Genomic DNA, 69470 nt, shown 5'->3' on the forward strand with positions numbered 1-69470 from the left:
GAGTTGGCGCTATTACTTTGGGTTCATTTCCTCATCAATAATTGTATCATCAGGCAGGCGTAGCCAGGAAACCAAGATCTTTGCTCGTTTTCATGATGGTTTTCCTGACGAAAATCTTCTCTGATTTTTATCTAGCACATGACCTTATCTTTGCTGGGCCTGCTGGCTGTGAAAAGTGCACCATGACCAGCTGCAGGTTTTCTGTGACCAACCCCACATCTGGCTGTGAAGCAATCACATAGATCTGTTCTTTGGGACTTTATGCTCCAAGGGCCTTTCTGTCAGGTCCCAGCAGTGACAAATGGCACAATCACACAGTATAATTTAGGAAAATTCAAAAATATATTATTTGCAAAGAGAGCAGAGTTACAGAAAACCAGTAAGGGGTGGTGATGCAACCCAGAGCTAGCAAGAGTGAGAAGCCACCACTGCCTCTTGGCAGGAAGGGGCCTGGGGAAGGAGTGGTTACTGGAATCCAAGAAGAGAGTTGAAATTCTACCTCCACTAGGGCTAGTTGCAGCTGCAGGACAGGAGCTGTGGGCTGCGGTAGAGAAAGGACACACAGCCAACGGGTGGTCTGGCAGGGACAGATTGTGTGAATAATTCCATCACCACACTCTCCTCCTGCCCCTAGCTCCTGCTGTTGCTCCCACTGGCCAACACCAACTGCAAGCCAGAGGACAGGGTGGCTTTGAAGCAGCTTACAAAGGTGGCCCCAGAGCAGGGTGAAGAGCAGGCCTGGAGAATAACCACATGGGGCCTTTTTCCTGCCTGAGCCTAGTCCCTGAGATAACCTTCCTTGGAGTCCTTTGGCCTCTGCTCTCTCCCATGTCTTTGGGTGACAGTCCTAAAATAAGCCATACCCCATTCTATCCAAGGAAGTTCCTCAACTCTTCCTCTTTAAGGATAGAAGAAAAGGGAAAAAAATCACATCACTGAGCCTTAGATATTCTCAAGCCTGCACTAAAGTAATTTTGGTATAGGAAAGGTAGCAGGCCAAGAAGCATACTGCTGTGACTCACTTCCATGTGGGAGACAAGAAACACTACTTTTTGAAGCCAAGCCCCTCAAGAGGGAGACTTCTAGTCCCTAGGTGACAGAGGCCACCAAGAGCATCAGAGTTGTTGCAGGAGCCAGAGAGACGTCTTTTGAGAACTCAGTAACGAACACCTCCTAGCCCTGGCTCCTAGGAACAGTGATGTAACTTGGGTCCCACCATCCCATCACAGAGAGGGAACACTCACCCACACCAGGAAACATGGAATGACGTTCATAAAAGCTCAGCCAACAGTTTCAGGAGAACAAACCTGTGACATCTCTCCTGCCTTGTGTGTTGCCCCCTCTGTTTAGCATTTTACAAATATTATACTTTCCCTAGCTTCTCACTGGTCCTGCCATTACACATGATCTGACCTTCAGGAGATATTCTTCCAATCCTTTGCCAAAGAGACTTACAACATCCCCAGCACTTTCGAGGGCTCTTGTATACAGGATCTGAGCTGGTACTAATACTAAGGAATCCAAAATGCAATGTGGCCCATCTGTAAGAGTGGCACTTAAAAGATGCCAAATGATAAATGGAGCCCTAGCCTAAATCTATCCCACAGTGGGTCAGTTGGTCAATACCTTGGTCCCTGGGTGTATACTTGGAATGTACATAGTACTTAGAAGCTGACAGAACTCTCATGCTTCCCTGATTTATAAAATAAAAGACATTGTGGTAAGAAAGGCTGAATGGAAGCCTGTGTAGCTGCCTCCATCCTGGCCAAGATGATAAATCAGAAACAATACAACATTCCGGGTTATATGGCAGAGTTTGGTGGCACCCTCAAAGACTTAAAGCGTGCAGGGGATGGTCCCCTGGAAAACCAAATAGACAATGGCAATGGCAGGTGATAGTGACTACAACAACTTCACCAAGTGGTGGTCCCAACTGCTACTGCAATTTTGCATGCTGTATCTTTTTTAGAATAGATTGACACAGACTCTAGCATCTGATATGTGACTTTTGATCAGGCAAATGTGTTCTCTCAGTCCCCATCAGAGAAGGATCAGAGCAGTTTGTATTCACCTGAAATGGAAAGCAGTCTTAGCACTATATTAACTCTCCTATTCTCTTCCAACCCATAGTCCAAAGGAACTTTTGTGTCTGTGCATCCCACAGAACATCAGACTGGTCCACTATATTGATGACGTCGACCACAAAGAGGTGCAATGCTTGGTAGGCCTCTTTGGATTTTGAAGACAGCATACAACACACTTGGGAATATTGCTCTGGCCCATTTATTGGGTGTCTCAGAAGAGTGGGATCGGTTTTTAAAGGATCTCCCAAAATAAGAGAGAGTCCTGCAACAGGTTCAGGTTGCCTTATGAGTCTCCCCAGCACTTGACCATATGACCAGCGTATCCCATGGGCACTAGAGGTATCCACGATAGATGAGGGTGGGCACCATGTGAAGTGACTGACAAGCCCTGGTGGGTGAGTTACAGCACAGACCTCTAGGGTTCTGTCGCAAGGCTGTGCCATATGCAGCAGAGAACTATTTACTATATGAAAAGTAGCTCCTAGGCTGTTATTGGGCCCTAGTGGACACTGTTTGACCAGGGAACATAAGTGTGACTGTGTGATCAGAGCTATCCATTGTGAGCTGGATAATAGAAGAGCCACTAAGTCACAGTGTAAGGCAGGTACTCCTAGCAACCCACCTGGAGAGTTCAGCCCTTCTCTTCCCAAAATTTTAGGTCTTGCTTAATTAAAGATCCCATTTCCCAAGCACAGAATAGGGGATTCGATTCCACCAGGGCCAGGGGTACAGTAAGGGTTCTACTAAATCTAAAGTATGGCTGCCGGCTCTCATGTCAAGCTTCTCTTCACAGTAGATCTTAGGCAACAGAGATGTTACCATATGACCCTGATTATCATGAAGAGATAGAGTCGTTACTAGATATCAATGTAATCATGGCCAGGGAAGAGTATGAGGCACCTGCTTCTATGCCCAGTGATAACTGTAACATGCAATTGCAGCGACCCTACCCTAACAAAGGCACGGTAACCTCAGAGATAAAGGTCTGGGTTACCCCTTTGGCTAAACAACCTAAACCAACACAAGTGCTTGCCAAGGAGTTGGGGCGGGAGTGTAGAAAAGGTGCTAAAGGAGGAAGATAATGACTGCTAGTAACGACCTCAGGACCAACTGCAACAGTATGGACTATAGCTTGTCCAAAAAAATAAAGGTATTTTTTTTAGATGTGATTAGTGTTTTTAATGATTATTTTATTTTTTTAATTTTTTAATATTTTTACTGGCACATAATTGTACATATTTATGGGATACATAGTGATGTTTTGACACATATAATGTATAGTGATCAGATCAGGGTAATTAGCATATCCATCATCTCAAACATTTATGGCTTTTTTGTATTGGGAGCATTCAATATCCTCTTTCTAGCTATTCGAAACTATATAATATATTATTGTTAACTATAGTCATCCTACAGTGGTATAGAACCCTGGAACTTACTTCTCCTATCTAGCTGTAATTTTGTATCCTTTAACAAATCTCTCCCTAATCACTGCTTCCCAGCCTATAGTATCCTCTGTTCTACTTTTTACTTTTATAAAATAAATTTTTTTTAGCTTTCACATATGAATGAGAACATGTGTTATTTAACTTTCTTTCCCTGCACTTAACATAATGTCCTCCAGTTCCATCCATGTTGTTGCAAATGAAAGGAATTCATTTTTTTTTATGGCTGAGTGGTATTCCATTTTATATATATATATATATATATATATATATATATATAATCTTGGCTATGGTGAATAGTGCTGCAATAAACATGGGGGTGCAAATGTCTCTTCAATATACTAATTTCCTTTCCTTTACTTAAATGCCCAATAGCGAGTGAGATTGCTGGATCATATGGTAGTTCTATTTTTATTTTTTTGAGAAACCTCCATCATGTTCTCCATAGTGGCTGTACTAGTTTGCATTCCCACCAACAGCGTGCAAGAGTTTCCTTTCTCTGTATCTTCACCAGCATTTGGGTTTTGTTCGTTTATTTGTTTGTTTTTGTCTTTTTGATAATAGCCATTCTAACTGGGGTGAGATGATACCTCATTGTGGTTATGCCTGGTGATTAGTGATGTTGAGTATTTTTTCATATACCTCTTGGCCATTTGTATGTCTTCTTTTGAGAAATATCTGTTCAGATCATTTTCTCATTTTTTAATCAGACTGGTTTTTTCCGTTGAGATATTTGAGTTCCTTTTATATTCTGGATATTAATCCCCTGACAGATAAATATTAATATTTCACAAATATTTTCTCCCATTCTATAGGTTGTTTTTTCACTCTGTTGATTGTTTCGTTTGCTATGCAGAAGCTTTTTGGCTTGATATAATCCCATTTGTTTATTTTTACTTTTGTTGCCTGTGCTTTTGAGGTCTTGGCCATAAAATCTTTTCCTAGACCAATGTCCTGAAATGTATCCTCCATATTTTTTCTAGGAGTTCTATAGCTTTGGGTCTTACATTTAGCTCTGTGATTCATTTTGAGTTGATTTTTTTTTATAGGGTAAGAGATAGGGGTCTAGTTTCATTCTTCTGTATATGGATACTCAGTTTTCCTAGCACCATTTATTGAAGAGACTGTCCTTTCCCCAGTGAGTGCTCTTGGAGCCTTTGTCAAAAACCAGTTGACTATAGGTATGTGGATTAATTTCTGAATCTCTATTCCATTCCTTTGGTCTATGTTTCTGTTTTTATGCTAGTACCATGTCATTTTGGCTACTACAGCTTTGTAGTACATTTTGAAGTCTAGTAGTGTGATGCCTCCAGCTTTGTTCTTTTTGTTCAAGATTGCTTTGGCTAATTGGGGTCTTTTTTGTTCAATACAAATTTTAGGATTTTTTCTTATTTCAGCAAAGAATGTCATTGGTATTTTCACAGGGATTGCATTGAATCTGTGTGATTAACATTTAAATCAGCAGACTTTAAGTAAAGCAGATTACCCTCCATAATGTGGGCAGGCCTTATCCAATCAGTTGAAGACCTCAAAAGCAAAGACTGAGGTTTCCCAAGGTAGAAAGGATTATCCTCAAGAATGCAACATAGAAACCCTGCCTGAGTTTCTAGCCTGCTGCCCTGAGAAGTTCAGACTCAAGACTGCAACATCGCTTGAGCCCAGGAGTCTGAGGTTGCAGTGCACCATGATGACACCTTTGCACTCTACGCAGGGCTACATGGTGAGACTCTTGTCTCAAAAAAAAAAATACTGCCACATCAATTCTTACCTGAATTTCCAGACTACCGGCTTGCCCTACAGATTTCAGACTTACTGGCTTCCACAGTGGTGTGAGCCAATTCCTTAAAACAAATCAGTGTGTGTGTGTGTGTGTGTGTGTGTGTGTGCGCGTGCGTCTCCCCACCTTCACTCTCCCTCCCCACCATCCTCATATAATTTCTATGCTATTGGTTCTGTTTCTCTGGAAAGCCCTGACTAATGCATGTCCCTTTATGAGACTTTTTTATTATAAATTGAAATGGCCACCACCTTGAAGAATCAGTGACAAGATTAAATGGACTTAACGTGGGGCATTGTATCAGATCATTTCCAAAGGTGGAGGGTAGCTGATACACTTGGTGTCCTGCCAATATACCATCACCGCTCACCAAAGTGAGCCTCTAGAGACGCTTCTTATTCCAGTCATCCCAACTCTGTCCCTAAAAGCTTCCTCTGACTGCAGGAGTATGCTCAGCCAGCGCACAGGGCAGACCAGAAATGTTAGGGAGTTAATGACCTTGAAGTGGCCTCAACTCATAATGGCTGAGAATTGGTGGATAAATAAACCAATTTCATCATCTTTCTGGTGAGACAATGCTGAGGCATGTCCTACACCATCCCCCAAAAGTCGCAGGTGAGATAAAGCCCCAGTGGCCCACAGAGGTAATTTGCTCATCAACACACCCTGTATTTTCTTTCCTTCTTTCCTTCTCTGTTTCATTTCTTCACTCCCCCATTAATGTTTCCAGGAGTCGCATCGAGTGCAAATAAACTATTGCACTCGAATCTTTGTATTAGGGTCTCTAGGGAAACCCAACCTAAGATACTCCCAGACATCAAGATTATTTAAAACTACAGTAATTAGTACAGTGCGGTGTTGATGCAAAGTAATTAGTACAGTGTGGTGTTGATGCAAAGGCAATCAACTAGAGCAATGGAACAGAAGAGAGTTCAGAAACAGACACATTTATACATAGACACTTGTTTTATGGCAGAGGAAAAACTGCAGAGAAGTGGCAAGGGACAGTCATTTGAATAAATATTGCTGGGTCAAGTGACTATCCATGAGGAAAAATGAAATTTGACCCCTATCTCACAGGTACATGAAAATTAATTCCAAGTGATTCAAATGTGAAAGGTAAAACAATAAAACTCTCAGATGATGTAATAGGAAAATATCTTCATTACCTTGTAATTTAGAAAGACTTCCTCAAGGTGCACAAAAAGAACTAATGTTAAAGCAAGTTTCTCAACCTCATGCTATTGACATTTTGAGCTGGATAAATTTTTGTTCTGGGGAGCTGTCCTGTGCATTGTAGGATGTTTAACAGCATCCCTGTCCTCTATCCACTAGATGCCAGTAGGTTCCCCACCACCACCCCCAAGTTATGACAACCAAAAATGTCTCCAAGGCGTTGTCAAATGTCCCCTAGGGGTATGGTTACCAGAATTAGGGGGAAAAAATAAAAAGAATGGCCAGTTAAGTTTGAATCTCAGATAAACAATAACAAGAATAACATACATATATTTGGGATATATATATAGATATATATATTTGGGACATATATATATATATAAACATATCTGGGATATATATATATATATATATATCTCCCAAATATTACCTGAGAAATATTGAAAATTTTTTTCATTGTTTATCTGGGTGTCCTGTATTCATATTTATATGGTTGTCCTGTATTTTATTTGATAACCTACCTGGAAGGACAGAATAACCCCCTCATTGAGAAACATTGCCTTAAAGGAAAAATAATTTGATGGGTTGGACTTTAAGAAGGACTTCTATTCATCAAAAGACACCTTTAAGAGAATGAAAAAGCAAGCCACAGAATGGGAGAAGATCTTTGCATCATATATACCAACAAAGCACTCACATGCAGAACGTATAAATTATGCCTATCAGTCAATAATTTAAAAAATCAGACATCCAATAGAAACACAAACAAGAGACTTGAACAGGAAATTAACAAAATAAGATAAGCAAATGGCCAACAAACATATGACAGGCATCCAACCTTGTAAGGAATCAGGAAAATACAAATTAAAAACACAAAGCAATAGCACTAAGCACTCACTAGAATGGTAAAAATCAGAAAAATTGTTGTTAAATATTGCCAAAGAGAGCAACAGGAACGCTCATGCACCACTAGAGGGAGTGCCAATTGACTCCACCACTTTGATAGTATCAGATGAGAAACTGAAAATGCACATATCCAATGACATCAATTCCATACTTAGGAATACACCCAAAATAAATCTCTGCATCATAAAGCATGAACAAGAATGTTCATACAAACATGATGTGTAGGCCGGGCGCAGTGGCTCACGCCTGTAATCCTAGCTCTCTGGGAGGCCAAGGCAGGCGGATCCTTTGAGCTCAGGAGTTCGAAACCAGCCTGAGCAAGAGCGAGACCCCGTCTCTACTAAAAATAGAAAGAAATTAATTGGACAACTAAAAATATATAGAAAAAATTAGCCGGGCATGGTGGCGCATGCCTGTAGTCCCAGCTACTCGGGAGGCTGAGGCAGAAGGATCACTTGAGCCCAGGAGTGTGAGGTTGCTGCGAGCTAGGCTGATGCCACGGCACTCACTCTAGCCCGGGCGAAAGAGTGAGACTCTGTCTCAAAAAAAAAAACATGATGTGTAGAAACAACCCAAAAGTCTTTCAACAGGATGATGAATAAATACTGTGGTATAATCATACAACAGGATGCTACTCAACAATAAAAATTAACTTATTACAATTATATGAATGAATATCACAAACACAATGTAAAGGGAAGAAAAAGCCAGACTAAAAAGAAGACTTATTGTGTCTGTCTACTTATATAAAGTTTAGAAACAGACAAAACTATTGTATGGTGTTAAAAGTCAAGATGGCAGTTACATTTGGTGAAGATGGAGATGATAAGAATTGGGGAGAGGTACATGGTTGGGCAAGGGGCTTCTGAAGTGCTGGTGATGTCCCATTTCCTGATTGGGTCGTGGTTACAGGGCTGTGCTCACTTTGTGACAACTCACTGAGTTATATTAGTGTGACGCTGCAATTAAAAGTTTGGTTTGTTGGGGGTTTTTTTACTTGTTTTTCAGTCCCTCTAAGTATTTTTGTTTACCTAATTTCTAGTGAACACTTAACTCTTGATTTTCAGTGACTTCTCTTTTTGTCCTCAACCAATTTTACCATATTTTTAAAAGGTGTATTTTTTTAACCTGTAGCAGCCTCTTTGATTATGCTGGTTAATCACCAAGGAAAACTTTTTAAGTGCCTGGAAACATTGATCCAGAGATTATTATTTCTTGAATTTCCACTATCTCTGTAATTTACAGGGTTCTTATGGGTTGTTGCCTTTTAATATTCTACCTTTCAATTTTTCATTAACTAATTTTCCTGTTTTACCTTAGTTATCTCCCTCCTCCTACAAGAATGTTGAATTTAATTGGGCGTAAACACTATTACTGAAGGAATTACAGCTAACACCTGGCCTGGTTTATGTTCCAAGTCTATTTCCACATCCCTGAATCTTAAAAACATCACCCTTAATTTTCATCATAATAAGGCATTTTCCACCATTTGTTTCCTCAAGTAGTACTGTTTGGATTAAATTAAAAGCTTCTCTAATCTCATTTTTTACTCAGTCTTTTGGGACAGGTCAGGTGATCTACAACAGAGTGCTCCACCTTTTTATACTCACCTTTCACTGTTTCATCCGTTCAGTCTTAAATAATATAAGTATACCTTGCTTCTCACCATCTCACTCACTCCCTCACTGGTTCCCCAAAAAGGATGCCAAATATGTTCTAGCAAACCAATGAACAGGTAAGTTTTATTCATCTGGCAACGATTTGCCTTCTGATGCAACTTCCAAGAGTATATCATGTCATTAAATCAGCAAAGTTTTATTATATGTAAATGTGATTTTCAGACTTACATGAGAATGTGGTTTCCTCCCACAAACATTTTATAAATTTTTATTTTAAGATTATTTATTTCTTCCTCACATACAGGACCACTTCACTCTTATCTGCTCACCCATACCCTTCTTTTACTCTAGAATTATGTTCCATCCATCATCTTCCCATTAAATGATCAGATACGCTGCTAAGGATTTCAAATCTCCTGTTTAGCAATCCATGACCCAGCAATGAAATAAGAGGACCATTTTTCTCACTTGCCTTGGCAAGGCTTTTCCTGCCTGTATCAAATTGCTGTACTGTTGACTGATCTCTTGAAAATTGATCCTGAGTGCCCAGTTAACTGTTGCTGCACTATAAACTGCTCCAAAATTTAGTAGCATGAAACAACCACAGTATTAATATTACTCTCATGAATCCTAAGGTTCAGGAATTCACACAGAGCACAGGAGAGACTCCTGGTCTCTGCTCCATGAAGCCTGGTGCCCTACTTGGGAAGACTCGAAGGCTGGGTGTGACTCACCAAGGGCTGGTGTCATTTAGAGGCATCTTCATTCACACATCTGGCAGTTGTTGACCACCATTGGTTAGGATCTCAGCTGGGCTGACACAGGAGCACCCATATGTGGCCTCTCCATGTAGTCTTTCTGCATGGGCTAGCTGGACTCTCTCGTAGCACAGTGGGTGGGTTCTAAGAGTGAGCATTCCAAGAAAATAATGTCAGAGTGTGTGGCATTTTCACGACCTAGACTCAGAAGTTATATTGCTGGGGGCAGTCAAAAACACCCATCTGGGCTCAAGGGAAGGTACATGCACACCACCTCTTGATGGGAAGTGAAAGTTTCCAGAACAGAATGTGAAACTGAGAGTGTTGCAGCCATTTTTGGAAAATACAATCTGCCACACAAAGCTTCCACCAATCCTGTCTTTATGGTCTACAGCCTCTAGTTTCTCCCGGATTTCCAGAATTCTGCCCCTTCTTATATTTCTAACACCCCAGCTAGTAATTTCATCTGATGATGATGATGATGATGATAATGATTGAAATTTATCACATCTATATGCTATGAACTGGTCTAAGAGATTTAAATATATTAACTTATTGATCTCCATAGCAACCCTACGAGGCAGGTACTACTGTTATGCTCATTTTACAACAAGGAAACTAAGGTACAGAGAGGTTAAGAAACGTGGCCAAAGTCATACACTGTTAAAGAGAAGATCTGGAATTTGAACTCAGAGAATCTCCTTCCAAGGCCTGTACTCATAGCAACTACTCTTCCATTTAGTCAATAAATACTAATTGAGCATCTGACAAATGAAGGCACTCTTCAAAATTCAGGGGTAAGGAGTGAACACAGTAGATAAAATCCCTGCTCTTTTGGAGTTTGCACTCTAGTGAGAGGAGACAAATGACAAACAAGTAAGTGAGTATTAATAAATACACATCAGATTATAATAAGTGGTATGGAAAGTAAGGCAGGATAAAGATGATAGCAAGTCCCAGAGGTGAGGAAGAAGACTTATTTTAAATATGCTGGTCAAGTAATGTCTAATAAAACATGTTATTAGAGGCCTGAAGGAAGCGAGATATGGGAGAGCCATGTGGATATTTGGAGGCAGAGCACTTCCAAGCAGGGAACAGCAAAAGGTCCTGAGGCAGAAGCAGGTCCGGCATGCTCAATTGAGAAGCCCAAGTGGCTTGAGCAGGACAGGCAAGAGGCAAGGTCATGGAGACAGGTGAGGACCAGACCACCAAGGGTCTTGAAGGTCACTGTAAGGTCTTTGGATTTTACTCTGAAACCAGAATCCACTGGAGGACTTTGAGCAGAAGGGCAATGTGATCTGCTTTAAACTTTTATAAGGATCACTCTGTCCGCAGTATGGAGAACAAACTGTAAGGGAGCAAGAGCTGGGGCAGGCAAATCAGTCCAGAGACCCTTAGGATGGTCCAGGAAAAGGATGGCATTAGCTTGAGCCAGGTGGCAACTGTGGTGGAAGTGGTGAGGTGTCTAATTGTTAGAGCAACATAAGGAAGGCTTTATTCAGGAGCATCACAATAGCTATAGGGACCACTGCAACAGAGTCTTGCAGGGGAAGGGATTGGGCAAACTCCAAATACAGCAGGGGCAAGTGGGAATTTATAGCCAAGGAGCAGGGTTGGGAGTCAGTGTATGAAAAATTACTAAGAAGAAACATCAGGGGTAAGGAGGATTTGGACTAAACCAACCTAACGGGATTCTTGCTTAAGATAGGCCAGAGTGATCAGACATCACCTGGGGGATGGTGGAATACGAGGTACCAGATCAGATACAGAAGGTGATCAGATATCAAGGGTGGGGGCTTCTTGCTAAACTGACTTAGCAAGGCTCTTTGTTAAAACTGGATTTTATGAGGAAGTGTATGGATGGGCCTAGGAGAAGGTTCGTAAGCCTGACTAAAATTTGGCCAAGAAAACAATCTCTGTCATAGCCTCAATCCCAGGCACACTTTGTTTTTTGGTCTCTAGAGATTTCCTTTATTTTTCTAGCTAACTTGGCAATACATTTAAATGGAGGTGTGTTAAATTTTATCCAACATATCCAGGAACTTTATACTGGGAGTTTTTTAATATACATGCCATTATAGTGTTCCTCCCAAATGTTTTTCAAATATCACTCAGCTTGCAATGTGTGGAATAGTTTGGAGAGGAGAAACGTGAAAAAGCAAGATCTATTAAGAGACTATTGCAGAAATTTAGACAAAAAAGAATAACGTCTATGAGAGTTGTAGCAGAGATAAGAGAGAAATAGATGGATCTAGGAGACATTCAGTAAGTAAAGTCAGCAGGGTTTCAGACATCTGATTTCTTAGAGGAGAAATCTGAGTTGCACAGAAGATTTGGGAAGTCTTCTATAAAAAACTGGTAACTGAATTCACGGCATAGAAGCTTGGGAGAAAGTATAGAGTAGAAAGAGAAGGTCCTAGGACCCAGCTCTAAGGAATACTAACATGTTAAGAACTTAGAGGAGGGGGAGCAAGCATCAGAGACTGAAAAGAGGTAGGAGAAAGACCCAGAAGGTAATATGGCTTTCACTGAGGCCAAGAGACCAAGCGTTTCCAAAGGGAGGAAGGAGTCAGCAAGTGCCCAGTGATACTGAGAGGTCAAGAAAAATGACTGAAAACCAAGTATTAGATTTGGTGACACATCGGAAATCTGTGTTCTTGGAGAGAGAGGAAATGAATGATAAAGGCAAAAAACAGACGAAAATGAATTGGAAACTAGGAAATGGAAACCACACTTTCGAAGAGTTTGGCTATAAAGGCGAAGAGAAAGAGAGAATATTAGCTGGAGGAAAAGAGGGGTGGAGAAAGGTAATTTTAAGATGAGGGGAAGTCTGGAATGTTTAAATGCTAAGAAGGATCTAGCGGGAACAGGGAGAAGAGAAAACAAGCCGAGTAGGAAGAATCCATAATGCCAGTAGACGGATTCTCTTGGATTACTGACCCACCAAACTAAATGAACAGAATTCTGCGGTTTTGATAGCTTCGGGTTTTAGGTAAAGGGTTTTGCTGGTTTAGTTTGGTTTTCTACACTAACACCCTTCGGTCTAATCCCAGTTTCCCCCGTCTTGCTTCCCAAAGAATATAATCTATCTTTACAAATCCTTCCAGGTCTCGGAGAAGAGCCACACCCAGTCGCACTCCTGTCCGCCCCCAATTGGAGGCGCTTCCCGGAATACGCATGCGCAGAGACGTCGAGCCGCGCCAGAGGTGGGATGAGCTTCACAGCTAGCGCAGGCGCGTTAGGTCCCGGCCGCTATGCGGGTGCTTGTGGGTGAGGGAGGGCAGAGAGGGCGTATGGGGGCGGGTTTAGCCAGAGATTGAGGACTGGGAGGCCGTTGCGGGGAGGGCTATGTATCCTGCTCAGGCTGCCTCGCCTTGGCCTCCTAGCCCGAGAAGCCGAACCTCCCTAACTCCTGTGACCTCTGTCACCTCTGCATCGCCGGGAGGGAGAGAGGAGGAGGGCGGAAGTCTGGCGTCAGATGGGATGGCACCAGAGCCGGGGGCCACAAGCGGGGACTGAGGGCGCTTCCCGCCCCCCGGGAATATAAACAATTTGTTTATTCCGATCAGGTGGCGGGACAGGCTTCATTGGGACAGCCCTAACCCAGCTGCTGAAAGCCAGGGGCCACGAAGTGACACTGGTCTCCCGACAGCCTGGGCCGGGCCGGATCACGTGGGTATGTCTGTCCTCTGGAAGCTGGGTGGGAAGGCGGCGCAGGGCGGGGCCAGGGGCACTGTGTGCTTTTGTCTGACAGGATGAGCTCGCTACGTCCGGGCTGCCCAGCTGCGATGCCGCCGTCAACCTGGCCGGAGAGAACATCCTCAACCCTCTCCGAAGGTCAGCCCGGGCCCTAAAGCTGACAGCCTCCAGAGCAGAGGGAGGGAGAGGGTCCAACTCTGAGGAGACCCTGTGAGCTGTGGCTAATGGAGCTGCTGGATTGAAAACTAAGCTGATATCCCAGACTGCTCATTCCACCCATTTGCCCCTCTACCTAGTCAGCCAGTTGGCTTAAGTCCTCATGTATAACTTAGGATGCCCAAGAAAGCTATGCCTTTTCCCTCTACAGGAGACATGGATTTTTTCTCAAGACACAATTCGGGGTTTTACTAGAAATGGGTATGGAACAGTTCCCAGGGAGAGAGGGAGGGATAGGTGCATGGATGTATTTAGTGGCTTTTTATTTCTTCTGTGTTTCTCCTGCAGGTGGAACGAAGCCTTCCAAAAAGAGATTCTTAGCAGCCGCCTGGAGACCACCCAAATGCTAGCTAAAGCTATCACAGAGGCCCCACAACCCCCCCAGGCCTGGATCTTAGTCACAGGTGTAGGTATGCCCTCAAATCCGCAACCCGTTACATTAGCCAGGGGAAGGGTAGAGGGTGCAGAGTGAGAGGGTAGCTCAGGCCCTTACCCCAGAGCTCTGGTCTTTTCCAGGCACAATAACTTCCTAGGCCCTTGATCCACGCATGTTTCTCCTACCCTTTGGATACTTTGAGAAATGGAGACCCCGAGAGAAAGAGGGAGGAGTGGCACTGCTCCTAGTGCCAGGGAAAAGTCCACCTACTCCCAAGTCCCTTGCTTCTCCCACAGTTCTCCCCCACAGTTCTTAGTACAGAGTTCCTGATTGTTCTATATCACCCTTGGGACCAAATAATTGCAAACAATTATAATGGCATGACAACCACTATTTGAAGTGCTTTATACGTATTACATCATTTAATCCTCACAACAACCCTATGAGGTAGGTACTATCATTCCCATTTTAAAAATGTGAAAATTCCATACAAAGAGGTTATGTAATTTGTCTAAAGTCACAGAGTTAATAAATGGTGGAGCTGAGATTAAAATTCAGGCAGCCTGGCACCCAAGTTTCTGTTCTTAACCACTATACTCTAGCAGCCTTTAAGTTTAGCCCTGCAACCAAAGATAAAAGTTCCTCCATGGCAGAACAGACCAGGTCATGGAGAAGCTCAAGGGGAAAATATCCATGGCTCTGTCCTCACTTGGGGAGATGCCAAGGGCCAAAGAGGGTGAGGCCAAGGGGAGCCTCCAGTGCAAAGAGCCAGGCGGGAGCAAGGACTGGTGAGCAAACGAGTGCTGTTCCACCAGCAGCTTACTACCAGCCCAGCCTGACAGCAGAATATGATGAGGACAGCCCAGGAGGGGATTTTGACTTTTTCTCCAACCTCGTGACCAAATGGGAAGCTGCAGCCAGGCTTCCTGGAGATTCTACACGGCAGGTGGTGGTGCGCTCTGGTGAGAACCAGGGACCTGGGTACCAGATGGGGTTGGAACTTCCTCTGGGTTGGGGGAGTAGTGGGATCAGGGGAGCTCAGCTTACAGAGAGTAGGAGGATGCCACCACTTCTGGCTAACCTGCAGACAGGAGGATGGGAAGTCCCAAAGAAAGCCACATCCTTCCACTCAGCTGAGTGAGTGGGCATGAGGAGAGGGGAGGCTGAGAAAGTGGGAGGAGCAGTATGGCTGCTTCGAGGCTCAGGGGCCTCCCTGTACCATCTCTCTTGCCTGCTCTAGGGGCTGTGCTGGGCCGTGGGGGTGGTGCCATCAGACTCATGCTGCTGCCCTTCCGCCTGGGCCTGGGGGGCCCCATCGGCTCAGGCCAGCAATTCTTCCCCTGGATTCACATCAGGGACCTGGTGGGAATTCTGACCCATGCCCTTGAAGCAAACCACGTGCAGGGGGTCCTGAATGGAGTGGCTCCAGCCTCCACCACTACCAATGCTGTGTTTGCCCAGGCCTTGGGTGCTGCCCTGGGCCGCCCAGCCTTCCTTCCTCTTCCCAGCATTGCCGTGCAAGCTATCTATGGGCGAGAGCGTGCCATCATGCTGCTGGAGGGCCAGAAGGTGATCCCACGGCGGACGCTGGCTGCAGGCTACCAGTATTCCTTCCCAGAGCTAGGGGCTGCCTTGAAGGAAGTCGTAGCCTAAGTATTCGCGCATGGCCAGGGCCTGAGTTCTGTCTGTCAACAGAGGCTTCCTGGTTAGACACTGCATATAGGCTCAGCTACTCTTCTGCTTGAGATCTGAAGCCATCTGGTTCTTAGGGATTCCCCCTTCCTATTCTGTTGCCTTACCCTATTTAACTGGCAGACTGTCCATAGTCTCAAGGCAGTAATCTCATCAGGTTGGGGCCTTAACCTCTTTGACTCCTTGTGAAAGGATTTCCAAGCTTGGTGTCTGCATATCTGTTGCTGCCCCGCTTCTCCTTTGTGCTGTGTAGAGAACGCTCTGCAGTTCAGGCAATAAAGATGAATTATCTCGCTAGCCTCGGCGCATCTCTTTGACCTAAAGTCTCCTGGAATTTATTTCAAGGAATGTCATCCTAAATGATTCTTTCCCCTACATGGGGTTTTGAAAGTTACAATGGGCAACATCTCTCCTCACCCTCTTCCTTCTTGGTCCCTCTGTTGCCAAAAGAGCTGGTCACAAATTCGGGGCATGAGGTTATAATAAAGGTAGCAATTAAAAGATAAGAGATTCACATTATATGCATGTATCAAAACACATGTACCCTATAAAGACATACAACTATTATGTACCCATAATAATTAAAAATTACGAAGAGACAAGAGAAAATGACCCATTTCTAGTGGGTGCTATAGTTACCCTGCATGCCTGTCACAGGGTGCCATTAGGATGTCAACCGAGGAAGAGGTGAGGCCCAGCTATAGGGCAGCCTTCAGTCTGCGTCACCAAGTGGCAGTGAATTAATAAAGCAGTCACACGGTGGTATGGTAGTCCCAGTTTATCAAGCTGCAGCAGGATAAAGCCAGCATCCCTGTTTATAAGAAACCTAGGACTTGCCTCTCATCTGATTGTAGCCACTTCAGTCAAACCAGAGCCCTTAGCACAAAAGGGCAGAAGATACCTCTGGCCCTCTGCACACCCACCATCATTGCAAGTGAAAAGGGCAAGGAACTAATCAAGAACTATAAACTCACCCCTATCAGGAAAAAAAAGTCATAAGTTTTGATCTCCGCCATAATTTGACCAGAAGTAGTTCTCCCAGTCCCAGTTCAGGCCGTATTAATCTGCTTTCTTCTCAGAGAACTATGACCAGCCTGTCTCCAACACACCTGCCTCCAGCCTAGGTCAATATGGGCTAGTGTAAATCACCAACAGGGGAAAAGGGGAAGACACTAGGATCTGGGGACCCTCCCCATGCAGTATTCAACTCCCTGTGCCACTCAGAGGGAGGCAGAAGTCAGATCCAGAAAAGGATCTTGCCTAGGGACTCACTGCAGGGCCCAAACAGAACAGAACCCAGGGGCACCTGTCCCGCTTCTCTATCTGCTCTTGGACTTGAGGAAGTTGACTGGCTCTGCATTGTTCCTGGGGGAATGACTGGCCTCAGAGGTAAAAGTGACAGAAAAGCATATTTTAGGCTGCACTAAAGGAAGGACTCCTGATTATTACTGTCCACACAGGGAACGTGCTACCTTGGAGGTAGTAAATTCCTTGGCACAGGACTTGAAGCAGACACAGGGCAATGACCTGTAGGAATCAGAGTGGAGAGAGAGCATCCTGATGTGACAGCAGAGTTGGTCTGGGGCTAGTCAGGTGCCTTCCAACTCCGATTCTGTAGTTCTCATTTTCCAGAGAATCGGTGCATCTAGAACCAATTGGCTCAACCTCTATAAGCCCTGCCATCCCCATATACACGTGCACAAAGCAGAAGTGTGCCTCGCTTTATGCAGCATATGTCTTTTGTAGCAAAAATATTAGGGTCAGATCACATTAACATTGTCGATTGCAGAGCATGACTTCGTCAATTTGGTGAATGCTCTCAACACTTCAGTAAGTGCATCTAACCGGGGACTTTCTGACACATTTGTTAGTCTGTAAACAAACACTTGAATGCAACAGAAGAGCTGCCATTTATAGGAACCCTGAGAGTATTCCGGTAAAGCAAATAGTAACCCCTAATTTAACTATTTTCTAAATGTGGATTTTGGAGATTGCCCAAAAAGGATGCAGCCATTATAGGGCATGTTATACTGAGGACACAGTGTTAAAATCAAGGGTATGGGCCCTGGATATAGAGGACCCACATCTCTCTGAAAGTGAGGTTTGGGTTAGGAAGCCTGTACGGCCACAGGCAGCCACCTAAAACTTGGTCCAAGTACCTTCCATCCAAGGAGCTTTCCTCCATGTTCTCATTTCTCCTCCTAACAGGTATTTTTACCGCTGATTTACAGACAGAAGTAAAGGCCAAGCAGCTCAATCAGGGTCACAGGCAAGCACAGCTGAGACCAGAAGCCAAGTCTCCCTCTGCCTTCTTCACCAGCTCACTGCTACCCTACTGCGACCCAGCCCACGGAACACTATAGCCCTGCCAGGGCCTAGCATTCCCTCCATACTCCCAGGAGCCTAGGCAGGCCTGGGAAGCATCCTGTCTTCTGACCATCCAGAGCAACACTAGGGGGAGGAAAGGCTTAGCTTCCTGCCACCTCCCACCCACCCTAGCCTCCACCCCAACTCACTTGGAGGTGGAGCCAATAGCCCCAGTCCCCAGAACTTACGGAAACCTATACTAAGGCAAGGCTGAGAAGTTAAGACTGAGCAGAACCTCTTGAGAGCTGGTTGAGGTCCTGACTCGAGGTGAGATCAGGTCACTTTATGGACCTGTCCCCAAAGTGCCCAGGCAAAAACGTTCTCCATACTCGAATGTTCTTCCTCGGTGCTTCCTTACCCAAAGTACCAACTCAGAGTGAGGCTGGGTCAGAGTCTGAGCAGCAGAGAGACTCTCACAGAAGGGGCTGAGCTGGGGGAGGCTGGAGCTGACGGGACTGCAACCACTCAAGCAGGTGAGGCTCAGAAGTTGAGACTGAGCAGGGCCTCAGACAGCTGGTTAATGTCCCGGCAGTATGGCTCCCGCTGCAGGATGAAGTCCACCTTGTGATCCTGACCCCAAAACACCTCCAGCAGCTGGCGCCGGAGCCGCTCTGTCTCCCGGTTCTTCCGAATGCCACCACTGCCTTTTTCCTCTTCTCTCCCCTGCTGCTGATTACCATGTTCTATGAAGCCCCTGGAAGGACTGTGAGCTTTAGAAGACTCCTGTGTCCTGGGAAGAAACAGAACAAGAAGCGCTGATGAGCATCCTGAGAGAAATGTATCCCTGGCTCTGGGGGAGCAATTCTGAAGTTCCCCAAGCTGACCACTGAGCGGCAGCATCAACCCACTTCTGAAGGGGAGACTGACAGTTCTTTGGAACCAGGAAAGGTGAACCCTGCCACTACTATGATCTAGTTCTAGTCCTAAATTAACCCCTTACTTAATGGTCCAGCAGAGGGTGTGCTGACTACAACTGGCTATCCATATAAGCAACCACCTTCCAAATAACTCCACCAAACACACTGATTAAGGGAAACAGGAAGCAGGTGTTTCCCTCCCAGCCAGAAGGTTCTGTGTCAGTCTTCCCTAGGAAGCTTATAAAGGGCGAGCCCAAGGCAACTCAAATTACTGCAGAATTAAGCTGGCCCAAACTGAGGTCACACTTCTACCCAAGTCTCCAGGCCTGCAGAGAGAGGGCCAGGGCGAGGGGCTGCCTGCAGGAGTCTGGGGCATTACCTGGCTGGTTTCTTCAAGAACTCATCCAGGGTAGGGCCATTTCGCCCCAGCGGATCATCAGGGACCATGAAGAGGTTTCCCACGAAGGTAAAGGGCAGCAGGCTAGACAGAGAAAGAGAATGTGTGGTCACAGGGGGGCCCTTGCCCACCTCCCACACAGCTGAGATCAACACCACCAGAAGCTGCTGGCTACCATCCTCCGAGGTAACTTAAGTTCATTCCAGAGTTCTCACCCGGTGACCAGAGCAGAGCTGGTTTTAGAGAAAGGTCTGAGTCCATGCCCTATTCTCAGGGAAGGGCTCCCTCACCGCTCTCTGATGATTGCCATCCACTTCTCCGACTCCTCTGCCAGGTCCCGGAACTGGTCGTTGGAGACAATGATCCCATCGGTCTCTTCAGCCAGCTTCACCATGAACCTGTCCCAAAACCACAGCAACCATTCTGGGATTCTCCAAGGCCCCAACCCCAAAGTGTTACTGACTCCCATGACCCCCTTCTGGCGATGGAGATCTGCCTCCCCCATTCATCTTGACCCAGGTGACTGACTAGATACAAGTGCCATGGGTTACAGAGAAAATAAAGACGATGCAAGGTGGTCTCCTAACAGCATCTCATCCACTTAGCACAAACCTTCACCCAACAATTTGCCTTGTTAGTAGAAGGCAGTAAGATCTGGCACTGTCTTCCACCCTACGCCACCAGTCCCTCACAAATCCACATGTGCTTCCTCTGAAAAGCCTTCCACTCTGCTCCTTTCCTTTCCAGTCCCACCATTACCACCTCAATAACGCAGATATTGCAACTGAGATAATGCACAGCCTCGCAGCAAGGGGAGGTCCCTGCCTGTAACCATTCACCACCCTCCAGCCTCTCCTGCCCTCCCCCACGAAAGCATGCTCCTCCCCTATATAAAACTCTTCCACACTTGCACTTTATCTGCTGAAGAAAGTCCCCATGCCCAGGCCTGGCAGCTAAGGCCCTCGAGAACCCAGCTCCAAGTCACCCTTCCAGCCTTCTCTCTCCCAGTATTCCCTAATGGACCCTCAACTCCAGCCACAATCACCCTGCTCTCCAGACATGCCCTGTGCTGTCTAACTTCCATGTTTCTCAAACTATTCCCTCCATCTGGAAGGTGCTTCCCAACCTTGCTGATGAACAGAATCACCAGGGAAACTTTGAAAAAATAGATGCCTGGGTGCCACTTCAATAATTCTGATTCCACAGGACAGGGGTAGGACTCACGAGATGGCAGGTCGTGGTTTTTTTGACAGGTTTGGAAACCAAGAGACCCGAGACATCCCACATGCTTCTCAGTCAATAAAAAACTTGCAAATCCCCCCTTTCCCACAAAGCCCTAGCCAGGAGGGGGTTTCCTTCCCTGAGTTCCTATAATGTTTGATTTATAGTTTTTAGCTTCTTTTGGTTATTTGAAGTTAAGAATTAGGTCATTTGCTGAAAAATCAACTCAAAAAAAAGGAAAATTTAAAAAAAAGAAGAACCAGGTTTTGTTCCCAGCATTCCCACCTCCTCCTGCAGGCCATGCACCTACTACTAAGTGGGTAGTTGGTATATGAAAGACAGCGTTGTATAGAGGGGACTGGGAATCAGGATTAGGTATGACAGATGTCTGGTCCTGAGTGTCTGGGAAACAAGTTCAGGGAATGACATATAAATGTGTATGGTATACACATGGTATACAAAAGGTATTTTCTGGTTAAGCATATTTTACTATTATCATGTTATATGGTATGTTGTTGAGCAGCATTCACTCAGGAGCTCTGCACTGTGCACCACTGTGCTTATTCACCGTTACTGGGCAAAATTCCCAATTTGTATTGTATTATCTGCCCACCAGGTCCTACACAGGTCCGTAGACACGTGCCTTTAAAATTCATTAAAACTGACTCAATCTGCAGTTTCAATTCTGTTTCAATGCTAGTGTGGAAAGGAGGCTCTGTATCTTGGTAATCTGTGAAATCTAGACATAAAACAGAATAGCATTGGGAGAAAGTGAACTGCCTTTTTGTAGAACACCATTTACTTGTTAAGCAGTAAATGGTATTTAAAAAGTATAAAATCACTAAGGTTTGGAAACTAACTTTTCAAAACTGAATAATGTCCTAAAGAATAAAGAACTTGTAAATGTTCTCTTTTGTTAATCCTTTTAAAAGAACTAAAGAACTTATAAAATTTTTAAGTTGGTTAATTAGCTTTTAATTAGCCAATCTCCCACACCACGTATGCACGCTGTGGCAGAAGTGTGCCCTGTGTTTTTCATTCAAGCCATCTGGTAGCTTTGAGGTCTGATTTGTCCTTTGCAAAGACAGTTAGTCATTCTTACTCTCTGTCTGCACATCTACAGAATGGAGATAGCGCCCTCTGCTACACTTGACTGGGCCTGTGCAAAGAGAGAATGTCACTGTACTCTCGCCTCACTCAAGGTACATGATCTTTAGATATTCACAAGGGTGAATGAATGGAGGAGGACCCTGAGACAAAGGGGTTAATTCACTAAGAGAGGGTCCACAGTCAAAGTCAATGAGTACTGCAACTTTGGGGCTCAAATTCAGATGTTCCAATTCTAAGTCCAGTGATCTTTCTACTATACTGTTTTATACAGTCCTATTATTCATGGATTGTGTTTCTTCATTTTACTTGCTATTTTAAATGTTTACTCTGGCTTTTCCACAATTTTGGAGGTGTTTCTCTACATGTTTGGAAATTCAGGTTATAAGAAAGCAACTGTCAGCTATTTATGTCACCAGCCTTCCCATCCTTCCATTAAACCAGTATTTTCTAGATAGTAAGGCACTAGATAAAAGAGGTGTCATTTAGTTTGATGAATGGGCGAACACAGTTGTCTACAGTCCGTCTCATCTCACCTGCAGGGCAGGTTTACCTACCCAGTCATAAGGGCACACAGGGGAATGACTGGCCTCTTTCCCACTACCAAGGCTTGGAGACAGGATAAATGGTCAGGAGTTCCTCTCTCTCCCTCAATCTCCTATTAGCTTCCTTGAATATTAAGCCTGGGGCCAGGAGAGAAGCCAGTACCTGTCATCATAGGAGGAGATCCTCTTGCCATCCATGACTCGTGAGGGGGTAAGGGAAAGCAGGCTGAGGGAGTACAGCTTTTGTAGGAAGTGACTCTCTAGAAAAAGAAGAACACAGCGGGGTTCTCCTCAAGGTGGACACAGAGTCTACCCCAGAACACAGAAGACTAAGCCCAACTCACCTCTGACCTTGGCATCTTTACTGAAGCGCCACTGAGGCACAAATACAGTTATGTCACGGTGGCCACGGTCCCAGAAGTACTGCACAGCAATGGCAATGCCCCGGCTGGAGAAGTAGTGCTGGAGGCCATGCCTGCAGTGGGAAGGGGTCAGCACTCTGGGGGCCCAGAGGAGGGGCCTGGCAGCCTGACTACAGCGCTGGCCCCTCAGCACATGTCCCATGGTGGACAAAGATCCCTGTCTCAGCCCCCCTCCCTAGGACCCTAAGCCCCACCAGGTACTCACACCATGGCCACGTTGCTGCCATCAATGACAATATGGCGGAGGTCTGGCTGGCCAGGCACATTGGCGAGACACAGGGTGAAAGGATCCTGTAAGGCCTCCTGGAAACGCTGTGTGCCAGTCACCAAGTTGCCCCCCCGGGTGCCTCGTTTCCATGGAGACCCCCGACCTCTAGCCATGGACTGCTGCTTGTCTCCCCTGTCTCCACAGTGCCATGGCGGTTCGGGTGCAGGTGGAGGGCTAGGCACTCTTGGAGGTGAGGCTTGCCCATTGTGGAGCCGCTGGAGGAGGGAGGCTCCCCGGGGTTGAGCTGCCCTCTGACAGGGGCCATGGGCACCAAAAGGCTCACCCTGGACACAGACCCCTCCTCTTTCCTGAGGCACCCCCTCCTTCCCCAGGGCCTTCCCTTTCAGGGGCCCCACCTCCTTTGCCCCTTTAGGCACTAACTGTGGCCTGAAAGCCACTTCTCTCTTCCAGGCCTCTTCCCCAGGCAGCTCCTTCCACCCTAAATCCATCTCCCTGGGACCACTCTGTTTCCCTTCCTCCTTCTCCACAGCATAACTCTCTCCCCTCACTCCCCTTGACTCTCCCCGCCCCATGGATCCAGTGTCCAGGGACTCCCTGCCTTCACTCAGGGAAGTTCCAGCTTCCTGGCACTGAGCACCCAGCAAGCCTGGGCCCCTCTCCTCCCAAGACGAAAGTGTTTGCAGCCCCTGCCCCCTGGACACCTCCTGCACCAGACTCAACAACTCCTCCTGGACAGCCAGGGGCAGCTGCAGCAGGGCCTCTCTGTGGGCATCCCCCCAGGGCTGCAGCAGGGCAGAGAAGTCTCCCAGCACCCCAGCACACTGAGAGGCTCCCAGGGATGGCCCCGGCTGAAAGTCCCAGCTCAGCCGCTCCACAAGCCCCTCCACCCGGCTCTGAGCCATGACAAAGGCCTCAGCAAGGCCACTGATCATCAGTGAGCCGGGCGCTCCAGGCACCAGGTGGGCTGATGTGCTCCAGGTCAGGCAGTCAAGGAAGAAGCCCTGGGCTCCCAGGAAGATGCAATGCAGCTTGGGCGGGTAGTGGATTTCATCCTGCAGCTCCGGGCTACAAAGACCCTTCAGGTACTCCTGGTGGAGAGATGGTCAGAAAAAGGAAAGTGCTGGAATCCTAAGTGGCCCAGCCATCCGTTCAGGCTCATTGCGCTTCCCTAAGTTCCAGGATGCCTGAAATATCTACATGGATACTGCTCTTATTCCCATTTTATAGATCAGGAAACTGAGACTCTGATTACTAGGCTGGTAGGTGGTGAAGCCATATTGGAACCTCAGCCTGATTCCAAAGGAAGCACTGTAGCCCACCCTCCGGCCCCACAGTGGACTCTTTGGCGAGGCCTTGCTTAATGGGATTCTCTCTGCTCTCCCAAATAGCACAGAGTGATTCGTCCTCAAGTTCTGGCAGAACCTGTGCCATCACTGCAGAAATTAAGCCAAAACTCTAGACAAATACAGAGTTGGGAAGTCCCTCAAAGCTCAGGTGCATTCTGGTTGCCAGTGAGATAACCAAGTGCAGATCCTCCCCAGCCCCCTCCTCCTTCTGGCTCCCTGGGATGGGAGTCCTTGTTCCCTGGAAGGATCAAGGAGAGGAGGAGGTCACCTTGGCTCTGCTGGCATTCTCCTTGGGGCCCTCCAGCTGCAGCCAGATGTGAGGGTTCTGCAGACAGTCCTTCGGAAGGATGCTCATGCCCACGCGGAAGATACGCTCCACATGCAGCTGCTGCTGCCGCACCTTGTCCTCAGCCTCGGCACACACCGCAAAGCGGTCGGGGGACGCGCAGCCAGCCTCCCAGGTAGGCATGGCTACTTCCCCCAGCCCTGTAAGGGGAGAAGGCTGCTCAGAGTCTCACTGTCCCCTCAACCCAAATTCCGGTCTCCTGGCCTACACTCTAGCTGGCCTGCACCAGCGAGCAACAGGTCGAACCCAGTTTCAGTTCCGGTAAACAACCCCAGGAGGTAACATGCATCTGAATCCATCTCGGGGGTAAGGAAGGAATTTGTCAGATTATTCTGACGCAGCCTTCTCTCCAAAGAGGAAGTCATGGGTAAACAAGGCTGTCTATCTAGGATGGGAGTCCGGCCTTTGGAAAAATGACCACAGCACTAAGCAGGAAGGGGGTGGGAGGGGAGTGTTCCAGCTCGGTCTGGAGGCCAGAAGGAATGGAGAGATGACGAAAGAGTCCCTCTCCTGAGGACTTTCCAACCTCCGAGTCCAGGACGGCTTCTTAAAGATGAATTCTCTCCAGGGGCTTGCACTGGGCTGTCCTCTGAGGCCCCTTGTCTGCCATTGCCAAGGGTCTAGCCACTCCCACCCCTCCCCCAGAGTCCGCATCCCCCGTCCCCCTCCGTCCCGTCATGCGCCCCAGACCCGCCCACAGCCGACCGCGGCCGCCGCCCCCGGCCAGGTCCGCTTCCCACCGCGGCCCCCCGCCCCGCCTCCGGGCGCGGGGGAGGGGCGCGCCTACCGCCTGGGCCGCCCGCGCCGGCCTCGGGTCACGCCGGCCCCTCTCGGTGCCAGCCGGGCCCCCGCTTCGCCCGTGCCTCCACCCCTGGGGACAAGGGCAAGGGGGCCCGAATCTGGGCGGGCCTTCCCGGGTTCCTCACCCAACGGGCACCTCTCTTCTCCACATCTCAAAGTGTTTTTTGAGTCACTTCCTGGCCTGGGGCGGAGTCAGCCGGCTCCTCCCGGGGCTGGGCCTGCACGCGGCCTGGGCCCGCGGTCTGGCTGCGCGCTCGCTCCTCCCGCCCGGCCCGCCGCCCCCGCGTCCCCGACGGCCCGCGCAGCCGCTCGGCCCAGCCCTGTGCAGCCAGCGGGGCCCGCGATCTCTCCCTGCGCGCTTCCCGCCAGCCCTCCCGTTCGTCTCCCGTCTCGGGGTTCTCGCGCGCCCTACGCAATTTTTCCTGGGAAAGAGGAACCACTGGTTGAAAGTTGGTCCCCTCGGAAAAAGATGTGGAAAACCAAAGAGAGAACGTGACTAGACCAGGGTCACAAGATAGTGGTGCTCATATGAGACCCAAGCACTTTCCACCAAAACAATCGTGGGAAAAAAGACAAGGCCACCCCTTTCTTCCAACAAATGGAAAGATGCCACGGAGAAGGGCTGTTGATTTATTAGGAGTTTTAAATGAGGAGGAATGAGGAGGGGGAGGCAGGGGCTGTAGGAGCCGTCTCTTGCACATGCACACAGGCACACATGTTCACACACACACACACACACACACACACCCCCATGTTCTCCATCCCCCAGGTCCAGCCTTAGTGCTGTCCTATACAGATGGGCTGCCCTGGAGGTCTGGCTGTAGCCCTCCTGTCGGGTGGCTTCATCCCTCCTCTCCCTCCCAAAGCCCAACTGCTGTCACTTCATACTCTGCCAAGGAGGAGGGAACTCCAGTGACAGCAGGAGTAACTGAGTGGGAGGCAGGGCAGAGCCGTGGGACATAGAGAGGTATGGACAGGGGGTGCAGGGGGGATCTAGAGAGGGCTGAGGAGCAGGGTGACCTTGGGGAGAGTTGAGGAGAGGAGCAGAAACAGAAAGGAGTAGAAAGGGGGCAGCAGATGGGGACTTGTGGGTTGCAGAGCCACTCAGCCATGTTGGGAGCAAAGCTACCAGGTCCCCCACATAGCCCTGGGCTGCCTTTGGCCCTGGTGCTTCTGGCCCTGGGGGCTGTGTGGGCTCAGGAGGGGTCAGAACCTGTCCTGCTGGAGGGTGAATGCTTGGTGGTCTGTGAGCCTGGCCGAGCTGCTGCAGGGGGGCCTGGAGGAGCAGCCCTGGGAGAGGCGCCCCCAGGACGAGTGGCATTTGCTGCAGTCCGAAGCCATCACCATGAGCCAGCAGGGGAGACCGGCAACGGCACCAGTGGGGCCATCTACTTCGACCAGGTAATCCCCCTACCCTGTCCAGGGGACCTGGAAGGATGCTGCAAGGACCTGGAACCAATTGTCCAAGCCCACTTTGTCATCCTCAGACTGAGAAAACAGCTCCCTACATCTTTCTCTAATCTGGCCAGTTGCTCCTCGACCCCACTTACGCACACACCCCTCTCCTTGCCCTTCTCATATTTCTTTTGAATCCATACATTCCTCTTCAATCCCACTTGCCACCCTTTCTGCTCCTTACCCACTGCCCTTGCCCCCAATCCCAGTGGTATCCCTGAGCGCAGGCTTCCCCCAGCCCCACTCAGCAGGGTCTGCTTCCCCCAGGTCCTGGTGAATGAGGGCGGCGGCTTTGACCGGGCCTCCGGCTCCTTCGTGGCTCCTGTCCGGGGTGTCTACAGCTTCCGGTTCCATGTGGTGAAGGTGTACAACCGCCAAACCGTGCAGGTGATCTGAGCGCTGCGCCCCATCCCCAGCTCGGGAGAGAGGAGGGGGAGTAAGTGGAGCCCGTCTGACCTCTAGGCAGACCTCTATTGACCCATGTCCTGGGGGCCAGGAGCAGGGGAGGAACAGGCCTGGCTAGCGGAGTGTGGAGAACGTTTGGAGTCAAAGGCTGGCCACCCCTCAACCCTTCCAGGAGGGTCCATTATGCTCCAGGTTCCCCAGAGGAAGCCCTTGGGAAAGTGAGGGTCCTGAGCTAAGGGCTGGGAGATGGGTGCTAACTGGGCTCCCCTCCCCAGGTGAGTCTGATGCTAAACACGTGGCCTGTCATCTCAGCCTTTGCCAACGACCCTGATGTGACCCGGGAGGCAGCCACCAGCTCTGTGCTACTGCCCTTGGACCCGGGGGACCGGGTATCCCTACGCCTGCGTCGAGGGAATCTGCTGGGTGGCTGGAAATACTCAAGCTTCTCTGGCTTCCTCATCTTCCCCCTCTGAGGGCCCAGGCCGTTCAAGGATGGGAATCCAACCTCTGACCACTGCCTTCTGCCCTCTCCTGCTCCAGAAAAAGCATCTTTGGGGCAAGAGAGAGGCTCCCTCTGGCTGCCTGTATCCCACCTCCTTGCATGGGACCCTGTGTCAAACACCCAAGGTTAATAGTAGAAAAGAATAGGGCTCTGGCATCTCTGAACCTGGCTCTTCCCACCCACCCCGAGTTGCCCTTCCAGCTACCTGCTGCATCTCTTCATCCCTGCAGCCCCCGATCAGGGCAATGTTTGGCAGGTAGGGAGGCCTGTACTACTTTGAAATCTCTGCTCCTCCTGTTCCCCTGCCCCAGCTTCCTGCTCAGTGCCATTTGGGGACAGGTGGCACAGGTGAGCCTGACAGGCCCCCACAGGGGCCCAGATGGACTAGCCTTAGCATACCCCGCAGGCTTCTTCCTGTGAGGAGTGCCAGCATCACAGATCTCCGGATCTCCGCCAGCACCATCAGAAACTGAACCAGCACCGTATGGGCTAGGGCCAGAGGCTCAGCCACAAACAGAAGTTTAGGGAGGGCCACAGAGCAGCCTGAGTCTGTGGCTGGTGAGGCAGGAAGGGGGGTGTGCCTAGCCTGAACATGGTAAACATTCTGCATGTGTAGAGGGGCAGTTGGCAGGGAGGGATCCTGGCTGTCCCTGTGTGACATGTCCCAGATGGACTCTGGCCCTTACCTCCCCATCTGAAACTTGGGTGTGTGTGTTTGCTCTGGCCGAGGGCAGAGCTGAGAGTGGGTATACAGAGCTGGAGGTGGGGGTAGAAGCTCACACGTAGACCATGGAACACATCAGTGACCACGCATCCTCTTGCTTAGCCACTTCCTGCAACTGCTCCACGTTGGAAGTCTGAACTTCAATCACTCCACACGCTGCCACCTCCTTCCTCGCAGCTCCCTCACCCAGTTACTTGCACTCTGCCTGTTCCAGCCTGTTTCCACCATCTCTCTTCTTTCTCCTGATCCATGCTGTCTTCTCCTTCATAAGCTTCCTGTTACCTGGGACTCCATGATTCACCACTTCAACTGCTCTCCTGCTAGTATCATAAACTCTCTCTCTCTCATCTTATGCCACTGTCCCATTGGCCCAGCATGGATAAATCTATCAATAAAGTAAGTAGAGAATGGTGGTTGATGAGATACTACAGGATTACTAAAGAGAGGATGCCATTACAGTTTCTATTAGGGGTTACAGGATACAAGCAGGTATGCTGTAGAGAAAATAAATATGAAAGTGTGTATTACAGTCAAATTAAAAAGGATTTAGTAATGTTTGAGTTAAATAGGAAGTACCAATGTGAATTTGTGGTTTTAAAAAAACGGGCCAGGCGCAGTGGCTCCCATCCTGGCATTTTGGGAGGCCGAGGTGGAAGGAGCGCTTGAGGCCAGGAGTTCAAGACCAGCCTGGGCAACATAGCAAGACCCCCATCTCTACAAAAAAATAGAAAAATTAGCCAAGCGTGGTGGTGCGCACTTGTAGTGCCAGCTACTGAGGAGGCTGAGGCAGGCAGATCACTTGAATCCAGGAGTTTGAGGTTGCAGTGAGCTATTATGATGCCACTGCACTCTAGCCTGGGCAACAGGGCGACAGACACCCTGTCTCAAAAAAAAAAAAATTTTTTTTCAAACTTTGTCACTAAACTAGCATGGAAACATCAGAAACAATTTGATATGCATTCTTAGCACCTGGACCTTTGCCTCAAATATTAGTCACCATTAAAAAAACCTAGGGTTCCTTGGAGAATAGCTGCATGCCTTAAATAACTCTAAGCCTAGAACATGTTGTTGATGATGGAAAGCAAAGACACTTTTAAATGTATAGTGTAAAGCTAAAAAGGCAAAGGAACCGACTTGAAGAGGCTCCCACTTGACATGCTTTAACAATTTTATCATCTAAAGGATAATAATATAGTTAATTGGAACAAGTGAATTTTAAAACTCCATGAATCTATGATGATATTCCATAAGAAAAAAGTCACTATATATGTGCCAAAAGGTAATTAATATACTGAGTGAAGAAGAGTGAATAAAATTGACTATTTTTAGTCAATTGTGATAAGTAGAAGAGCATAAATATAGTAAGTATTTTGTCTACTTGCAAGGTACATTTACTTTCCTGTATCTGTATAAGTAAGGAGGGGTGGATACAGAGAACTGTGAGTAATTCCAGAAAAAAAATTGGAACTGTGCCAAGAATAAAAGGTACTGAACAGCACCATTTGTTCATACTTTGCAAACAGGAAGAAAGAGAGTCCAACAATGCATTACAAGATGATAATAAATTAGTCAAATGTCCAAAAGACAACTGCTCACCACTCAAATTTGATTGTTGTTCTCCTAGAAAGTAAAGCCTCTATATTACCCTACCAATTATAATGAGACACTAATAAGGCAAAATGATTAGGGTTAGGTTTGACTATAGCAGTGAAACCCAAAATAAGAATAGCTTTGACAAAAGGCAAGATAGTTTCTATCACCTATAGAAGAATCTGCAAATAGAGTCCAGGGACAGATGGCAGATTTATGATCACCAAAGCCCAGTCTCCCTTCTTGCTATTCTGCCGTCTTTAGCATGCGACCGCATGACCCAGGATGGCTCCTTGAGCTCCAGCCATTATATCAGCCTAACAGTTCCCAGGAAGGAGGAGGGGAGAAAGGGCACACCCCTTTTCTTTAAAGAAGCTTTCTGAAGGGTGTACTCAACATTTCTGATTGAACGTCATCTGCTAGAATTTAGTCACACCTGGACACACCACACCAGGGAGAGGCTGGGAAATTTGGTCATTATTCCAGGAAGCCATGTCCAGCTAAAAGTCAGGAGTTTTATAATAAGGAAGATGGGAAGATTAGATATTGGGGAAGACAACTGGAAGTTTTTCGAAATGTAAATAGACCAGATCAATTTGTAAATAATGACATGAAAGTTACTATATTAGTTTTCTATTACTGTCTAACAAATTAATACAAACTTAAAACAGTGGCTTAAAGCAACACCTTATCTTATAGTTTCTGTAGGTCAGAAATCCCGCAGAGCATGACTGCATTCCCAGCTCAGTGCTTCACAGGTCAAAAATAAGATATAGGCAGGATTCCCTTCCTTACCAGAGGGGAAGAATCCACTTCCAGACTCATTTAGAATTCAGTTCCTTTTGGTTGTAGGACTGAAGTCCCTACCCCGCTCCACCTTTGAGCCAACAACAGCAGGCTGAGTCCCCCTCTGGCCTACCCTTCTGCCACAGGTCTCTGACTTCACTGGAGAAAGTTCAGTGAGTTTAAGGATTCATGTGATTAGATTGGGCCCACCCAGATAATCCGGGATAATCTCCCTACTTTACAGTCCGTGACCTGAATTGCATATGCAAAGTCCCTTCTGCCGTGTAACATATCATATTCACAGGTTCCAGGAATTAAAGCATGGACATCTTTGGGACATGTGCATATCATAGTCATTAAATTTAAAGATGACATCATGTAGGGAAACGGCATCCAGTTATAATACACTAAATGCATGGAATATGGATGGGCTTATTAAACAAATCCCATGATATACAAGGTAAATACCAGCTCAGGTTTTAATCATTTTAGAAGGTGAGCCAATTTCCAGGTCCCAACCAAGAATTCATCGTTTAATAATCCAAAACTTGATCTGCACTGAGATAATAATCTTCTTTTGAATATTGGTCCAAACCGAGATAGTGTCCATTTCTTGGGTCTAGAAATTCATTTTTATAATGGGTTTAAGTGTAGATGTCATAAATTTTATAATCTTTCTAATGTGTGTGCTTTACCAAAATGAAGCTTTTAGAGAAGCTGACATATTAGACTGGTGGTTTAATTGAAATATTTAGGAGAATTTGATTAAGTTTGTAATCAATGTTTAAAAATTTTGACTTGTTAAACATATAGAATTTGATTTGTTGGTTATATAAAGTGTTTAAATGTTTACACAATTTTTGCTTAAGCAGGTTTATGAAACAAATAATTAAACATTAGATAAAGCATACATGGTGCTAAGTGTTTCTCTCTAGGTTCGAAAAGCTCCTTAGACTTTAAGAATCCTAAGAATAGAATCTGACTGTCCACTTGCCCTGTGCCCATGCCTTGGCAGCTGATTACTATAGAGAAAAGTCCCATTCATGCAGGATTCACTGTGGATCAAAATTCATGGCCTCAGCCACACCTGGTCCTCAATATTCCAAGCACTTCTCTGGTTTCCTCTGCAAGCTTCTTTCCTCATCCTCCCCAGGATCCAACCGCAGCCTTCTGCTCTCTCCTTAAACCTTTGCCCCACCAACTCTACCCCCACTGTCAGCAGCAAACAACCTCTCCTTCTACCTCACTGACAACACAGAAATGCCAGGCACGAGCCTTTCCCACCACACACCCACAAACTCACCTTCCTCCCCCATCTCTGCCTCTTCCCGTCTGGCTGGGTGGGAGACGAGTTCCTCCTCCTGTCAAGGCGGCTGTCTTATTCCTCCACCAGCCATGGATCCCATTTCCTCCAAACATACTCTTGTCCTTTACTCTCCTCGCTACTCACTCCTTCCCTTCAGCAGTTAAAGTTTAAGAGCTCAAGTCTCTCAAATCTAAAAGGAAAAAACGTAAGTATGGAAGTATTTGTAGATACAGTTATCCTCAGCTCTGTATGCCCCTGCAGCTAGTTAGCGGCATCTGCAGGAGTCTCAGTAAAAATAAGGAGTAAGGAGTGCTCGTCTATGTGCGCTGGTTGCTCATCTCTCAATCACGGGTCAGCCACAGCCTCCACTGCGCCACCTAAACTGCCCTCAGCGATGGCTCACCACTTCCGCGTTACTAAAGTTCACAGGAGCTGCTTCCTAATCCTCCTGTTGCTCAGACTCTCCATAACATTTGCCCTTGTTACCACGCCCTCCTTCTAGAGGCACTCTGTGCCCCGCCTTCCCTTGCTGCGCTCCCTGGGCTTTCCCTCCAGCCCTCTGCCCACGCCCCACTTCTTTTTCAGGATCTTCTACCTCTACCCCTCTCCTTAGATGCTGGCTTTCCTCAAGGTTCCACTCTAGAATTTCCTCGGTACTAACACACCCTCAAAAGCACAAGTGTCCATCCATATGCCGATCTTTATCGAAAATCTCCCTTCTAAATTTCAGACCCATACATTGGATATTCCACCTTAACGTCAACATGCTAAAACCTGAAATTATAGTCTTTCCTCCCTAAATCTGTTCTCCCTCCCTTCTTCTCTATGTCTGTAAATGGAACTTCCCTGTTGCCCAAACCAAAAACTGACCGTTATCTCTAATTCTTCCCTCTCCCATAACCCCCATATTCAGTCATTCACATCCATCGGTTCCCCACCCATTGCTTGCCTTCCACCTACTCTGGCTCAAACTACCAATCTCTCAGCTAGATTTCTATAAAAGCCTCGCAACTGACCCCTTGGCCACCAGTTTTTCCCCCACTCAATGCATTCTCAACACTGGGGTTGCCTTAGTGACCTATCTAGATGAACTTCACAGCTGAAGCCCTCGCGGGCTCCCAATGACCATCAGAATGAAATGCATATTTTAAACACGGTTTGTGAGGTCCTTCGCAATCCAGGCCCTGTGCTCTCCACTGCTTCATCTTTCACCGTCTATTAACGCAAGGATGTGGAGACCTAAGAAATAGCACCACTTACTGGCTGAGGGAAAATGGCACTCCTTGGGAAAAGAGAGTATGTATGGCATTTGAGCCAAAACTTACCAGGACCAAGAGAATGGTTCTTGGACCCAAAGGAGGTAAATCAGTTTTAGTTTGTGAATCATCTTAATCTGAACAAACTAAAATGGAGAAATCTGAACTGACACTATATAATGCATTAATAAAAGAGAGGCCATAGATTGGGGGGAATACTAATTCTAACAACAAACTGAATATATTTGCATGAGAGGCAGTGAGTGTGGTGGTCAAGACGGTGGGCCCAGGAATCAGCATTCAAATCCAGCTCTCAGTGGCTGCATAGGACCTTCAGTGAGTTACTTCACCGCTCCATGACTCATTTTCTTCATCTACAAAATGAGGATATTAATTATATCTACCCCACGGGATTGGAAAGCACTTAGAACAGTGCCCGGCACATTGAGCAAGTGCTCAATATATGTAAATTACTGACACCATGTGAATTAATAAACCAGTTAAAACTTGTGCATGTTCCAAGCATTCTTGGGCAATCTTTAAAAAGCAAGTAGGATGTTTGTTTTGTTTTATTGTAGCCATTTACGTGTTACAATGTTTCTGTCTTCTAGGTGTGTTCAGTTTTATTCATGAACACAGACTTAGAGAACCATCGCTAGGAGAGCACTGTATGGCAAGGCTTAGGTGGTCCCAGCCTCACCAGATAGTTTATGTAAGTTTTCACGTAGGAACGGGATAGAGTGGGGGATGTTCTCTATCTTTGCATTATGTTTGCATTATGTCACGGGAATGTCTGTATACTGGCTGCTTTGTAATTTCTCTGTTAGAGACCTGGGGAAGCCACCTGCCAGTGCCACAAATGAGAAGGAAAAATTGTGGTGCGTGTAAACAAGAGAAGCAGTAACTGGTAGTCTACAGTGACCCTGGTGCAGGACTGTGGACAAACCCCTCCAAAAATAGAAGGAATCTCAAATCTCTGCTCAGACTTTGTAGATTGCTCAACAGCAAAGAAGGAAAATCTTACCAGCAGAGGGCTCAGAAGCCAGTGTGGGTAACATCTGATTGTTGCTTAAAGTAATCTAGAATAGAAAATAAAAGGATTTTGCCAAGCCACCTTTCCAATCAGCCTTCCACTTTAGAGTTCTGAAACTTTCACTCGCTAACCTGTACTAAGAGCATATATATTACTTTTGGTGAAGGGGCTCAGAGAAGATCTCTCAAGTGACATGTGAATGAGACCCAGGCCCCTGCATCATGGGCTTCTAGGCCCTTACCGCCCTATACTGTACCTGTTTGCTGAACTGTCTGTCTCCCTTACCTGACTGTGGGATCCAAAGGGGTAGAGACCATGTCACTCACATCACCTGTTAGCCATCCCACACCTAGACAGAGTCTGGCACATAGTAGGTGCTCTATAAATAATGAACGATGGTGTACACATGAGCTGGAAAGTTCTCAGAAAGGACATTTCCCTTCTGCCACCCCATGCCCCCTGCCAATGCTGAGCAGAGTCTGGGCAGGTGAGAGAGGCTGCAAAAAGCAGAGGCATGAAGTCAGGAAGCTTGGCCAGGGTTAGGGCCTCTGAGCCTGTGGGAGGGGTAACAGCAAGCGTCCCGAGGCAGGAAGAAGAGTAATGTTAGCTAGCACGTAATAACGCCTACTCCACCCCGGCACCACGCCAGCCTTTTCACACAGATTGTTTCACATAATCCTCAAACCATCCCATACCTTAGGAATTATTGCCCTGCATTTTACAGATGGGGAAACTGAGGCCTCAGGAAACAGGCTGCATAGGTAGCAACTATGGAGTCAGTGTCCAAACCTAGGTCTGTCGTGTTTCCAATAGAGCTAAGCTGGGTCAGCACTAACGCCATTCCCTAGAGCCAGGCATCATTCATTTTCATGCCCACCCCACTCTGCCCACTTCCAAGACATGAACTGGAAAGGGCACCAGCTTGGAAGCCCAGAGCCAGGGCTGTCCTTCCAGCTCTGCCACGAACCAGCTGTGGGGCCTTAAGCATATCACTCTCTGCACCCTGGTCTGCTCGTCTGTACAAGAAGAGCTTGGGCCAGATGATCTTGAAAAGGTATATCCCGACCTTAAAACCTGTGAGTCCCTCTGGGAAACAAATGCAGCCATACCCCACAACTGCCCCCACCCTCCTCACTCTCATAATTAAGCCTGAAGGTTGAAAAAGAACTGGACTTTGGCTCCAGTTTGATTCGTTTATTGACAAATCAAATGAAAAAAAATTCCCTTAAAAGGAGGGTATAAGATCATAAATGTAGTGAACAGGAGGAACGCATACGGCACCAGGGAGGGAGGGGGAGGTTGCACATACCATTACAGGGGGAGCAGGAAGAGGAAGAGAAGGGCCGGGGAGGAGGAAAGAATAGCTGCTACAAACTCCACAGCTCACCTTTCATCGTCTCAGCTTCACCCAATCATTCTTTCCTAGACAGGGGTAACAGCTGGAAATGGTTTAAGGGCAACATCCAGGAAGTTGTCTATAAGATTTGAGAAACAGGGAATTGGAAGGAATGGGCATACAGGCTTTCAAAGGATTCTCTAGCTTGAGCCTGTTGCCAGACGCTTTTCTTGGTGAACTGGGAGTCAGGAAACTTATTCCTGGTCCCAGATCAGCCACCAACTAGCTGTGTGACTTTGGGCAAGTCACTTTCCCTCTGTGGGCCTCTTTCCTCTGCTGTAAAACAAGCAAGTTGGACTTGATGGCAAGTTCTCCTTTGGCTCTAGCACTCTGCAAGGCCAAGTGTTCTGGCAACCTAAGCTAGGCCAGGAGACTGGCCCAGCTTCTGGAGAAATGAAACTACGTAGCAGCCTAGCCAGCGGGCCTGCCCTTACCTGAGCCTGTGTGTCCCATAGCGGCAGCAGCAGCAATTCAGAGGGGTGAGTGCAAGCACATACACCTACGAGAAACTCACTCTTGTGGCAGAGAATGGCAGTGAGGGATCCTGGGCTTTGCTCTCACAGAAGGCAGGTCCAGAGGACTGGGGTGGGGGTGGGGGGTTGATGCAGACAAAGCAATCACACACTCTGTAGGGCCCAGGGTCTGGGGTGCAGTGGAGGTGGAAGGGGCAGAGGGCTGTGGGCTTTGGGATGGGGGTTGGGAGGCAGAGCCGTGCTGGCACCTCACCCTGTGCCAGGCTCTCATTGCAGACACCCCCCCCAAAACAGAGGCCAGGCCCCTTTGGTCCAGTAGAAGTAGCTCTTCAGGTAGAGATGCCACACTTGGCATCAAGATCCTTGATTCCTGTGAGGTCAACACCATCAAAACAGGGGGTAGGAGTTGTCTCCATTGGCTGGAGTCAAATGAGGTAGGCAACTCGTTTTCCCCTTGCTGCCCCCTGCCCCCCATGCTGACGAGTGGATGGCTCGTGGCTGGCCATCCTCCCACTCCAAGCCACCGCCCTCAGGGCCCAGGAGGATGGCCAGCCCTCCCTTGACAGCTGGGCAGGCTGTGCCTGGCTGGCTTAAGAAAGTTGACCGTGAGACTGAGGAGAGAGTTGCCTCCCCCAGGCACGCATGAGCTTGTGTCAGCTGTGACAACTCTAAGGGCAAAGGGTCCCCAGACGAACAGTTTGGGGGAAGGGGCCCACATTCGAGGTTTCTGTTTGGGAGAGGACTGTGGTTCTAATTCTGAGGTCCGGAGCCACACTGTCTCATGGTTAAGACACTAAGTCGGGGGAGGGGAGGGTGCACACACCATTGCACACCTGCGTGTGCGTGGAGGGAGAAAAGGATACTTGGGGAAAAGACACTGAGCCTGGCCTACCTTAGTAGGGGGACTTCCTATTCCCCAGTGTAGAACTGCCAGGGCGTATCCAACAGCCTTTGGCACATTCTTCAAATACCCCAAACTGGGGATGTTTCCATAGGGACACTGGTCCCTACTTCAAGGCAATTCAGCAAAGCTTTACGAAGCAGCTTCTCTACAAAAGGCACGACTGAGGGCCCCCAAGGGGTGAGAGCACTGCAGGGCAGGGGGAGGCCTAGCAGCAGAAACCCAGGACCCCTGGGGTGGCACTCCCCCACTGCTCCCGTTCACTGCTCCAAGACCTTGAAGGACAGGGGTGTGCCACTCTTGGCAAAGGCCTTCATCAGACTGCTGGGATAGATGCACCCCAGCTTCTCTGGAGTTGGGAAACCCCACACCCTATACAGAGACAAGCTCAGCCGGTCCCCGATATAGAAGGGACCCACCCATTTGGCACTGCTGCCATTCCTGGGGAGGGACAGCAAGAGGACCTGGTCACCCACGTTCCACTCCTTCTCCTGGCTCTCCCGCTTGAAACACCTGTTCTCAGTCTTTTCATCCGCCTTGTCGGCCACCCTCCAGTGAAGCTCCAGCAGCTCCCTAACCAGCTGCAGCAGGAAGATGTCCATCTTGAGCCCTTCAATGTTTGCGCTGCTGATCTCCCACCACAGGGGCTCGGCCAGCCTCACCTCACCCCCAGTTAGGACCCGGAACGGCGTGGCCTCTGTGGAGGAGGCCCTGAAGGCCAGGTGCAGCAAGGGCAGGGAGGTGGCCCACTTTTTGCCATGCAGGAAGATGAACTCCTTCAGGGCCCTCTTGAATTCCCAGTAGGCGTCTGAGCTCGTCAGGCAGGAGAACTGGAGATTTTTACTCAGGGAGGTCACCTGGGCTCCCAGGGCCAGCCCACAACTCACCAGGACATGCCGGGCAAATTGGGGGCCCTGGGCTGCCTCCAGCCTCATGGGAACACCCCACCTTGCAAACACATGCTGAAGCAGCACCTGGGCCACTGCCTTGTGCGTGTAGGGCTTCAGTGGGAACGCCTCCACCCACCTGGTGTTGGGGTCGGCCACAATAAGCACGTGCTTGTGGCCCTCCTCGCTTACAGTGACCGGCCCCACCACCTCAATCTGCAGGCTCGACCAAGGGGCAGTCGACCTGAGGGGCCACGGGGACTCAATAACCTTCAACTCGCTGCCTATGAGATTTCGGGGGATGCAGAACAAGCAGCTCCTGCAGTAATATTTCACGTGCTCCTGCATCCCAGGCCACCACCCCAGCAACCGCAACTTCTTGTAGGTCTCCTCAGGCCTCTGGTGGGCCCCCAAGGGGATGTCATGGACAGAGAAAATCAGGTCTCTCCGGAGCTGCCTCGGGACCACCCAGACCATGGGCGTGTTATCTCCCTTGAACATAAGCAGGCCACTCTCCTTGTCGAGGCTGAGTGAGTTAAAGGCAGAACTGAAGGGCGAGGAGCTGGGCAGTTTCTTCCCAGTATGCAGCTTGGCAATGATATCAGCCAGGGTGCTGTCACTCAGCTGCAATGCCAGCAAGTTGGGCCTCCTGCCCATGGTATGGGAAGTCACTAGAGGGACTGGCACATCCTTTGGCAAACTCCACCACTGCCCACCCCCCTGGGCACCCTGCTTGGCCAGGGTGTCCACTGTCACAGCAAACAGAGAGCCCCGGTAAGAGGTCCGGTAGATGAATGGGGGGGATGAGAGGCCCGAGGTGAGGGTTATGATGTAGGAGAGCAGGCTTGGGTGAGGCAGTGGGGCCCCATCGGAGGACAGGAATCCCCGAGCCCTCCAGAGGGGCAGGAGCTCCCAGAGGAGGCTGAAGATCCAGTTGCAGTGGGTGAGGAAAACCACTGGGAGCTGGGACTGGCCAAAGCGCTCCAGGCCACAGGCCACAGCTGCCAGGTGGGCGTAGGTTGGTGTGTAAGGGGAGCAGGAGAAGGAAAGAGAGACAGGGGGGCTGCTGGGAGACAGGACATAGAGACCAAAGCCGGCACACCACTCATCCTCGCGGTAGAAGCAATAGCCTGACATGTGGATACAGATGAAAGTGGACAGGTCAGAAAAAGGGGGCAGAACCTGGAAGAAACGAGGCATCGAAGAAGCAGGCATCAGCAGTCGGTTTTCCCTCAGCAGCCCCTGGAGAAGGGTCAACTCCAGGGCCCTCTTGCCCTTGTCCTGTACCAAGAGGGACCATCGGATCAACCAAGCTTTGGAAACCCTGCGGCCCTCCCGTGCCTCTGGATCCACAGTGGTTCGGGAGGCATAGGAAAGGTCCAGGACCACCGGGGTGTCTCCAATACAGCGGGAAAAATGCTTGAGGGCCCAGGCCACAGCATAGGGGCTGTCTCCCCCGGACTGGGGACCCTCGCTCTCCTCATCAGGGAGGAGGGGCTTTGAGGTATAGGCTATGGGGTGCCTCCGCCCTGAGTGCTCCTGGTGGAGGATGGCCGTGAGGGCCACCTGGCTCACTGTCACCTGCAGGCAGAAGGGCAGCTGTGGGTTGGGGGCCGTCAGGCAGAGGGCAGACACCAGAGCCCGCTTCAGGGCCAGGAAGGCCTTCTCATGCTCCCAGCCCCACTGCCAGTCTGGCTTCTGCTTGAGGAGGCTGTGCAGGGGGCCCACAAGGGCTTCATAGTCGGGGATGACCTCCCGGTGGGAGTCCATGAACCCCACAAAGAAGGAGAGTGCAGTGAAGTTGCTGGGGACGGTTAGCTGGGCCAGGTGGGCAAGAACCTGTGGACAGGGAGCCTTCCCGTCCCAGGGGATGCCTAGGTGGGGAGAAGCCACCACTGGCAGAAGATCGATGTCTAGGGCCGCATCGGCGGGGTCGTGGAGGCTGAGGCACTGGAGGATTTCCTCCGAAAGGGAAGGGCACTCTACTCCGAACACCGATGCCAGGGAAGAGTCAAGGTCGTCCTCCTCGGCCAGCTTCTGCATCCCCTGCCCCTCTCTCTGCTCCTCGTCCTGCCTCTCCTCCTTCTCCCTGACTTCTTCCATCTTGAGCGGGCTCTCCAAGGGCTCAGGGTCAGCATCATCACTCAACTTGGAGGCGCTGGCTGAGCTGAGAGGAAGGGTCTTCCACACCTTCAGGAAGTTGCCAATGTCGATGTCCAACCTACACCAGATCAGATGGAAGAGGGAGGGGAAAGCCCCACCCCGACAGGTCGTTCCAGGGAAAGCTGCATCTGTGGAAACCCCACAGAGCCTCACCCATTCCTAAGTGTCCTGAGACCAGGCCAAGTGCCCACCTGCTGCAAGGCACAGGCTTAGCTAGGCTAGGCCACAAAGGCTTCCCCACATCCTGCATGTGCCAGCTCATAAGTACAGAGAGTCACCTATGCACAAGAGGCTCATCGAATCGAATCTCACTGACCAAGTGACACTTAAGCCAGTCTTAGGCCCACAGTTTATAAGAGATGACTAGTGACTTCCATCCTGACTGCAGGATGAACAATCCAGAGGGAGGTCAACAAGCCCGACAAGGGACTTGGGAAGACACAGCAGACGAACCTTGTCCACATCACTTTTTTCCAAATTGGTGAGATGAGACTGGGGGACCTGGCCCAGGAAACAGTGCCGTGCCCCGAAGGTCCTGGCCAAGGTGCCCTGCTGGGCACAGGGAACTGGAGGGTGGGCAGCGAGGTAGCTCAGAGGTGGCGGGGGCCAAAGGATCTGAGTCACGGCAAACCAGTTCTGGGGCACCAGAAACGTGACCTTGGAATAGTCACTTGCATCTCAGATTCCTCAACTATAAAATGAGGATAGTGGTCATTTAGGTCTAACTCAAGTTGTGAGGTTCAAATGAGACAATAAACATGGAAAAAATCCTACTTGGTGTAGACTCTGGACACAACTCGCCTTGGACACAAAGAAACAAGAGTGAGCTGTTCACTGCAGCTCTGGCACCAACAGCATGAAATGGAAATAGCCAAATGGCCCTCAACAAGAGGACAGATACATCTGCGGGGTCCTCATGTAACGGAACGCTACATGGCCATTAAAGTGAGCTATGTGAATTAGCATAACATTCATCTGAAAAAACTAGTAAGACATTGAGCCCAAATCCCAGTTGTGGAAGGATACATATAGTACCAAAGCATGTGTGTAAAATGTTAAACTACTATAAGTGCTTAATGGATGTATAAACGTGGTAGGAGCATAGAGAAGTATAAAAAGCCAGATCATTTCTGTTCATTATTAAGCACTAGATAAATACTGGCCAACACTAAGGGGAAGTTTCTGGTCAGTCCCAGGAGGGTGTGGGAGGCCTGACCAATTATTACCTGTTTGGCTTCTTTAGAAACTCATCTAAGGTGGGGCCGTCACGGCCCAGGGGGTCATCTGGCACCATGAAGAGATTCCCCGCAAAGGTGAACGGCAGCAGGCTGGACCCAGGAGAGAAGAGGCATGGTTGCACACGAGCCCTGGACCCACCCGTGCCCCGTGGCCGCCTGGTGTCTCACAGGGGCTGAGCCCCACATCCCCGGCAGGTGCTGGTGGGCACTGCCCCGAGGCCCCTTTCTCTACCCCAGTCTCTCCCCTGCCAGGGCTGCCCAACATGCAAGGGGAAAGAATGGCTCAAGACTCTGGGGAGCTGCCTTACCGATCTTTGACCAGCAGTTTCTTGGAATTGTTCATCAGGATGTGAATCTGCTCATTGGTCACGATGATGCCATCTGTCTCCTCCGCCAGCTTTACCATGAACCTGCAGGGAGAGGGGCAGTCACTAACGACCAGTAACCAGCCCCCTCACTTCCTGGGTCCTCTGGGAAAATGAACTTGCAGCTTCGCATTGAAGTGTATCAGACAAAAACACTGCCCTCCCTAGTCAGGGAGCCAGGACCCCAGGGCCCATCCCCTCCTCTGTGCAGCCATCACCGATAGCCCCCTGGGAGGGTGAACTTGGATGCACACACCGCCTACTGTACATACAAACACACACCCCTATTACACACATAGGCACACACACATGCACAGAGACAGAAACCCACATACTCGTCCACATTCACACTATCTACTGCCTCAGTTTTTCCATCTTGCAAATCAGAGATAAAATACCTACCCCATATTGCTTTGAGGATTAAACTGAATGAGATAATGCATTTACGTGTCTAGCTCAGCGCCTGCCACACAGCATACACACAAATACTCCATTGTAATTCTTCACCAATGCACAACATTCATATACATGCCAAGACACACATATATATATATATGCTAACACATACAAAACACACACCTGCATAAACAAATTCATTTTTCCAAGGGTCACCCCTCCTCTAAAGAGGGCTATGACCAGAAAAGAAAGCAAAGGCTACCTACTTCTCACGATCCTGGAAGGTTTGTATCCAGCTACTCCAAGCATGCTATTCCTCAAATGCCCAGCAGAGGGGACTTCTGCAGGAAAGCCATTTTCCTTCAAACCCAGGCCTGAATTTAGAGGCATTTAAAGACTTTACCCAGGGGACTAGCTCTACAAGGAGGGATGCCTGAGCTGCCCTGCCCAGCCCTTCCCAGGCCTGAAGGCTGGGTGGGTGCCAGGTCTTGGGGAAAGTGGGAAAAATAGAACTTCTCCCTGCCTGGCATGGAGGTGCCTAAGTGAAGCTAAGACCTCTGTCTGCCAGGCATCAACTCCAGCCCAGGACCAGTGACTATGACAGGGCCTTCCCTGCCCTAAAAGGCAGAGTCACAGGCTCCCCTGTGCACACTGGTCCTGCAGCCCTTCTGGGGAGCGAGTGCTGAGGACTTACAAACAGGCAGGCACTCGGGGTTTCGGTGCAGCAGGCCTCTCCATTTCCAGAGCCCTGCCCAGGGCTCCCTCGACACACAGCCACACACACACCTCCCCCAGTGCTGGAGCTTAGCAGGAGGAAAAGACTTAAGCAGTTCCTGGAGACATGAACTTCAACCCAAACTGGCACCCAAAAGCCTGGGGTACCTCTGACATTCACTGAAAGCACTAGGAGTCAATCCAAAGCAGTGGCTGTCAGCCAACAGGCCGTGGGGGAAGGAAGCCTGTTAACTAGGGAAATGAAGCTCCAGAGTCCCCAAATCAGGAATGACCCTGGGGCTTCAATAGAGCCAACCTTGAGCCCTCTCCTCAGGGGTGTCCTTCCCTTTGCCTACAGAGGGCCCGTGTCCCATCCCACACTTGCTGATATGATCTCCCAGACACATTGGCCCCCATTTCCCCAGAGAAGATGAGGCAGGACTCCACCTGACACACCCACCGGGCCCAACCCGCGGTGCCCTGCAGAGGGAAGGCCTGCAGCCTGCACACCTGTAATCGTAGGTGGTGATCTTCTTGCCATTCTCGAGCTGGGAGGGAGTGATCGAAAGCATCTTGAGTGAGTGTAGCTTTGTCAGAAAGTGGCTCTCTGGGGGTGAAAGGCAGAAGACAGAGATGGTCGGAGGAAGGGCTAAGTGGAAAAGGCCACGGTGGGGTGGCAGAGGGATAGGCCAACAAGGCAGGGAGAAGACAGCCTGGTGACCCTGGAGGGGCAGGGCAGGCAGCGGTTCTCACCTCTCACCCTCCGGTTCTTCTTCAGCTGCCAGGTGGGTACAAACACAGTGACCTCTCGGTGTCCCCGGTTCCAGAAAAACTGCACTGCCATGGCAATGCCTCGGCAGGAGAAGAAGTGCTGGAGGCCGTGTCTGTGGGGATGTGAGACAGGAATGGCTCTTCCTGACCCCACCCCCTACCCCCAGCCAGCCTAGGGCAGCAAGCAGGCAAAGCCAGGGCAAACTTCAGGGCCAAGACACCAACGAGAGCACCTGCTGGGTGCAGGGCACTGCCAGACGCTGCGTGTGTGTACACATGTGTAGGGCATTGAGGGCAAGAGGAAGAAAACAGCCCCTACACTCAGCTCAGTTTAGAGATTAATGCAAACAAAAATTCACTGACCACCTACTGTGCGCTGGGAGTGTGCTCAGCACAGATAACTACCTTGTGTCAAAGTAAGCAGTTTTGCATGTATTTATGCTAACACCTCCACATAGCAGTAAGTACCCTGCAGGAGAGATATCTCTAAGAGCCAGCACGGCCAGGGAAAGCTTCAGAGGGGATCTGTGCTGAGCCTTGACGTTTGGGCTAAAAGTTTAAAAGCTGGCCTGGGAAGATCATGGGCTTTGGCAGTGGACAGATCCGAACCCAAAGGCCAGCTAGGCCCCTTGCTGGCTCAGGCACCTTGGGTAAGATTCCTCACCTCTGGGCCTGTTTCTGCATCTATCAAAGAGGGAGAACAGAAAGCTACCCTCACACGGCCGCCATGAGGGTTCAATGCACACCACCTGGCATGCAGTAGCCACTCAACATGGGCCACTTTCCTCCCACCTTTTCCCCAAGTCACCCACATGAAGGTCAGGAAGGGATACCCTGCCCAGCTCCCCAGCATCCCCAGAACATCCCATGCCTGTGGCTACTCACACCATGGCCACGCTGCTGCCGTCAATGATCACTCGCCGCAACCCCTGGTTCCCAGGTTCCTCTGACAGGTTCAGCTCAAAGGGTGTATTCAAGGCCTCGTGGTACCTCTGGAAGCTGGTCACTGTGCTGTTCGCCTGTGGGTGGCGAGGCGACTGCCTCGGGGCCCCCTCCCAAGGAGCCCCCAGGAGCCCTTCCATCTGAGACTTGTGTTTACTGCTGAGGGCCAAGGTGCTGCTGGGCTGGGGACCCTGCCTTCCTCCAGCCTCCCCCTGACCCTGCGGTAAGGACGCACTACCCCTTGATGAGAGCTGGACCTCACTTAGAAGTTTGGCTATTTCCAAGGCTGCCCCTGCATCTATGGACCCCTTCTGAGCTGCAGGCATTTGGGGAGCTCTGGAGGCTTTGGGGGTTGCAGATGCTTTGGGAGCTGCAGGTGCTTTGGGAGCCGTAGACCCTGTTTTAGCTGCAGGTCCAGTTTGAGATTTGAGTGTCTTGGGACTTGCAGGTGATGTTTTTGCTGCAGGCATCTTCTGAGCTGTGGGAGTTTTAGGAATTGTGGGCACCACTTGACCTGCTGATGCCAGTTGACCCACAGCTGCTTTTTGAGCTGTGGGCACCACGTGAGCTGCTGGCTTTGTTGGAGCCGAAGGCACTTTGGGAGCCACAGGCTCTGTGTGCACTGCCGGCATCATCTGGGCTGTAGGCACTTTGGGAGCTGCAGGCAGCCCTTGAGTTGGGCGTGGGTTCTCAGCTTTAGACACTGCTGTAGCCACGGGCACTTTGAGCATTTCAGGCACTGTTTGAGCTTCAGGTACTGACTGAGTTGTCATGGGCTTCCCTTGAGCTGTGGGCGCCCCTTGCCCTGTGGGCGGCGCTAGAGAGGGTCTCTCCTTCAGATCCTTACAGTCCAAATGCATACTACCTTGATCCCCAGGCTCACCTGTGGTTTGTAGTTGTGATGTAGAGATCAAGGGTGGCCCTATCTGAGGAAGTCCTGAGCTACCTTTGTCCTTTACACCCGAGCCCCCTGGGGCCACCAATAAACTCATGACTTTTGAGGGGGTCTCTGGCCTTGGGCAATTCTGCAGTGCTACCTCTCCTCCCAGTCCCCTAACCGGTCCGCAAGCCGAGCTTCCCGCACCGGGCAGCGGAGTCAGCTCCTTCTGCTTCCACTCCAGATTTAAGGGCAAAGGAGTCTGCCCCGGCAGCTTCAGCTGAATGGGGGCCAGCGATCTCTGCCAGAAGGAGAAACTAAAGCACGCCTGGGACAGCAGCCAGGCCAGGTGCAGAGAATGCAGCTCATTGATCCTACAAAAGGTTGCGGCAATAGCCCCCGGCCACAAGGGCCCAAAGGCTGGCCCAGGGGTCCAAGCCTTCCAGGGTGGGCACACACCCAGGGCTGACACTGGAGGCTGGACGGGGAGCTTATCTTCTACCCTCGGGACCTTCCTTTTCTGAAACAAGGCTTGTGTGTGGTTCGCAGAGTCCTGGCCGCTGGTGGCTTGCACTGGCCCGTCCTCTTGAGTACTGTCCGTACCATTTTGGTTGTTGGAACCGACCCTGGAGGAAGCCCAAGTTGTTGAAAAGATGGGGAGGCCACTTTGGTCCCAAACTACCACTATTTCCTTGGGGTGGGGGAGCAGGGATACAATCAGGGAAGCTAGACTGGTTTTCAAGAACTTACCGTACCAGCTGGTTTGTGGCCTCCTGCTGTGTGCTCTGCGCTGGGATCAGGGATGCAGTGGCTCCCAGGCTGGTTAATCTCTTTGACTTTTCTGGGCCCCCATTCTGGAGGGTCCCCACCTCCAGCAAGGGCCCAGGACTCTCTCCCACAGTCACCACGGCTGGGTCTTCCTTCTGCTGCAGGGGAGGGCAGATCAGGACCTCCGGGTCGGAGTGGGTGTCGGAGATGCCAAAGCGGCTGAGCCACTCGATGATGTCCTCCTTGCCCGCAGCATCTCGCACCAGGCTCAGCAGCAGCTCCTGGACCGCTGGGGGCAGCTTCAGCAGGTCCCCTGCATACTGGTCACCACGGATCCAGACCAGGGCCCCAAAGGCCCGGGTCACCTCGGCCTCCCAGATTCCCCGGGGGGTGAGCAGAGGGGCAGGGCCCCAACGCAGACGCCCCACCAGCTCCTCCAGCCAGTTCTGGGTCATGACAAAAGACTCGGTCAGCCCTCCCACCATCAGGGAGCCAGGGGGGCCAGGCACCAGGTAGGCCAGGGTGCTCCAGCAGAGGCAGTCCAGGAAGAGGCCCTGGGCCCCAAGGAAGGCGCAGTGCAGAATCGGTGGGTAGCGAACCTCCTTCCACAGCTCCGGGTTGCACAGGCCCTTCAGGTACTCCTGGGCACAGTGGGGAGAGCACAAGGAAGTCAGCCCTTTACGGGCCTGCTACTGGCTCTGCCCACCCTATCTAGAAGGCCAGCCCCTCGCTAAGCGTGTGTCCTCCCCCTGCCTACCATGAGCCAAATGACTCCCGTGGCCAGCTGCTCTGTCCAATCCTGCCCCTCACACACCCATTTCTTTCCAGGGAACACTGACAGAATGAGAGAGGCCTGGGAGAGAGGAGGCATGTGCTCTGGGCTGGGATCAGGGACGTGGTGGCTCCCAGGCTGGTTAATCTTTTTGACTTTTCTGGGCCCCTATTCTGGATGGTCCCCATCTCCAGGAAGGGCCCAGGACTCTCTCCCACGGATACCATGGCTGGGCCTTCCTTCTGCTGCAGGGGAGCGCAGATCAGACCTCTAGGTCAGAGTAGGTGTCCATAGGAGAGAGTCTTGGGCCCTGGACTTGGAAAGAAGCCAGGCTTGGAGTCCAGGGACCTGGTTCTAGCTCCAACTTGACCTCAGTCAATTAGGTTAATTGTAGGAAAGGTATCTTCTCAGGGCCTCAGTCTCTTCACCCATAAAACAGCAGGTTAAACTAGATAATCCTGAAGTCTAGTCCTCCTCTGGCATTCCTGAATTATATAACAGGTACAGGGAAGTTGTCGCACACTACTGAGTACCCACCATGTGCCAGGAACATATGTGACCTGGGCCAAGTTATTTATTACCCCCACCCCGTGCTTGCACTTTCTCATCTGTAAAATGGAAATGATAACAGTTTGTGCCTCGTTAGGCTACCGTGAGGCTTCAGTGAGTTAAGACACAGGAGGTGCTTAGGATGATGCCTGGCGCTGCCTGTTCCCATTTTGCAGGCTCAGGGGGCTGTGCATCTTGCCCAAGGGCACAGACTAGCAGGTGATTGGGCCAGGATAACAACTCATGTCTGTCTGGGTCTGAAACCTTCTCTGGCTGACTGCACAGTCACTACAGGGTAATCCCATGGGATTCTGGCTTAATCTCCCTCCAGAAGGTCTCTAGCACAAACTGTACCTGTGAGCATAGTAACTCTGGTGCCCAAGGGGACAAAGGAGGAGATAAGCCATGGGGCTAATGTCCAGGGAAACCCTGCAGATACACACAATGGCTAACCAGAAGGAAGGCCTCTGCCATTCTGGGCAGACCAAGACCTCACGTTCACAGGGCACACACACACATTCTTTGGCAGTGGCTGGGATGGGAGAAATTGGGGTTCCTCCACTCTATGGCCGAGTTCCACCATCGTAGCCCCAGGAGTGCTCCCTCTTAATCAACCAACCCATATGGATTGATACGCCCTCATGTCCCTCCATATCCCATGTCTTGACAGTCATCCCTCTTCCTGCTTTCCCCTGACAGTTCCATTAGCGAGAAAAAGCTCCACTTTGGATCTCTGACAGCCACCCTGAAGACCACACCAGTGTCTCTGCTCAGTACCCAGCCATCCCTCCCTGCTCGGGCCTATGCTCACCTCTTCCACCCGGCCCAGGCCACAGACCTGCATCTCTTCCCCAAAGGCCCTGAAATACACCCAGGTCTAATTTCTTTCAGTCAGTCCAAAACCAGCACAAAACCCGATGGACATCCCAAGCTAACCCCTCCCACCCAAACCTCAGCTGGTCCCATTGCCCAGGAAGGCTGACTGACCAGGTGTGGGATAACTCTCACAGACCTTAACAAGTACTCCCCACCATATGCACCTGACATTCCAATGATGTGAAAACCATATACAAAATGAACCTGGTCAACATAGCGAGACCCCATCTCTACAAAAAATTTAAAAATTAGCCAGGTGTAGTGGCACATGCCTATCGTCCTGGCTACTTGGAAAGCTGTGGCAGGAGGATCACTTGAGCCCAGAAGCCCAGGAGTTCACAGCTGCAGTGAGCTATGATCAGACCACTGCACTCCAGCCTGGGTGACAGAGCATGATCCCATCTCTTAAAAAAAAAAAACAAAGAGATGTGCTATGGAAGAAGATTATCGCTGGTTTTCTTTCTCTTTCTGCAAAGACCTTAGAATATTTCTTTTCAGTTAATGAAGCAGTTGTTCCATCAACTGTCTAATATTTTAATTAAAAGATATATAGGAACTGAGAGAATATTTAAAAGAATACATCTGAATTAATATTTATTGAGAACTTACATGCCAGGGACTTTACACACATTATCTCATTTATTCCTCCCTCGGCCCTATAAAAAAATCACTATTATCCCCATTTTAGTTGAGCAAGGCCACATGTCCAAGATCACACAGACAGGCTGGATACTCAGGCACTCTGACTGTAGTCTGAGGCCTTAACCATGATGCTGTCTATACCGTGGAGTGAGAGAAGATAAGGAAACAACAGGCATTTATAGCCCTGAAAATACCTGGGAACAACTTTTCTGCCTGAGGCCCACCCAGACTCTTTTTTTACAAGAGGAAAAAAAGTAGACAAGAGGCAGGAACAGCTGGATGGATAAATGACACAGATGAATAGTAAAAGGCACAGAAAAAGAACGCTGTTTTATAAAAATATACTGCCCAATGTCCTATAGGTCCTTTGTCAACTTTTAAGTCAGATAAACACATTAACCCCAAGTATTTTAATACTGTTCTGTACTCATCAAGGTGTCTTATTACTTAACACCTGACTTAGGATTCTCCTTTCTCCCAAGTCAGTTATCGTTCATTGTTTACTTTCCAAAACCACCCCATTTACACTACAGAATACTCGAAAGGCTCAGAAAATGACAGCACCAAGAAACTCTGGGATTGGGCATGAAAGGGAACATGAAAAAAGGCCAAGTTCTTTGAGGAGCAGTTAGATCCAAAGGCCCAACCATCCCCAACACACACACACACACACACACACACACACACACACACACACACACAGGCTGGGCAAGTACTTCCTTCCCTCTAGAGGTTTATTCTCTAGGGAGTGGAAAACAACAAGGTCTTAGGATTAGAGGTTGACGCTTGAGAGCGTGAGTATTATAGCAAAAATGTGGAGGAAGAGAGGAGGGTCAAATGATCTATACAATGAAAGCTCAATGCAGAGAAACTCATTTTTCCCATTCAGAGATTTAGCAGCCAGACCCTGACCCTTCAGGCTGGAGAACAGAGAAATACATTCTAGAAAATCTGGCTGGCCCACGAGCAAAGACCCAAAGATGATGACATGGGCTCCCTAACAGACAGTACCCCAAAATCTCTGTACAGTCAAGCTGAAAATCAACAAGCTTTGCCCACAGCCTCAGCTCCCAATCAGCTTTTTGTCTTTCACTCTTCATCATGTAAAGCACATGAGGAGAACTTCTAATGTGAAACACAGAGACCAAACCATATAGGGGGGAAAAAGCAACCTGAAAGAAGAAAACCTAGGCAGCAAGAAGAAAACTTCAAAAAGTCTACTATCATTATTCTCCTCAGATAGACAACAGAGAATATATTAATAGTACACACTGAACAAGAATAGGATATTATTTTTTAAAAGAGAGAACATAAGTGACTTTTAGACATTAAAAATATGATGGCAGAAATGAAAGACCCAAGACAAAGGTTGGAAAATACAGTTGAGAATATCTGCAGAAAGCAAAGCAAAAAGTCATAGTTTGAAAATAGGAGAAAAAATAAGAAAAGTAGAGGCCTTCCAGAAAACTCACCATCTGAATAGGAGTTCCAGGGGAGAAAGCACAGGGGAGGAAATCGCGACAAGATGGTTCTCCTAAATTTCCTGGATCTGAATAACACGAGGGTCCAGGTGGAAGGGCCCACTGAGACCGAGAGCACCTGACAGCGGATGGAAGCAGACCCACGCAAAGGGTCTCTCGGGCAGAACTAAGAACATTAGGAAAACCACAAACTTCCAGAGACAAAAAAAAACATCTTATACAAAGGACCATGGACCAGAATAGCTTCAGACTTCTCAAAAGCAAGGTATCAATGGAGCAATGCCTTCACATTTCTGAAGGAAAATAATTTTCCATTTATAATTTGGTACCAGCGAAACTATCAATCAAGTAACCTTCAGATATGCAACACGGACGTGCAGGTATGCAACCCCAACATTTTTACTCCTATAAAACCTTTCTCAGGAAGCCACTGGAGAGCAATTTTCCAACAAATCAAGGATACAAACCGAGAAAGGAGATCCAAAACAGGAAAGAGGCAAAAACAATCTCCAGGATAATGGTGAAGAAAAACCTCAGAATTCACTCATCCATTCAACAAATCGCTATTGACTATGAGCCAGGCAGTGTTTTAGGATGTCTGCTCTTATCATAGAGGGCAACTAGTTCAGACTGTAGAGTATGACCCAGAGACGAGCACATTGAAAGCAGTCAACCGGTCAACAGCATACCCTTTGCCACTGCAAAGGGTAGTTTTGTCTTTTTAACTTGAAACTACTCAAGGAAGGGAAAGACATGCAGTCCAGGAAGCAAGGTATTTAACAAGGAAGAAGGCAAAGGATGCCAGGAATGACAGCAAACTGAAGTCTTGGGATGACAGCTGTGCCAGCCTGGAAAGCAACTGACCAGACAGAGGAAGGGATGTCTCCAAGAAAAAATCTGGAATCAAAAGAACACCTTAAACTGATAGATTGGCCTTGTAGACAACTACTGAGAAACTATTAGAAGTTGTAAGAATTAGCAACAGGTACAAAGAAAAACAAGCAAATTGAAAAACAAGGAGTTCTTAACCTCAATGAAACCAAAAAGTAAGAAAGGAAACAAAATTGTAGTACACTTCAATGCTTAGATGTGAATGCTATGTACGTAGGTATAATGAGGCAATACTAAATATAGATTTAACGGAAAACTGAAATATAACTATCTTGGGAAGAAAGGGGGAGTAGCACCGTAAGGGAGCGAAATGCTCACATACAATAACGGAAAGTAAAAAAGATAACATCTAAAATTGATTAATCAAAAGATAACAGTATCTACATGTTTTTTTAGAAATGTGGAGCTGCGTAAATACCAGAGCAAATATTGTTTATGGGGAAGGGTACTGAAGAGGGACAGGGTAGGGAACCACCATGTTGTCTTCTAAGCTTTTTAAAAATATATATATATTAGAGTTTTCAGGAAAAAAAGAAAAAACAAACAAAAAATTATTGGACTTTTTAAATGTGTATTACTTTGATAAAAGAAAATTTAAGTTTAAGGAAAAAGAAGGATTAGGTGCCCACAACACAATCAGCTGTGCCAGTAAATGCTTAACCATCAGCCAGGAGTGGGGGACAGCCCTGATTTGTAGCATTTGCCAATCTATGGTGTAAATACCCACGCCATGGCTGTAACTCCTCCGCTGGCTTACAAAGTTCCTGAAGTTTTAACAGTGTGTCAATAGGAGCCGATTCCAGCACTCCCCTGACCACAACTAGCTCCCCCAGTACTGCTCACAGTTAGTGCATGGCCGGGACAGGGGCAGGCAGGCTTCCATCTGACAGCCAAGCCAGAAGTCGGCAAGCCACGCCCTGTCCTGGAGCTCCAGAACCCAGTCTCCAGAAGTCACCCTCTCCCACTGCCACTGCCTTTGGGGCTCCCATCACCTCCCTCCATCATCCCCCAAAAGGAGAGAAGTCAAACACATCACCTCTCCTCTCTACCGCCAACCCCATCCTCATGTCATTGCCAAGGAGGGCAGAAGAGCTAAGCAGGGCTTGTCCCTGGGCTCTTCTGGTCATTATTAAAACCCTCTTCTCCACTCACTGGTTTCACGTCAGAGAGGCCAGCCCTCTCCAGTGTTTGTTTTGCTGCCTGGGAATGTGATTTACAGCAATGTCTTCAATATTTTGTTAAATCCCACTACAACAAAACAATTTAAAAGTGCTTGAGTTTTACAGAGATGTTCCTGGAAAATTAACCACATATAATGTAGAAACACACCCAGGCCCTTCTCCAGAGGATCTTGTATCCTTCTTGACCCCTTCCTCCCCTCGGACCCAAACAAGCCACCCCCACTCTCAGCCCTGCCTCATCCTGCAGCATCCAGTCTCTTGGAGTCCTCTCTGCCAGTTGGCCTATGTACAGTAGGCCATTATCAAAGTGCACGATTCTGTGCCCCTGCAGCTGGGACTGGGGTCAGCCACACCACCTCCGTATGGAGACCACAAGACATCCCTACACTTGGAAAATGTTCATGTTGCAGACTGTTGGACCTTAGAGAGCACTGGATCCAAGCCTTCCACTTTATAAACAGGGAGACTGAGACTCAGAGAGGGAAAAGAACTTGCTCAAAGTTATACTGCTAGTATTAACAATAATACCTGACATCTATGCTTGATAGCTCTCCACATTTTGCTAAAGTATTTCAGCATGCATTATTTAGCTGACTCTCACAACCCCTCCATGAATTGGGTATTACTATACTCTCTTTTATAGATGAGGAAAGAGGCTCAGAGTGGGTAAATTATTTGACCCAGTTCACTCAGTTAGAAGGTAACAAACTCCAATCTCAAACTCTCTCCACCACACCCCTCTATCCCGGCTGTAACTTGGTGACAGTATGTCAAACCCAGATCCCCTAACCCCTGGGACAAAACCTATTCTTCCTGACTTCCCAGTTCTCCTGCTCCAAATCACCAACAATCTCTTCTTTCTGCCCATTCTGTGCTGCAGTAAGGAAGGGAGGTACCCAGAAACCCTTCACACTAGGTTCCCACTTTCAACAGTGCCTTACCCAAGGGGAAGACAGAAGGGAATTTGGGGACTGGAGTGGGAATTGGGGGAGCCACCGGTTTCATTAAGAGGGCCTGGATGGGAGCCTGGGATGTGAGGATGCATGGCCTGAAGAACCTGAAGCAGGAATCCGGGATTTAAGCAAGGAGCAGGGGAGCAGGGCATTGCAGAAAGTGCTAGTCCCATAAAAGGGTGAGCTGCTGTATTTCATAGTAACAGCAAGGTTAAAAACCCAAAAGGCTCCTCTTATTAACCTACCTTATCCCAGCTTCTGAATCTTCTTGCTCTCAGGGCTCCCACACATCTGTTCTCTGGGCAGACACCCTTCCCTCCCCCAGTACCTCTGTCAAAATTGGAAAAACCGCTGACACAGCAGCTCAACAGAGGGGCTGAGGGAGGAACTTCAAGCCTGTCTGTGGGCCTCAGGCCAAGTACTGAGCTTCTTCCACCCCTGGCCTTGATCAATTAGGAATTTAGGCATAGACCCAGCTGTGGAAGGCATCTATGCTGGGGGGAAGGTAGAGGGAGGCTGTGGCATTCCTACCAGGAGAGATAAGATAAATGAATCCAAGGGAAGAGGTAGACCTTGGGGGACCGGGGAACCTGGGAGGCCCAAGTGGAGGAGAAGCTTGTGAGAGAAGCCAGGGAGAACACAAGAGAGGCAGGCTGTGACCTGGCCTGTCCAGTGTCCAGCGCCACACAGCAGCTTTCATCTGAAAGCCCACAGTCCTCCCAGATCCCCACTCATCTCAAAGAGCTGGTGCCTTCCAGACAGCTGCACCCCACCCTCAGCAAGTGTGTGGAGCAGGAAGCCCAAAGCCCTGGTTCTGGTTCAACTGCCACCCCCCCCGCCCCCCCCACCACATATCCCTACCTCACCCTGAGCACTCAGGTGGGCCCCTTACCCTCTCTGGTCCCCAGTGCCTCATCTGCAAAATGCCAAAATCACTCTAGAAGCTTCTTTAAGGGCCCCTCCAGTCCTAACTCTCAGAGGCTCCAAGGGGCAGCCAGGATTTAAGGCGACTTAAAAGGAGACAGAAGGACCTGGGCCTTCCAGAGTCTTGGTAGAGAACAAAGAGGTGTGTTGCAGAGGCCACAGAAACGCAAGGCCTTCAGTTGCTCCCCAGACAGAAAAGTGGAGCTGCGGGTGCTGGGGCCCTGGCCATGGAAGGCTCATGGGTGGACACACACCCAGAAGGCTTCTCAGAGCACTTGAGGGACAGAGGTGACAAGCAAGAGAGAGGTGGGGCAGAAAATAAAGAAGGAACCAAAGGGAAAGAGGAGGCAGGGAAGGAGCCAAGCCTGCAGATCCTGAGAGGCAGGAGGAAGGCCCAGTACCTGCCACTGCCGGATCCAGGTGGGGGGTGGGGGGTGGCCTCTGGCTATCGTCTTCTCCCCGGGGACAGGGACGGGATGGGTCTGACTGGAAGGGATGGGTGGGGGTGGGGAGAAGCTGTTTACCTTGGCTTTGCCCATGTTCTCCCGGGGCCCCTCGAGCTGAAGCCAGAAGTAGGGGGTGTCCGGGCGGCTCTGGAAGGCATTCAGCTTGACCCTGAAGATGCGCTGCACTTGCAGCCGCTGCCGCTGCACCCGAGGCTTCGATTTTGTCTGCACCATGAACCATTCCTGCGCCGGGGGGTCGCCCCCAGAGAGGAGCATGGCTGCCCCGCCCGCCCTGGAAAGAAGAAGACGACAGTGTCACCGGGGTCCCAGCGCAGGAGGCGCTCCAGCCCCCAGCCAAGGAGCCCAAGCCACGCCCCCTCCTCCCTGCGGCGCGCCCCCGCCACGGCCCCCTTCCTCCAGGCTCCGGACCCACCCGACACGGCTCGGGCGCCCGCCCTCCCGAGCTCCGTCCCTTTCGGCGGCGGCTCCCGCGACAAGCTCTTCCAGCCAGGGGTTGTAGCTAGGGGTGGGACGGTCGGGCTCCCGCCGCCCTTCCCTCCGCCCCCAGACTTCCCCAGCCACCGCTCCGCCAGCCCCTCCTGGATAAACTCTTTCTCCGTCTGCTGGGTAGCTTAAAGGGGCGTAGGAGACGGAGGGAGGGGGAGATGGGGCGGGAGGAGGGGGCGGGGAGGGTCCTGGAAACCTCTGCCTTCCACCCAAGTTTTGGGCCCAGAGCCAGCATCCAGGGGTCAAAGTTAATTTCCTTCCACGTTCCCCTTTCCCTAGTGGGAGGAAGGGGGAGAAGATGGAGCAGAGGACTGGTTTCAGGGACCCTCTCTTGAGATTTGGAGCAGAGCTTTCTCCCCTCCCCCCTCACTGCCTCCCAGGCATCCCCCGGAGAACCGAGACCTCAGCCACTCCTTCCCTCGGAGGAAAGGGTTAAGATAGAGCAGGGTGGGGAGCCCAGGGAGGCCGGGGCCTGAGGAAACTCTGGGCTGGAGACCAAGCAGGAAGGAAAGGGTAGCAGTGCTGACTCCCCAGCCCCCACCGAAGTCTGGGGACAGCCTGGGGCTGGCAGGCAGCCCAGACCCTCCTGAAGCCCCCCAGGGCTGGAGGGACGGGGAGAGCTGCCAGAGTTTTCAGACTTGAGTTGTTTATGAAAGCCCTTTTTAGCAAGTTTGAGTTAAAGCTTCCAGGGGAAGGATGGGAGTGAGGGTCTGGGCAGTAACATGATCTCTGAGGTCTCCTTCAACCCTTGACCCACAGCCAGCTGATTGGCATCCGTGGTGTGGGACTAGCTCTGTGCTGGGGGGCCACCTTCAACACCCAGGCCCTGGAGGCATCCGCAACACAAAGAACACCTTATACAGCCCAGCCTGAACAGAACCTAGCCCTATAGAGGGCAGGGCCTGTGTCCTTGGCCTCAGTGACCTTACTTTCCAAACCGTAACTGAAAGCCACAGTCTGACAGGCACAAGTGTACCTGTGGGGACAAAAAGCAGTGGATTTTAAGTGAGGCCTGCCCTGGAACATCTGGGCTGCAGGGCCATTGTAGGTTTGTGAGCAGGCAGGAGGCCAGGAGCACCCCACTGCAGGGAAGGGCCCAACTTGGTGGGGGATGGGCTCACACTACTCCTAATCTGGACTGTGCTTAGCCCATCATACCCCACCTCCATTCTTCTCCTAGACTGGAATACAGAAAAGGAAAAAGTGGTCTGCCTTACCTCTGGCTCCAAAGCCTTCTGCCCCACGCTGCCTGCCTCTACAGTGCCTTGGTGCTGAAGACCCTCAGGCTGAATCTCCAGCTCTCCACACTTCCCGCCACTACCTGCTTCCCCACCATTCTGACTTATGATGCTTCATTTTTATCCCCCTGCTCCCCATGCCTTCCCTGAATGAATATTTAACTCTTCTTGCCCCCTTCCAACTGACTGTGGCCCCCAAGCACGGTGGCCATCCTCAAGGGAGACTCCCAGGTTTAATCTTATGTCCAAAGAGGCCGTGTGGAGGACGTGAAGAAGAGAGTGTGAAGAGGTCAAGCTTAGGAATCAAGTTCTTCAATTTATTTTAAACTCCTGTGCTCCTATTTCCTTAGTTTGTAAAAATGGGGATAAGAATACCTACAGCACAGGTTGTAAATCAGACCACGCAGGTAAAGCACCTGGCACAGATTAGATACTCAATATGTGGTAATTCCCCCTCCCCAGATCTTGTCTCTTCTCCTGCACCTCAGTTCTGGCCAGTGTGTCACCATACCTTCCCAGAGAGCCTGTCCTTCTCTCCTCACCCTTCCTGCTAACCCACCCTTCACCTCCTGCCTCTCCTGGATGCAGTGGATTTGGTTACCCCTTTAGCCTGGTTTTAGCCTGAGCTTTGCAAGTTATGAGTTGTATACTCTTAAGCAGGTCACTAAGTCTCTTGACCTTTCTGGGTATCCTCATCTAAATTCATTCACTGGACCAAATTCATTCTCTCATTCAACAAATTCAACACATACTTATTAAATATCTACTATAAGCCAGGCCCTAGGAGTACAGCATTGACTAAGATGGATATCTCCCTGCCCTCGTGGAATGGGTGAAGAAAGAAGAAGAAAAGAATGTGATTTCAGGGAATGATATATACTCTACTAGAAATAAGACAGGGTGGGGTGACGGAGAGTGCCTTGATGGGCCCTCTCTGGCGAGGTGATATTTCAGCCAGAGGGAGGGCAAGAACATGGGCATTGAGATGGCAACAAGCTGAGCTCTCCTCAGCTGAAATACAGGGTGTCCCAAAAGTCACCATACATAGGGAAAATGGGAAATTGTAGGTACGTGTACCTTTATTTACAAAATATTCATTACAAAATTTTTCCTTTGTGTGGAGACTTTTGGGACACCCTGTATTATACATTCAGTAAATCCTTGCCTACAGTATTAAGTTAAAACTTGTTTGATTGTGTTGGAGGCCTTCTGCAGCCTGGCCCAAATCTACCTTCCCAACCTTGTCTAAAAGGATCCCAGCTCAAGTAGAATCAGATATGTCTAGGCATGTCTGGCAACAGGGGAGCACACCCTTCCAGGAGTCTGTTTACAGGAGGAATGAGAAGCCTCCAAGAAGAAAGCTCATCTTGATGAAAGGAGGGGCCTGCCCCATGAGCTTGACAGAGGAATAGATCCTTATCCCTCCAAAGCTCCCAAGGGAGAGGCAGTTTTGTCACTGACATACCTGGCCCAGATTCATGCCTATCCAAGTTCTTGGGGATGGGGTAGGGAACCCTGGGGACCAGGCAAACCTGCTTGGGACCTTTGTGTAGGAGCAACTCAGAGGGGAGACAGGCTTGTCTTTGATTTTGCCACAGTCCCTGAGCAGCTTTCATTCCTGGAGGGCTCCCATCACAGCATAAGTGCCTTCCCAGAGGCACAAAGAACAGTCAGGACTTAGGTGGTTCCAAATAAGCAAGTGGAGGCAAGAGCCAAGCAAACCGGAGCTGCTGCTCTATACGTCACTCCACGTTATAGGCCTCCCAGCATGGTGAGGATCTCAGTAGAAAACACATGGTGCTCCCAGAAATGATGACTGAAGGAAGTTTAAAGAGTGGATCTTTTATGGGGATGGGGGCAGGGTTAAGGAAAACCAATAGGAGATGAGTGCAGTACTCTGGGGCTAGTATCAGGGGGAAGCTGTTACCACCAGTAGGCCTGAAAAGGGGAAAGAGAAAAAAGTGGTGACTGCAGCCAACCACTGGGCAAGAGCTGGAGCTATAGGACAAGGCCCCAGGACAGGAGCTGTGGGCCTAGGTAAGGAGACAGTGGCTGACAGCCTGCAGCCCAGCATTCCAGTTTCCCGTGGATGCCCAGAAGGCAGTGGGGCGAGGCAGTCCTTTGAGATCAGCCTCCTGGGCACAGGGCAGGGTGGAGAAGGGTTAGGAGTACACAGAGAGTATTTAGCATGCTCCTTCATCTCTTAACCCCCACAGGCTGGTGAGGCCCAAGGAAACTGAATTACACCAATTCCCCCCCTCTTCCCCTCACAAACACCCTCTTAGCAACAGAAGTGAATATCTCTGTGCTCCTATTCAGAACACAGGGCTTAGAGTCAAAGACTTGGGTTCAAATCCCAGCTCTATCACTGCATCAGTTCCTAGTCTGAAGTGTAGCTTAAAATAACAGAAATTTATTCTCTCACAGTTCTGAAAGCTAGAGGTCCAAAATCAAAACATGTTTTAAGGCCGGGCGCGGTGGCTCACGCCTGTAATCCTAGCACTCTGGGAGGCCGAGGCGGGCGGATCGTTCTGAGCTCAGGAGTTCGAGACCAGCCTGAGCAAGAGTGAGACCCCGTCTCTACCAAAAATAGAAAGAAATTAATTGGACAGCTAAAAATATATACAGAAAAAATTAGCCGGGCATGGTGGCGCATGCCTGTAGTCCCAGCTACTCGGGAGGCTAAGACAGTAGGATCGCTTGAGCCCAGGAGTTTGAGGTTGCTGTGAGCTAGGCTGAGGCCACGGCACTCGCCCCAGGCAAGAGAGTGAGACTCTGTCTCAAAAAAAAAAAAAAATGTTTTAAAGCGACTGTGAGCAACTGGCCCATGAATAGACAAACTGTTCGATGGAACAGACTAAAATTCTAGAAAATAAGACCAACTATATACTGAAATTTAGTATATGACAAAAATAGTCTTTCAATCAGTGGAGATAAGATGTATTTTTCAATCAATGATCTTGGGACAATGGGGTGGCCTTCTGAGATAAAACAGAATAAAATATATATACATCTAGCACTACACACTAAAACAAATTCCAAGGATCATTAATACAAAAAATTAAATCAGAAAAGAACTACAACAAACCATGGGAGAGTTTTTGTATTATTATCTGTGGGAGAGGCAGGCCTTTCTAAGAATGACATCATGTCAGAAGTCATTTAAAATTATTTGGTACATTTAGTTACATAAATATAAAATTTTTTTCTCCTGGGGACATAAACACCATAAGTCAATAGACAAATGAAAAGCTAGGAAAATATATTTGCCAATTATATCACAGACCAAGGGCTAATTTCCTTAATATTTAAACAGCTCTTACAAATCAATAAGAAAAAGACTAACCCAACAGAAAAAGGGACAAAAGATATAAACAGTCCACAAAAAAGGAACAGTACATGGTTCTTAAAATATAAAAGCATGCTCCACTTCACTCTTAATAAGAGAAATGCAAATTAAAACTACAGCAACATACCATTTTTTACCAACAGAGTGGAAAAATCAGCAATGTTTGCTAACACGCAGTCTGGGCCACTGTCATGCTCTGCTCTCATGTTCTCACAACCACCAAGGACGGCAAATTGACAATATCTGTCAAAATTTTAACTAGACATACTCTGTGTGACCCAGCAGTTGCACTTCTAAGATTTTATTTTACAGATAGAGTCTCACGAATGCTAAAAATGCATCTAAACAAGGATATTCTTTGCAGCTTTTGTTATGGCAGATTGGAAATGATGTAAACGTGGATGTTCAGACAATGGAATGCTATCATTCAACAAAAGGTGGGGGGCAGAATTAGGCACCTGTTTGTCCCACTATGGAACTATCTCCAAGACATGTAAAGGTGAGCCTGATTGAGCCAAGTATTATACAAGGAAGGAGGGCTGGAGGGTACCGTCCTGCTGCTGGCTGCCCTGTCCCCCAGCCAGCACCCACACCACAGGCACCGCTGCAGTGTCGCTGTGGCAGCCAAAGCTTCAGGGCCCCTCTCTTGCGTAAGCTTCTGCCCAGATCCCAGTAGGGGCCCCAGCAGCGTGTTCATACAGTCCTGTTTTTTATAAAATTTGCAAAATATATTTAATAGCAGTTGTTTAAGACCACTGTGCCTTTCTCTTGCAACTTACCCTCTGTTACGCTTCCTCTCATGTCAGGTGACATTGGAACAGCCATGGGCATTTTGGGGACCTAGCTAAGGGAAAGGTAAGTTAAGGCACATTAACTATAGGTTTAGTGGGATGTATTCATGTGGTTTGCAGCAACTTCCATGCAGAGTTAAGTTATTGCTTGCCAGCCCCGTGCTGAAATGGCTTCCAGAAGTATTCCTACGGCCTGCTGTGCCATCTCAACTGGGATGTCACGCAAAGGTAGAGGTCACACAAACTACATGTCAGGCAGTTAATTAAATTGTTTAAAAATACCATGTTACTTTTCTGGAGTTTAGGGTGTTTGTGGTACTTAGCAATTTTTTAAATCTATAATTTAGTTTGATATTTCTATTTTTTTTACCAAAAGTTGCAAGCAAAATGCAGAATATCATGTTAACTTCTGTCTTTAATTAAAAAAAGAAAGAAAGAAGAGCTACTGTGAGGAGTGCCCTTCCTATTTGTTTAGAGCTCAGGAGTCCAGTTGACAGGACAGGTGCCTGATACCTCCCTGTTTGTCCCCCTAGAAGAGAAAGTTTTATTTATGGAAAACATATGTCCACTATTTAATAATGGCCTTTTGTTTCCCCTACAGAGTCCTCAAAGTCAGTTTCTCCTATCTAAGTGGTTGGCTCCCTGTCTGTCTTTAACGATATAACAGATTAACAGACCGTCTCCGGTGTTCCGCTATTGGCAAACAATCCTGTAACAGACACTGGGTACACACGGTCTTTCGCGCTAGTGCAGGTGTTTCTGCAGGGCAGATTCCTGGAAGCAGAACTGCGGCATTAAAGGCCATGCGTGCTTAGACTCCTCTGCAGAATTACAGTGCACCAGTACTGTGGAAACTTATGTGGCCAATAAAAATAGTGAAGTAGATGATAGAGCAACCCCTATAGAGGGGTGGGGAGTAAGGAGCACAGGGGCACAGACTACGAGACCAGACATACGGCATGATTTTAAAATGTGGAGACTCCCACTTCCTGCTTCAGAGTCCTTTACAATTTTTTAGGTATTTTAAAATAAGCAGGTACTGCCTTTATCATTTTTTAATGTTAAGAGGAGGAAGGGAACCTATTGATACACAAATATGCCAAAAACTAGGGAGGAAATTCTTCCTTCTGTCATTAAGAATGTTTTAACTGACATTAGTGTGCTGCGCCCACCTCTCCCTGAGACTCATTTCTGAAACAAACACCATCCCTAGGACTTTAGAATTACTGTTTATCTTGGCTTGAGCTGGCAAAGAGAGTCTGCCCCCGATTTCTGCCTTGCTCAGTCCTGGCATATTTCCAGTCCTTCCTAGAACAAGCCCTGAGGTCAGGTTCATGAGGATCTACCCAGCGGCTGCCCAAGGACACCAGAGGACCCTCCTGCATTTACTCATGTTTGCTACCATGAGACACTGGTGCACTTTGGGTGATTGATGCAGAAAAACCAAGAGCAACAATGTTTCAGAGCTCTGTGGGTGTTGGGCCAGGGATTTGAGGCTGCCTGGAAGGGACTTTTTGGGTGAGTAGCTTCCAGGAGGCTAGAAATCTGAAGGGGGGGACAGTGAGCACAGTGGATGCAGGGTATGTTCCTAGAAGCCACTGAGGGCGGGTGAGGGGGAAAGCTTGTCCAATAGGGGCTTCAGAGGTCGGAGGCCATCACAGGTCATGCAGAGCAGGCTAGGCAGTGAGGAGCTCTGCAGGGGTCTGTAGCAAGGCCCACACTGCCTCTCTCATCCAGTCAATCATCAAGTCCTGCAAGTTGATTTTTTTTCCTTCCTTCAACCAATATGTATTGAATGTCTACCATGTGCCAAGCTGCTTTAGATGCTGGGGATACATCAGTGATCATGGTCCCTGCCCTCATGGAGTCTGTGTGTGGAGCTGAACAAATAATAATTGCATAATTATTTCATCGTAATTGTATTATTATGAAGGAAGAGTAATCCTGTAAATCCTGTAGTCTAAAAAAAAAAAAATCAGCTTTATTTACCTGTGTTTCCTAAGCTTACCTCAGAAACCACCCTCTTTCCCCCTTTCTTTTGTATATACAGACTTTCTGTTAGAGTAGCTTTAGGTTTACAGCAAAGCTGAGCGGAAAGCACGGACTTCCCATATGCCTCCGTACCCACATGTGCACTGCCTCCCCCGCTATCAACATCCTGCACCCACGTCATGCTTTTGTTACAGTGGATGACCCGAAATTGACAGATTGTTAACAACTAAAGTTCATAGTTTACATTTGAGTCCTCTTTTTTTAAATAGAACACTGAACAGTATTAACACTGAGACTCACAGGTATAAGCAGTAGGGAGCCTACAAAGTTGCTAAGAGGGAAGCGGCACACTTAGTGTTTTGCACAATTGGTTCTCTCGCCACTTCTCCTTTTCTGACCCATGAATGTGTCCTTATCTTCCAAGGTTTATTTGTGGTTAAGATGCTACAGACACCACCCTTGCCCAGGCTACTGAAACGACCTTCGAACTAGTCTGCCAGCCACTAGACAGGCCACCTCCCCCACCCCATTCGACTCTGAATCCAGACCCCCCAGTTAAGAAAAGCACCACTTTCTCTGTGGCATGAGCTTACTCACACATTTTCAGTAACTCTCCAGCAGTGGTTTTCCAATGTAATTATCCACGGAGCTCATTTGGTGATGGCAGTTGAATATAGTGTTTAAAGGCATAGGCTCTGATGTTTACAGTCCTAGCTCTTAGAATCCCAATTCTTTCATCTTTAAAAAGTGGTAGGGACTATGATGAGCTAGAGATGAAATGTACAATCTCTAAATGACCAGCAATTACTCAGCTCTAGCAGCTTGTTGCCAAATCTCCCCATTTTTAAAGAAAAAAAAATAGTAGACCTGAAGTTTATATGAAATCTAATTTTATGTTAGCAACTACGGTAGACTACAAAACATGGCCACAAATTCCCCCTAGCCCCATCTCCACGCCCTTTGCAATGCAGCATTGCTGCTCCCCCCATCAGAGATGGATTCTGTTTCTTCCCCTTCCCATTCTGGCCTAGGCTCCTGACTTGTGTTGACCAATAGGAGACAACGGAAGCAGCATTTGCAACATTGAGCCAAGACCCCAAGAGGTCTTATGACTTTGGCTTTGAGCCTCTTGGAATGCTCTGCCCTCATGTAGAGGAGCCCAGGGTAGCTCGAAGGAGGATGAGACCCCAGGCAGAAAGACACCACATGGTCAGAGAGAAGCCAAGGCATCTCAGCGGTTCCAGCTGACCCAGATGAGGCCTCAGATGTGGGCGTGAGGCCATCTAGGACCAACCAGCTGAACCACCTGCTGAATGCAGCCAAATGAGTGGGCCCAGGGGAGACCAGCAGAAGAACTACCAGGGTAAACCAAGGAATCATGAAGAAAAGTAAATCATTGTTGTTTTAAGGTAGGAAGTTGAGGTGGTTTGTTACACAGCAATAGGTAAGACTGAAATTATTAAAGCACCTTGCCAGGCCGGGCGCGGTGGCTCACACCTGTAATCCTAGCTCTCTGGGAGGCCGAGGCGGGCAGATTGTTTGAGCTCAGGAGTTCGAGATCAGCCTGAGCAAGAGCGAGACCCCGTCTCTACTAAAAAAAGAAAGAAATTAACTGGACAACTAAAAATATATAGAAAAAATTAGCCAGGCATGGTGGCGCATGTCTGTAGTCCCAGCTACTCAGGAGGCTGAGGCAGTAGGATCGCTTGAGCCCAGGAGTGTGAGGTTGCTGTGAGCTAGGCTGACGCCACGGCACTCACTCTAGCCCGGGCAACGGAGTGAGACTCTGTCTCAAAAAAAAAAAAAAAAAAAATTGCAAATTGAATAACAAAATGGAATTTGTGGTGGCTAATGAACAATTGAGCCAACAAGAATTGTGGTGACAGTTTGCTACACCTCGGGAGAACAAGAGAAGATCATCCTGACCAAATACAACCTCAAAGAAACAAAGAGGAGTTTGGTTTTTTTTTTTTTTTTTTTTTTGAGACACACTCTGTTGCCCAGGCTAGAGTGCAGTGGCGTCAGCCTAGTTCACAGCAACCTCAAACTCCCGGACTCAAGCAATCCTCTGGCCTCAGTCTCCCAAGTTGCTGGGACCACAGGCATACAGCACCATACCCGGCTAATTTTTACTATTTTTAGAAGAAATGGGGTCTCATTCTTGCTTAGGCTGGTCTTGAACTCCTGAGCTCAAGCGACACTCCCGCCTCGGCCTCCCAGAGTACTAGAATTATAGGGGTGAGCCACCACGCCCAGCCTACAAAGAGGAGTCTTGATGGAGACAGAAAATAGAGTGTAGTCAGATCTACCCCAAATTGGGAAACTCTAAAACCAGGCAAGACTATGGGCAGCAGCCAATGGGGTACTAAGTTAGGAAGTGTTCACATTTTCAGGATGGAGAAAATAATACAAAAACAGCACAAAATGAAATTGAAACTTATCTCCTCTGCCTTGGAAAAAACCTTTCATTCTCTGTTTCATCACTCATGACAGAAGTAAGAAAGAGTTTCAATACCTGGTTGAATCTAGGTACTATGGCTTCATCTCCACAGCCCGGGGCTAGGGGTGGCCTGTACGAGGCCAGGCCAGGCCTTGGCCCTCTCTCTTCCTGTGCTGTTTGCCACCATGGGGACAAGGGACAAAGAAGACTAGTCTCTGAGGCTAGGGAACATCCTTAACGAACCTAAAGAATGGAGGAGGGAAAGGGGGCCAGTGGGGGCTAAAAACAAATTCTGCCCCTCATTCTACATGCATCCACCCCATATCCCCTGCCCCCTTCCCCTTTTGAGGTGGGGCTGCGGTGGGACTCGCACAGCCTGTGTTGTATCTGCCCCCTCCCACCCCAGCGGAAGGGCACCCCTCTGCAGGCTCCACTGCACGCTGTCCTTTTGTAACATTGACTCCTGGAGTGCCAGAACTGGAAGGGATCTTAGGCACTGTGTGGGCCAATCCAATCCCATTCATTTTACTATTATATTAAGCAGTATCCAAATGTGAGCATGAACCCCAGGACCTTTGATTAAAAGTCTGAAGTTCAATCTCTGGGCTGTCTGGCTGGCTCATTTGGAGGCTGCCCTGGATGTTTACTTTTAATCTGATTCCACCCACATGGTAAACCATTGGCTGTGATATTGTGGAAAAGATCATTGGACCTGGAGTTAGGAGATAGGCTTTCAAACCCCAGCTCTGTCCCTGGTGAGCTGTGTGACTCTAGACATGCCTTAAGCCCTCTGTGCCTCAGTTTCCTGATTTGTGAGGTGGGGATAATAATGGGACCGACTGCCCAGGATCACTGGGAGAGGATTAAATGAGATGACAATATGTAAAGAGCTTGTCAGGTACCTGGAGCAGATAACACTCAAGTCTTCTGTCCTGCTGCTGCTGCTGCTGCTATTAATAAATCTCTCCCTCTCTCCCTTTAGGGTTGCAGCAAATTTAAAGTTAAATCGTGTAAAGTATTCCTCTAATACGCATCACAACAATGGCAGCTTTTAGTATTCACTGCACAGGGAGGTACAAAGAGTTATAAACACTGTCTCTCCTCTTTTGGACCTTACAGTCGAGTAGGAAAGACAGGGACAGTTCCCTAAAAATACAATTAACAAGGCAAATCTATGATGATTCAGGGCCAAATGACCGATGATCCTAAGAAGGAGGAGTCAGTCTTCCAGGTATGGTCTGAGAAAATGCAGAAGAGGAAGTGGGATGAGAAGTTCACACTGGGACGGGGGCATTTCTTCTTCTAACCTTCCTAAGAGGCTCTTCTCACTCCCTCAGACCAGCCTCTGCACCTTCTCCTCCCACCAGCCCAGCCCACCCTCCACAATGTTACCGCTGCCTGCTGCCGGGCAGTCCTGCAGGAGGGGCAGCCACCTACCCCAGGGCACAGCCAGGAGGGCTTGAGGGTGAGCCAGGTCCCAGTGGGCAGGAAGCAGATCTCTCCTCTCCAGATTCCCCGGCCTGGACAAGCAACTGCCTGGATGAAGGGAAGGGAAGAAGCCAAGGAGAACTATTGACCAGTGAAAACTCTGCATCTAAAGTGCTAAATGGACGTAGGGCCGCACCTCTCCCACCTAGTCCCATGTACCGTAGACACAGGGACTGTCTCCAAAAGTCACAGATCACAAAGGTTTAGAGTGGGTTGCCCACCCCAGCAGAGCTTCAGCTCTCTCCCTTGCTGGCTACTTCCCATTAATATATAAATATGCTCGTGTTTTCTCACATAACAAAAATTTAAATCTCAACACTCTTTAAGACTCATGGTTAGGTGTTTTGTATAACAGAATGTCCCTGAATTTGGGCTTCTCTGCCGTTTTCTCGTGAATAGACTGAGGTTATGGACTTTGGGGAAGAGTAACACAGAAGTGATGTGTCCTTCTCATGGCAGCATACCAGGGAGCGTGTGACATCAACATGACTTACTGCTGGTGATATTAACCTTGACCACTTGGTTAGGGTGGTGTTTGTGACGTTTCTCTACTGTAAAGTTGCAATTTTTCCTTTTCCATGTTCTATTTGTTAGAAACAAGTCACCAAGTCCAGAGAACACTCAAGGCAAGAGGAATTAAGCTCCACCTCCTGGAGGAAGGGGTATCAAAGAATTTGTGATAGTGTATTAAAACCACCACAGTAATTACTGTATTTTGAGGGCAGATACCCCAAGACTTTGCAAATATCCTGTTTTTTCCTTAAAGTTTTATCTACTGCTTTAGCATTCATCAGTGGATCTTGCCTGTAGCAATTATTATTGTGATGATCTAATGGAGATTTTCTATTTCTTTCATTCTTTCTACATTTAATAATTAGAATTCTTCTGCAAGAAAATTTGTCTTTTCTCCCCATTTATCTATTTATTCGATCATTAATTTATATCAGTATGTATTCATAAAGATTTATTAATATTTTACTCTTGGAGTTATAATCCAATATTATTCTTATTTTATTACATTGCTCAAATTGTTTTAGATTTGGCCATTGGGAGCTCTTTCAGGTTGGTTCCTGTGTCCTTTTGATATACCTCCCCACCTCACCCCACTCGCCTTTTTTTAGCACTTCCTTACTCTCTGGAACTACAAGTTGCTCCAGGATCATCTTGTATGTTCCCTGCCCCAGCTCAAGAATTAGCCATTTTCCAAGGTATTGGAAATGTTTTAGAAACCAAGATCTGGATACTAAGTGTGCTTGTTACTAATGGGGTGTCACTTCATTTAGGCCCTCTTTGCAGACAAAGCTAGCAAATAAACATATATGTACTAACCCATATATGACACCACATCTATATTTATTTCTGTCTCTGTATGTGCATACACACCCACTCACATTTATCGTATAGATACTATGGATTATAAATAGATTTCTAGATCTCTATGTAGATGTAAAGATATCTATATAGATCTATTACATGTGTTCTATGATGTCATGTGTACATATATACATATAAATTGAACATGAGTTTATAAGAATCCAGCACCACAGGGTTCATTCTAGCCTCCCCACCACCACTATCCCAACCGACCACACCCCTCTTAGAGAAATGTGCCTCCTATTAGCTACAATTCATTTACTTATTTGTTCAGTACTAGTATACAAGTAAAGTAGTTTCAGAATCACTAACCTGTAACAAGTTCATGGCCACCCCAAAGGCAGTTCATACTCAGTATGAACAAAACTGAACTCTGGGTCTTATAACCAATCCCCACCTCTCTCACTCCCCTCCCCACTCCTCTCTCTCCTTCTACACTCCCTATCACTGTGATAGACACTGCCTTCCTCCTCCACCCATGAGCTGCCCAAACCAGAACATGGACCCTATCACTGACTCTTCCCTGTCCCTCCCCTCCCACAGCCAATCCCCAAATCTAGCCTCATCCTTCATCCCTTGTCCCCTCTATCTCTCTCTGTCTCTCTCTCTCTCTCTCTCTCTCTCTCTCTCTGTCACACACACACACACACACACACACACGATGCTCCTGCAATACTTATTTTGGTTCTCCAACTATATCAAGCTTTGGGGCATTATACATGCTGTCCTGTCTGCCTACAATACTTTTCCCTCCCCCCTCCTCCTTTCCTTGGCTAATTCCACATGTTACCTCTGCCAGGAAGCCATCCCTGGCCACCTCCCAAACCTAGGTCAGGAGCCCAGCTCCTCTGATACTGTAAGCTTCCCCATCTTAGCATTTATCATTCTATAGTCACAATTCTCACTTATTCTCCTAGATCTCTGTGAAGCAGCATTTTCCAAATTGTCTCAAGTAGATGTACAGTGAAGTGTCATTTGAATGTGAGCTCCGTGGGGACAGGGATGTGTCTGTTGTGTTCATTGTCGGTAGCATCTGTCTAGAACAGTGCCTGGCATATAGTAGGCACTAGTTGATATTTTGTGAATGAATGAATATTCATATTTGTGGCACTCAGCTTCCAAGATAGCCCCAAAGGACCCTGACCTCCTAGCATTCCCACATTGAATCAGGGCTGGTTTGTGTGACCAACATGGTACAATGGAGGTGACAGAGCAAGACTTCCAAGGCGAGGTTATAAAGTT

General features: G+C 48.6%; 4 protein-coding genes across 6 annotated transcripts; 2 read left to right on the top strand and 2 right to left on the bottom strand.

Annotated features, from left to right (window-relative positions):
• Window positions 1–12993: 12993 nt before the first annotated feature.
• Window positions 12994–16045, top strand: SDR39U1 (short chain dehydrogenase/reductase family 39U, member 1). The gene is made up of 6 exons (XM_012647315.1): window positions 12994–13035; window positions 13335–13441; window positions 13520–13602; window positions 13969–14090; window positions 14875–15018; window positions 15297–16045. The coding sequence occupies exons 1-6, from the start codon at window positions 13020–13022 to the stop codon at window positions 15707–15709; spliced, it is 885 nt and encodes a 294-aa protein (XP_012502769.1). The 5' UTR covers window positions 12994–13019; the 3' UTR covers window positions 15710–16045.
• A 1561-nt stretch (window positions 16046–17606) lies between these two features.
• On the bottom strand, window positions 17607–25565 carry KHNYN (KH and NYN domain containing). Of its 3 annotated transcripts, none has more exons than XM_012647312.1 (8): window positions 25512–25565; window positions 24508–24725; window positions 22870–23981; window positions 22587–22717; window positions 22406–22502; window positions 19660–19767; window positions 19352–19453; window positions 17607–18845 (listed from the first exon to the last, which is right to left on the bottom strand). In XM_012647312.1, exons 2-8 carry the CDS (start codon window positions 24706–24708, stop codon window positions 18596–18598), a joined length of 2001 nt encoding a protein of 666 aa, XP_012502766.1. In that variant the 5' UTR covers window positions 24709–24725; window positions 25512–25565; the 3' UTR covers window positions 17607–18595. The 3 variants fall into 3 exon arrangements, with proteins under 3 accessions (XP_012502766.1, XP_012502767.1, XP_012502768.1); XM_012647313.1 differs by having other exon boundaries at window positions 25373–25556; XM_012647314.1 differs by lacking the exon at window positions 25512–25565 and adding an exon at window positions 25112–25158.
• A 931-nt stretch (window positions 25566–26496) lies between these two features.
• On the top strand, window positions 26497–27719 carry CBLN3 (cerebellin 3 precursor). The gene is made up of 3 exons (XM_012647316.1): window positions 26497–26787; window positions 27109–27228; window positions 27522–27719. The coding sequence occupies exons 1-3, from the start codon at window positions 26497–26499 to the stop codon at window positions 27717–27719; spliced, it is 609 nt and encodes a 202-aa protein (XP_012502770.1).
• A 7901-nt stretch (window positions 27720–35620) lies between these two features.
• NYNRIN (NYN domain and retroviral integrase containing) lies at window positions 35621–55776 on the bottom strand. Its single transcript, XM_012647301.1, has 9 exons — window positions 55483–55776; window positions 55128–55341; window positions 46317–46975; window positions 44633–46192; window positions 43730–43860; window positions 43487–43583; window positions 41810–41911; window positions 41490–41591; window positions 35621–40321 (listed from the first exon to the last, which is right to left on the bottom strand). The coding sequence occupies exons 2-9, from the start codon at window positions 55323–55325 to the stop codon at window positions 37474–37476; spliced, it is 5697 nt and encodes a 1898-aa protein (XP_012502755.1). The 5' UTR covers window positions 55326–55341; window positions 55483–55776; the 3' UTR covers window positions 35621–37473.
• Window positions 55777–69470: the final 13694 nt, after the last annotated feature.

This window comes from Propithecus coquereli, unplaced genomic scaffold, assembly GCF_000956105.1.
Source record: "Propithecus coquereli isolate 6110/MARCELLA unplaced genomic scaffold, Pcoq_1.0 Scaffold261, whole genome shotgun sequence".
Taxonomy (NCBI): domain Eukaryota; kingdom Metazoa; phylum Chordata; class Mammalia; order Primates; family Indriidae; genus Propithecus; species Propithecus coquereli.

What these genes read in the sequence shown, in the direction of transcription:
- SDR39U1 (XM_012647315.1), top strand. An exon ending in ATCCTCAACCCTCTCCGAAG is followed by an intron (nt 13,603 to 13,968) that starts GTCAGCCCGGGC and finishes TTTCTCCTGCAG; the next exon opens with GTGGAACGAAGCCTTCCAAA. An exon ending in GATCTTAGTCACAGGTGTAG is followed by an intron (nt 14,091 to 14,874) that starts GTATGCCCTCAA and finishes TTCCACCAGCAG; the next exon opens with CTTACTACCAGCCCAGCCTG.
- KHNYN (XM_012647312.1), bottom strand. Translation starts at nt 24,708, where the DNA reads ATGCCTACCTGGGAGGCTGGCTGCGCGTCCCCCGACCGCTTTGCGGTG. An exon ending in AGAATGCCAGCAGAGCCAAG is followed by an intron (nt 23,982 to 24,507) that starts GTGACCTCCTCC and finishes TCTCTCCACCAG; the next exon opens with GAGTACCTGAAGGGTCTTTG. An exon ending in GGCAGCAACGTGGCCATGGT is followed by an intron (nt 22,718 to 22,869) that starts GTGAGTACCTGG and finishes TTCCCACTGCAG; the next exon opens with GCATGGCCTCCAGCACTACT.
- CBLN3 (XM_012647316.1), top strand. Translation starts at nt 26,497, where the DNA reads ATGTTGGGAGCAAAGCTACCAGGTCCCCCACATAGCCCTGGGCTGCCT. An exon ending in GGGCCATCTACTTCGACCAG is followed by an intron (nt 26,788 to 27,108) that starts GTAATCCCCCTA and finishes TGCTTCCCCCAG; the next exon opens with GTCCTGGTGAATGAGGGCGG. An exon ending in ACAACCGCCAAACCGTGCAG is followed by an intron (nt 27,229 to 27,521) that starts GTGATCTGAGCG and finishes TCCCCTCCCCAG; the next exon opens with GTGAGTCTGATGCTAAACAC.
- NYNRIN (XM_012647301.1), bottom strand. Translation starts at nt 55,325, where the DNA reads ATGCTCCTCTCTGGGGGCGACCCCCCGGCGCAGGAATGGTTCATGGTG. An exon ending in AGAACATGGGCAAAGCCAAG is followed by an intron (nt 46,976 to 55,127) that starts GTAAACAGCTTC and finishes CACTGTGCCCAG; the next exon opens with GAGTACCTGAAGGGCCTGTG. An exon ending in GCCACAAACCAGCTGGTACG is followed by an intron (nt 46,193 to 46,316) that starts GTAAGTTCTTGA and finishes GGCTTCCTCCAG; the next exon opens with GGTCGGTTCCAACAACCAAA.